Source organism: Phyllostomus discolor, chromosome 11 (genome assembly GCF_004126475.2).
Source record: "Phyllostomus discolor isolate MPI-MPIP mPhyDis1 chromosome 11, mPhyDis1.pri.v3, whole genome shotgun sequence".
Classification (NCBI taxonomy): Eukaryota; Metazoa; Chordata; class Mammalia; order Chiroptera; family Phyllostomidae; genus Phyllostomus; species Phyllostomus discolor.
In genome coordinates this window covers 16,091,639-16,163,727 of record NC_040913.2, presented here as the reverse complement: position 1 = coordinate 16,163,727, position 72,089 = coordinate 16,091,639, and positions in this window count along the sequence as shown.

The window sequence follows — 72,089 nt, the reverse complement described above, 5'->3', positions numbered from 1 at the left end:
TTACCTCTGAGCTATGACATTATATGTAAATTATATTTTATTCATTTAAATTTTAGTTGTATTCATCTAATTCTTTGTTTGCTTAATTTAAATATTTGATAATTTATAAGTTTACCATTTAGGTGTATTAAAGTTAAAATAAGCTCTTACCTACATTCAAGCAAAATGTTAAGTCTTAATACATCTGGGGTTAGATATCACAATGTGCTAATTTTTTACATGTATTACCAGGCAACTTCAATTCATTCAATTTTGTCATATACAATATGATGATCATACCTATTATTACCTTGCGTCATTCCTAATGTCTTTCCAAAAGACATGCTCCATAGCTCATTTGAATATGAGAAGGCTGTTTGGTCTTTATATTTTTTTGTTTTTTAAAAGAAAATAAAGCCAGATGGTCCAAGAACTTTTCATTTAAATATACACAAAATTCTCATCCCAATATTTTGTCATCATTAAGGAGAACACAAAATGGAAGAACAGAAGAAAAAGCATAATTGAAATCTCAAACTTTGTCTCACTTTAGTGTAATGTATTAATCAGTGTTTAAAAATCATGTATCTAATTATAATAAACGTAGAAAACATTATACAAATGTTATAAATTGGCATATATTAATATTGCATGTTTAATTTTCTTTTTTTCTTTTTTTATTTTAATCATTATTCAAGTACAGTTTTCTCCCTTTTACTCCCAATCCAGCCCACCCACCCAACCCTCCCCCTTTCCTCGCAATACCACCCTCCCCCTAGTTTTTGTCCCCATGTTTAATTTTCAAAAGTCATCCCACTTCTCCTTTTTGGCCTGAATCTGACCTTATTTTGTAATATTTGATAGTAGTAATCTGACTCTATTAAGAAATAAGTTCATGCGATTATTTTTGTGATTTTTGAATACTACATGAATATATGTGGTTCATTTTTATGGAATTTAATTTAATTTGTTCATATTTTGTAAGTATAGCCTTTGTTTAAGGATAAAATATATTGTGTAATTTATAGCTTATTCAAATTGATTCTTCCTTCACTTCCCCTCTTATTTTCTCTCCAAGGTCCAAGAGAAAAGAAACATTCTTTCCTTTTCCCCCTTTTTTTTTTTGTCTGTGTAGGACTCCAATTAGAATTATATTCTACATGAATATGTGGTTTCCAGTCTTCTGAAACTCTATTAGGCAAATGAGCTTCCAGTCAACAAAACATATTTATTTAAGCTTAGGTAATGTGTACTGTCCACTCAAAAAAGAGAAAGCGAAGAGCATGTTTTAAGATGTGTTTTGCATTAGGTAATGAGCTGCTTCTCACACTTCAGTTGTAATTCCAAAGCCCAGATGTCACAGAGCTCTTTAGCTATAAGTGATCACATATAAACAGAACTGATATACAAAAAACTGCAAATATGTAGTGTATCTAATTTGATTAGTTTGGACATAAGCATACATGCATGATACTGTCACCACAATTGAGGTAATAATCATATCCATAGCCTCCAAAAGTTTTACAGCTTTATTGAGGCATAACTGATAGGCAAGGAACTGCAAATACTTATGCCTAATCTGATGAGTTTAGGCATATGCATACACCCATGAAACCATCACCACAATTGAAGTTATAATCATATCCATCCCTTCCCAAATTTCCTTTTCAGTCTTTTTTTGGTTTGTTTCATTTTTCATTTTAGTTTTTGGTGGTAAGAACACAACATGATATCTACCTTATTAACAAATTTTCGAGTGCACAACAATAATATTCTTAGCTGCAGACACAATGTTGTAATGAAGATCTCTTGGATTTATTCATCCTGTATAATTATAATTTTATATTGAAAGCATAACCTATGGAATGAGAGAAAATATATGCAAACCATATATCTGATAGGTATTTAATTTCCAACATAAGGATTTCCTACAACTCAATAGTAAAATAAAGGAATAAAACAATTTTAAAAAAATGGTAAAGGACTTGAACAGACATTTCTCCAAAAAAGACATGCAAATGACCAAGATGTATAGGAAAAGATGCTCAACTTCCCCTCCAGGGAAATGCTAATCCAAACCACAATGAAATATCACCTCACACCCGTTAGAATGGCTATTATCCAAAACACGAAAGATAACAAGGATCGGTGACTATGTGGAGAAACTGGAATCCTTGTACACTGTTGACAAGTTTTCAGGGCTATGTGTTTTTGGTTGAGTTATAGTTAATATAATCGCTACCATCATGATACAAAAAAACTTAGCTATTTCCATATTCACTCTTCTCCTATCATTTGTGGTAGTTCTTAAAGGGCTTCATTACCAGTACAAAGAAAACAGTCCATTAGCAGCAGGTGACAGGCAATATCAACTCTCTTTCTATGACACGCCCACTGTCTGCTGAACTGCTGGGGAACATTGCAGTAGCTTTCACACATGGAGATGCTGACATTTCCCTAAAAACAAGCAAGCGAGCAAACAAACACACCTTAAATCTGGATTCCCTCATCATATAGAGTAGTAATTTCCAGGTTAATTTTGGAAGCAAAGAGAATTACCATTTTAATGCATAAATTCTGAATTAATAACACTCGCATCAGAGTTTCATATCCCAACCATCTCCTTATAACATTTTTAGAAAATTCTAAACCCTCCCATCTACTAATTTGGACAGTGAACAAAACTGTGAGACCTAACGCTGGTAGATGTCATTTTATAGACACCCTTCTCCTCTATTCACATCATGTCCTCTGTTTTATTATTTAACATAATTTTATTACAAGGGAAAAATTAAACATATCGTAGACATTAATTAATAAAGACTGAGACCTAATGTGAAGCTATAATAAGAGCAAAAGAAGTATAGATCATGGATTATTTCCTTCAAATAATATGCTTTGCTTCTCATATTTTAGTGGAAAGCTTACAGAGAAACAAAGTAGAATTGAATTATGATCATACTTTAATTTAATGGACAAATGTTAAGAAGAACAGGGAAGGAGAAAGAAAGAGAATGATTACTCCATAATAAAATCCTTGTTGCTATTGCAGCCAGGGACAGTGCTTTTTAACAATAAGTGATGTGTGAGATGTGAACTGAAATGACTTTTTTGTTTGTTTGTTTTGTCAAAAGCCACTCTCTTTTGCCTTCCATATAGACTCAATTACAACCTCTAAGTGTACTGATATATGTTATATTCACAATGTAGTCTATAAAAGCAAATTAACTACTTCATGCAGTAATGAAGCCCCCAAAAGTGATGTATTTCAACAATGAATTAAAAACTTGCTGCTTGAAAACATTTTAAAGATTTTTGAATGTGTTTTTTTTCTTAGTGTTCTCAAGGAAAATGAAGAGTATAAATGACTTTCACTGTTGGTGCTGATTTTGCTTTTCACCACATAATAACCTAACTGCATAAAAACAACAGATGAGGCATAAGCATAGCTAAATAGGTGAAAGACTGAATGCTGAAAACTGTACATTTTGATGAAAGAAATTGAACAAGAGACACACACAAAAAATGAAATGGAAAGATATACATGTTCATGGAATGAAAGACTCAGTGTTGTTAAAAATGCTCACACTGCCCAAAGCAATACAGAGTCAGTGGCGGAAGATTCATGTCCCATGATTTCAAAATATATTACAAAGCTTCAGTAATCACAATGATACAAAGGAGCCTAAGAACAACCACGCAGAACAATGAAGCCGCTTGGCACCCAAAATAAAGCCATGCATAAGCAGTCATCTGAATTTCGACCAAGATGCCAAAAACACACAATGGGGAGAGGACAGTCTCTTCAACAAATGCTGTTAGGAAAATTGGATATCTAGTCGCAAAATAGTGTAATTGGATCCTTACACCACACACAAAAATCAATTCAAAACGCATTAAAAACTTAAAACGTAGACCTGAAACTATAACACTACTAGGAAAAAGAAAACAGGAAAACCTTCATGACATTGGTCTAGGCAATGATTTCATAGCTGTGCTATCAAATACAGAAACAACAAAAACGCAGATAAACAGGTGGGACTACATGAAACAAACAAACCAAAAGCTTCTGCACAGCAAATGAAACCATCACCAGACTGAAGAGGAAACCCGCTGAATGAGAGGAAATATTTGCAGACAACGTGATTAAAGGTTAATTTGAAAAATATTTTAAAAATCTATCTCAAAAACCTAATCCATAGCCAAAACAAAAACAAAACAAAACAAACAAACAAAAAAAACCATGCTGGAATCCTGATTTTAAACATGGGCTAAGGACTTGAATAGCCATTTCTACAAGAAGACAAGCAAATGGTCAACAAGTATCTAAAACATGTGCTTAGCCTCACTAATCATTAGGAAGCCCCCTGCCCCGCCCAAAAAAGCCACAGTCATTCTTAATATCACATTGATCAATGAATACATCTCAGGAGAGTTTTTTTTTTAATTTGAACTAAAAGAAAATAAAAACACAACTTATCAGAATTTGTGGGAAGCAGTAAAAGTAACACTGAAAACAAATTTTATAGCAGTGAATGTAATGCTTGGAAAAAATTAAATCAATAATCTATGTTTGTGCCATTATAAAGCTAGAAAAATAAGAATAAATTAAATCCAAAGTAAGCAAAAGAAAATAATAAATAGAGCAAAAATCAATAAAATGGAAAATAGGAAACTAGTAGAGAAAATCAATCAAATCAAAAGTTGGTGATGTGAAAAGATTCATAAAGTATTTACATAAGCTACTGTGGCTACCTAAGAAATGAAGCAAAAGTATACAACTTATTAATGCTAGAAAGCAATAAAGGGGCATCACTACAGACCCTGAATGTTAAAAGGATAATAAAAAACACTATGAGTGAGTCTATAACCACACATTTTATATAACCTAGATAAAACAGACCAATTTCATCAAAGTCACAATTTGCCAAAATTTGCACAATAAAAATTAGAAAATATAAATAGGCCTATAGTTATTAAAGAATTTTTTCAATAATTAATAATCTTCCCAAACAGAAAACATCAAGATGGGTTCACATTTAAGGGAGAAATCATGCCAATTTTTATAATCTCTTTCAGAGGGTAGATGCAGAGGGAGTATTGCCTAACTCATTATATGGTGTCAGAATTAGCCTAATAACAAAACCACACAAAGGCATTACAAAGAAGAAAACTACAGACTAATAAGTCTCATGAATATACATGCAAAACTTCTTCTTATGCATTGTGCTTTTTAGCTGGATATATGAAGCCTCATGTGATTCTTATCAACTGTTTTCTCTGTAGATGGCTGGAAATAACCACTTATTTGTTCTTCCGACAGAAATATAGTGAGAGATGATGATTGCAGAAAGATAGTGTTAACTGAGTAGCTCTCTTTTAACTTCTCAATTTAACATTAATGAACACTCAAAAGGGGTGTACATTGCAGACAAATGTAGGGAATTGAGAATGTGATCAGAAACACTAAGGAATTTCCACCTTTCTTAGATTACAGCAAGTTCACTGGTAGAATATTGGGACCACAGTGGGCAAAAAGAAAAAAGAATAGATGATCATCTGTTACATTTCCCTGATTTAGGGTATCTTCTACAATTAGAAGAATTTAAACAATTGTTTTTCAATATATTTACTTGAAACTTATTGGTCTTCTGAACTTTTAACTTATTGATCTTCTGAATTGAATACTCATAACCAGAGACTTTGACAGAATGATTTTCTTCAAAAAGAGACCTATTTGTCATGTGTCATCCACTTAGAAAGCAAAAGAGGAAGTTCTTGAACCATCACCTGGTCCCCTACCCTATACCAGAATACACTGACAATCTGAAATTTTCTCCTTAGGGTGGGTTTGGCTAGATAAAATGGCAGTGACCAATTTCATTAATAATTGTTGTTTGATCTCTATTTTCATTTTTTTCTCCTTAGCTCTGTAGTTACTGTAATTAAATTGGACCACAAAAGACCATACATGATATAAATACCTATTTTTCCAACATTTTCATCTCCTTGCCAAAGCTTAGTCATTTCCATATCAACTAATATCATACAAAGTATATTATTGAATAATCTCTTCTATGTGTTAAACCAAAACATACTTACTATTTGTACTGTAGTCCAGACTATTTTTTGAGAAGTATTCACTATAATTACATTACTATTCTCCAGGAAATTTTCTATTTACATGTGATTGCTATTTTTCTTTATCCCTAAAGTGAGAGTGATTATAAGCAGAATTCACACACAATGAACCATATTTATAAATGATTTATCTCTGACAAGTGTAAGGGAAGTTCTCTACTTCACTAAACCTCCACCAGAAAGAAACCTCCTTCTTTCTCATGCTATGAGTTTTTCCTTTGGGCAGCATGTTTAGCTTATTATAGTTATTCTGGGATCCCAGCTGATAGTAGCTTTATTTTAACACTTGCTTCAAATATCACCTTGGTAAAAAAAAAAAAAAGAGAGAGAGAGAGAGAGAGAAAAGAAAATGTGATGAATTACTTTCAGGCTTTGCATAACTCCAATTGAAATGATACATTCCGCTTCTCACATTTCATTGACCAAAGTCTTACTACTGTACTCTAATTTGCACGCTACAATGCTCCATTTTTCTGCATTATACCTCAATGTGGAATTCTGTTTCCAAATCAACTTGTAGAGCAGACACTAGCAGCAGTTTGTTATGCTTAAGAATTGTCTCGGGCTATTTTAAGACATATTTTAGGGCCTATTTTAGTAAGTTTGATTGTTGCCCGTTGACCGCATTTTTAAAAAGCAAGGAAAACGATGTTTATGTGCTGTAGGCGTTCTAGGTACCACATTTTGAATAAAAGAGTGTCTAACCTTTAATGGTATCTCGAAGATTCCATTCTCTTTCCCTCTCTCCACTTGTTCCACTCAGGGAAAAAGCCAGATATGCAAGAAGATAGAAAAGTTCTACATGGTAATGTTAACTGAAGCTTTTGCAGGAAGGGGCTAAGAAGTGAACGCTTTTTGTCTTTAAGACTCTTAAAGTTCCTGTGTGTTTTACTGGATGACTGTCTCCCTTTGTAATTTATGTTTGTTGTTTGCTTTGAAATGTTTTCAATAAATGGAATCTTACCAACCAAAAGTAGCTTCCTCTTCCACTTGTCATAGCTGCATGTTCACTGGATGAAACGTGGATGAAGGAACTATTAGAAAGGCCACTTACAATGATCTATGTATAGGCATAAGGTTTTTTACAAACTTGTTAATTTTCTACATCTTAATGGGGTTAGGATATAATTACACCTTCTGTGTAAATACTTCCCATTCACTGACTTATTTATTTCTCAGAAAAAAACAAACAAACTAGCAAACAAATAAGCTCAGAAGCCTAACTTGGTGTGTTAATCTTTTAGGTTGCTGTAACAGAACACTACAGATTGGGTGGCTCACAAAAAACAAAAATATTTATCACAGTTCCATAGGCCAGGAAGTTCAGGATCAAGGCAGAGGCAGATTCATTGTCTGCTAAGAGCTTGCTTCCTGCTTTCTGAGGTAGCAATCTTATCTCTATCTGTTTACTCTGAGAGAGGGGCAAGGGTGCTTTCCAGGGTCTCTTTTGCAAGAAGCTGATTGTATTCTTAAGGGCTCTACCCCCATACACTATTACTTCCAAAGGCCTCCTCTCCTGACTCCGTCACAGTGGATTTAGGACAGTGGATTTAGGAATTAACGTATAAATTTGGGGAGGGGGGACAGAAATATTCTGTCTATAACAACTGGTAAGCCTTAATGATTCCAAATTTGTAAATGAGAATTCCAGGCTTTGAGATCCTAGCCGTATTCATCTTTAATATACCCCTTTATTGATCTTTAATTTAATGGACTCTACAGTATTTATTCTACTTCTGTCTCTTTCATTCCAAAAAAAATCTATTTTAGTTTTTTCAATAAAAGTATTTTTTTTCTGTCCAGTTCCTAGCTATTTAGATTTTTAACACATTATTAAGTCAATAGTTTTTACATATTTGTTTTTCCATAGCTTCCTATGCAGCCTGCGGTTTTTTTAGTCTTCTACTAAACTTTTCTTCCTAAGTCAATTATTTTTTCCTACTTCATTTTTTTGTGTTTAGACATTTAAATCATTCTGATAATATTATTTCTATCTTAACAAGTGCTTTTAAATTTTTACATGGTTGTATTTTACACTAAACTTTTATTTATTTATTTATTAAAGATTTTATTTATTTATTTTTAGAGAGGGAAGGGAGGGAGAAAGAGAGAGAGAGAAACATCTTGCTGGGGGCTGTGGCCTGCAACCCAGGCATGTGCCCTGGCTGGGAACCGAACCTGCAATGCTTTGGTTTGCAGCCTGTGCTCAATCCACTGAGCTACACCAGCCAGGGCTACACTAAACTTTTATGAAATTATATTTACATGAATACTGCATTCTATACTGAATAAATTCCAAAATGCATAGTTTACTTTGAAATATTGGAAGATATTAGTCATTTACAAATATCTACTATGAATTTTTTATGCAATTAAATGAAAATAAATATTTGGTCTACTTGCTCCTTCATCCATCCTCTAACACACAGCTTTCATATATTTACTTATCTTTCAATTTAGAATAGTTTCACTCAATTGAATATGTCACTTATAATGAGCCACATATAATTTATCTTCAAGTATAATGGTTAATGAGTTTATGAATCTCTTTTCCTTCCTCAATAAGAATAGGGAATTCTTAATATTTGTAATAGCTATTTCTTCCTTTTCCCCATAGTGTCAGGCTCCCTCCTATACATTTTAAAAATGCTTTCAGCCATGGCTGGTGTGGCTCAGAGGACTGAATGTGGGCCTGAAAATCAAAGGGTCACTGGTTGGATACCCAGTCAGGACACATGCCTGGGTTGTGGGCCAGGTGCCCAATAGAGAGTATGTGAGAGGCCACCACACACATTGATGTTTCTGTCCCTCTCTTTCTCCCTTTCCCTCTGTCTAAAAATAAATAAAAAAATTTTTAAATGTTTTCATAAAATCAAAACCCTTCATAGCATGAAAAAATATTTACAGACACTTCATAATTTGAAAATTTTAAAAGAAATTCCATAGTAACTAGTAGCTATTTCTTTTTTAAAAAATCCAAATACAGTCAACTAGGAGATTGACTGCAAGGTAAATTCACATTTTTGAGAAACGAATAAATACATTTTCTTTCAAGACTAAAAGAAAAAAACGATAAGAAAATGGAATATCACCACGAGTGTAGACTTTTACAAGAAGGAAAATCCTTTCCTCCCATCTAATATGTATATCTGAAAGCATCAGAAAACAGACTACTAACTAAATAATGTGTCTAGCTCTTTTTCTTAGAAAATGCCAAAGACAGACATATTTCATCTGAGTGATGTGATATTTAAATAACTTCTATAAGGAGAGCTCTATAAAGTGACTGTTAGAATTTTTTAAATGTTCTTAAATATTTACATATTTTCTTTAAAAAAGTGAACTTGCTTAAGTAAGTCAAATAATTTGAAATATAAAAATCCAAAATCACAGAATTTCTCTTCAAGATTTTAACTGAGTCATAAACATAAACATGGAATCTCTTTTTACTAGCTGGGCTTTATAGATACAGGCTGTTGGACAAGCGGGAAAGAATGGGGCTTTTCAAGGGGCTGTCAGAGAAGCAGCTCTATCGGCAGTCGGCACATGCTTTCAGTTTAGTGGATGCTCTTTGTTCATTGAGCCACAAGTGACTATAATCCCAGTATTGCTCAACATTTTTCTTTCAGTCACTTTTTCACAGCCTGGATTACTCTACTAATGGATGCTCCAGCAAAAGTAAATAAATAGAGGAAAACTGATTAATATTTAAGAATAAGAAGGCTTCAGTCTCTCATTGTTTTATGCATAAACTAAAATATTAGCAAACATATATAAAATAAAAGATATCAGCATCATTTTATGATAGTGACTTAAAATAAATAATCAAATCAAATCATTTTTCTTACTTAGAAATTAGAGATTTTAGTTATATAATATTTATGGTACAAACTCATGAGGAAGTGTTAAGCCATTGTCCGAGGACAGAGTTATAGATATTTACAACTTTCAAAACAAAGAATGAAGAAGCAGTAACATTAAATGTAAACTATACATAGAATAAATATTCAGTAAGGGCCAATGCACTGTTACTTAAATAGCACCTACTAAATAATGACTACTATTAACTGAATTGTGTCTTCTCCAATTAGTATGTTGAAGTTCTAACCCCAATATACTGTATCTGGAGTAAGGTGTTTAGGAGACAATTAAGGTTAAATGAGGTCACAAGTGTCAGGCCCTACTCTGATGTGCAGTCTTATAAAAAAAGGACAACAGGGAGCTCTCTTTCTCCCTCTCTTGCTGCTGTGGGAGGGGCCAGTGAGAAGTTAGCTGTCTGTGAATGAAAAAGGGCCCTTGTCAGAACCTGACTATACTGACACCCCTAACCGAGGCTTATGGCCTCCACAATGGAGAGAAAATATATTGCTGTTGTTGAAGCCACCTAGTCTACGCAACTTGTTACAGCAGTCTGAGCTGACTAATGTGACCAATAAATTATTTAAATGTTCTTCAAATCTACAGTATATATTAAAATCTTATGTAATATAAATGCTACTTCATTTAGACCAAGAATACTATGGTGTGTGAAAAAAACGTCATCTTTTCTATAATTCCTGCATATTGTCTTCAAAATTTTATTTAAATAATGGTTATTTTTTTTTTAAAGATTTTGTTTATTTTTAGAGAGGGAAGGGGGAGAGAGAGAGAGAGAGAAACATCGATGTGCGGTTGCTGGGGGGGTCATGGCCTGCAACCCAGGCATGTACCCTGACTGGGAATAGAACCTGCAACACTTTGGTTCGGAGCCCACACTCAATCCACTGAGCTATGCCAGGCAGGGCTCTAAATAATGGTTATTTTGAATTATAGACATTGTTATTTATGTATAGATATCAGGAAAGTGTTGCTATTCCAGACAATGCCAATGATTTTTATCATAAAATATGGGAAAGGAGTTAAGGAAGTTAAATTTTTCCAGATAATGAAAGGAGAAAATTTAACTCTCCGGGGAGGAAATTAAACAAGGATTCGTTACAGAACTAATTTGAGAAGCAAAAGGTACCAAAGACTTAGCAAGATGAATGGTGGATGTCTGCTGTGGTCTCTACACCATGGGCAAAGAATTAGCTAAGCTTCCTGTTTGATTTTAAAGAAAGAGGATGATAATGGTTGGACAAGAATAAACAGTCATAGAACTTGTTAACAAGAGTGCCAGTAGGAAACAAGAGAAATTAAGTTCCAGGGGACATTAACAAATTTTTATAAACATTCTTGACTTTCACACTCTTTGAAACTGTGAAATGATCCAAAATTATAATTATCTCCCAAAAGTAGAAAAGCCCAAATATTAAGATAAATGTGGATTATCCATGAAATATTTAAAATAGATTTATTTTTTACATACTGAAACACTTCTCTTTGTTGTTAAATATATAAAGAATTATGCTCACTCACACACATAGAAACCTAAGATTTTGACTTACCTACAGTTCCTGTGGTCTCAACAGTGTGTCTTGAATAATTTACAGAGCTAAAAAATGTCAGAGAAATCACCTAAATAAATAAATGATATGGTATGTTTCCATAGTGCTGAAAAATTTGGAAGAAGTTTTATATAGTGGCTGTGGTAGCTCATGTCTGTCATTAAGCAGGAAATTCTCATCTGAATACCATCTCACTTAACTCTCAATTACTAAATTGCCAGAAGAAAGCACTAGAAAGAAGTCATAGGAGTATTCAGAGGAGGCTAGGATTCAATTAGGAGATATTAAATACTTGTACAACAACTAAATCATCAATATATATGTTCTGTAAGCCTTTAATTAATTAGACAAAAACATAATCACAGTGCCTTATAGCCAACATTATAATGAATTACTTAACAAAAGTTAAACCCAGATTAGTCATTTCAATATATAATTAATACTAAAATTACAGACTTTATATATGGGTTATATACATATATAAATATATTTACATGTGCATATATACTACATATAATATATAATACATAATTATATATATTACAATATATCTAGGAAACATCTATCAAGTAGAAGGAATAATAAGATAAAGCTCAGAAATCAACAAAATAGAACAGACACAGAGAACATAGAGCTAGCTATTGCGTATAATTCAGAACACACAGTTAAATTTGGTTTTTAGATAAAGTAGGTTTTTCAGTATGTCACAAATAGTATATGTATGCATAATTACAAAAAGACAAAAATACAAAGTACATATCCATGCAGACAAAATTATCCCTTGTTTATCTGAATTCAAATTTAATTGGGTGCTTGTATTATTATTTGTTAAATATGACAATTCTAAGGTAAAATAAATAACACTAATAGCTTGTTCTTTGAAAAGCTCAATAAAATTGATAAGCCTTATGCTGTATTAATCAAGAAATAAAATAGACATGATAAATTATTATTAGTGAAATAGACATGATAAATTATTATTATTAGTGAATTATTATTAGTGTCCTTATTGAAGGACATCACTCAAGATATTTCAGATAATAAAATGATAGAGATGGAACATTGTAAATAACTTAATGTCCATTATAGAGATAAAGGAATCACTTGGGAGTCACAAATTTCCAAAGCCAGCAGAAAATATAGAAAATACAATGTTACAAGAAGATGCTAGTTCTCTTTCTGCCACGTGAAAGCTCAGGGAGAAACCTTGCTGATGCCCTGATCTTGGACTTCTACCATCCAGAACGGGAGAATTAAATATTTCTTGTTTAAGCCACTAGTCTGTAATAGCTTGTTATAGCAGTCTGCACTAAGATACTTTCCTTCAATTGTCTAAGCTTCGGGCTTCCTGGGCTTAGAATGTGAAAAACTGAATAACCCATTCCTTTTTTTTTCTGTCCCTCCTTCTGTCTAAATTTAAATTCTGTGCAGATACTGCTGATGTACTGGGGTGTAGCTGAGAGTCTTCCACACACTCATCTGTGGCCTCTGTGCTTGCAGGTTCCGGGAAGTGAGGATGTACTTCTGGCTCAAATTCTTCCATATTTGCTAAAGTTTCCTTTAAATCTGGATGCACTCTTTGAGAGAGTAGCTACAAAACAATGTAGGTCTTAATAGCATTTTCTACTTGACCTAAAATAAACTCACAGAAAATATGTCCTGGGCCAGCAAATAGAAATGCAGGTAGCTTCATGTTTAACTCTTCAAATCAATCAGTCGATGAATTTCCCCTTTCCTTTTCTCCTTTCCCTAAATTAAATTAAATTTATAAATTATATAAGTGAGTTAATCTTAAAAATTATTCATTTGCAAACAATACCTATGATAAAGGCTAATATCTGCAATGTATAAAATCTCATGCAATTCAACAAGCAAAAAGCAAATAATCCAATTAAAAACTGGGCAGAGGACCTGAACAAATACTTCTCCCAAGAAGACAAACAGAAGGCCAACAGATATATGGAAAGGTGCACAATTTCACTATCTAGTAAAAGGTAAATCAAAACCACAAAAAGGTATAATTATAATAATATTTTACTTGTTTTCTCACTCCAAATGGATACGAATAATGGGAGGTTTGTCTGGAAAATATCCAGCCGTTGTTAACACAACAAGAATGTTTTAACATCAGTGTAATCTGGCAGCCAAGGAGAGTGGACTCAAAGGCTCATATACGAATGATGATGGCTTCACTGTACTAGTCAGTGGGGGAAATAGACACAACTGAGTGAGCATGTGTATTGTGTGGCTGTCACATTCAAAATGATGACAGAGCCCGTAAAACAAATCTGCATAAAATTTTGGATTAAGCTTCATCATTCCTCTGTGAAAACTTCAGATAATTCAGAAGGCTGTAGCTATAGGTAACTTGTGATTGGCAGCTTCATCAAGACAACATGGCTGCTTAACATCACCCCTTCTACAGAGTTTTTTGGTGAAACATCAAATCACCCAGGTACTCAGCCTTTAGTGTGAAGCCAAAAATTTGAGTGATTAACTTGCATCATAAATTTTCAAAATTAGCTTGCCCATATTAAGTAAAAATACTTCCCATGAGCTGTAACAATAACAAAGTCTTGTGTCTACCACCTGCCTTACACATTTCTTTTTTAATTGATTTTATTGGGATGACATTGGTTAATAAATTTGTATGGGTTTCTGGTGTTCAATTCTATAACACATCATCTGTATATTGTATTGTGTGTTCACCACCCCAAATCAGTCTCGCTCCATCATCATTTACCCCCTATACTGTCTTCTACTTTCCTCTACCTTTCCTACCTCCCTTACCCTCTGTTAATCACCGTACTGTTGCCTGTGTTTCCGAAGGGCTTTTTTGTTGTTTTGTTTTGTTTTATTTTGTTTTGCTTTATTTTGTTTTGCTTTTCACATGATTTCTAAAGTAGCTCTGGAAATTTTATTTGTGTGTCTAAGCTTTTCTGGCTCTATTGTAAATTGCCTTTTCTATTTTATTATTTATATTGAAAATACTCTTGATTTAGTTGGTAATCTCCCTGCAAAAGATAAATTGTATATCTGTGCTTTTTCATACATTATACATAACAATAAGCAAAATTTATAGCAGTGTAAGCAAAAGAATAGTTAGCTTTACTGCAATATACAAAATTCAGCCAATTCAGCAAAGCCTTGAAACTCTACTGGAAACATTTCCACAGGCTGCATATGTGTGAAAATAACCCCTTCAAATATGTGTGCATATACATTTTTTTTTCTTCAGAGAAAACAGGGTGGTTTAGCAAATTAAAAGTGGCAAGCAGAAACACACGGTGCACTGTTTTTCAGGAACAGCGTTTAATAGGGTAGCCCCAAACCTAAGCTCTTCCACAGAATTTGTTCAAGAAAAACAGTAGTCATTAGACTGCGTATACAGCCATCAAACAAGGGAAGTACTGAACAATAGAAGCTGGTGACCAAGGCAGCCTTCTGTTCCCCTCAGCTTCATTCAGGTTTATTCCTGACTCTAGGCCCCTGATCTTCCTTTTCTTAGAGCATTTACTGTAGAAAACACAATTGTAAATTCCTTCCTGCTCCTTTGAGATGTTAAACTGTCCTTTAACAGCTTCACAACTCCAAGACTGTCTTTCTGGAGGATCTGAAAGCTATCCCTTTGAAACATAATCAATAAGAAAGCTGGAGACTCTATCTCCCACTGAGTGAGGGTAGAAGCCACACTTAAAGAGTATCAATGAGCGAACACAGAAGTCCTACATGCACGGAACCACCCTCCCTCTCTGCTAGTGTCCTTTGGTACTTCTTTAGCTCATCTCAGTGTGTGAAAATCCTCCTGCCTTTGGTGTCAGTGGGGTGGAGTTCAATCTCTCTGCCTCATTTAAATATTGTTAACCTCTGCCGCAGTAGTCTCGAATAAAGTCTTGATTGCCTGTTTAACTCCATCCAGTGCCATTTCTCCTCCACAAGTCTTTGAGTAAAATCACTGTGTGCATTAATCTCTGGGGAGCCCATTTTTACAAAACCTTATTAACTTCAGGAATGGCCTAGTCAGACTGTATTTTGGTGTGATAATTTGGATCTTTCCTAATTCCTAAGCAAGTATTAATTATTAGGAATTTTTTCATTTAAATATTTTATATTCAACTGCTATAGCCAATCATTTCTTCATTTTTATTTTTGACCATCAACCATAGCGACAAAAGGCATCTACAGAAGGCACTTTTAGAAGACCTTGTATTCTAAACATCATTCTGCATATATCAATTGACCCGGGTTTCCTGCTTGGGAAATACATGAGATAAGAGATAAACTTCTGTCAATCTGAAGCACATAAACTGCATTCAGATGTCTTTGGTCCTTTTTGCCCTTAAAAGAAGCATTCTCCAAAAAACATAATTTAGTTTCAATTGGCTTTGTATAGGGACACTTTTCCAGAGAATGATTTTTATACCTTCTATACAATTCTCTTTGGGATATATGACCCAAAATAAATAGAAGACACAGTGTCTTATAGTTTTCCATGCACAGGTCTTTACATCCTTGGTTAGGTTAATCCCTAGTTATTTTATTCTTTTTGAAGCAATTGTGAATGGGCTTGTTCAAATTCCAGAGGGTTGGTGGACCCCCTGGGCTGGGCATGCATATCCCCCAACACAACTGTGCTTCCAGCAGCAAATCCTCTCCTTTGGAGATGAATGGAATTGTGGCTGCAGCTGCTCCCTGCGCCAACACTGCCTCCTGTTCCCATTGCTGTTACTGCTTCATAGTCCTCAACTTGTTATGTAACTAAATATGATATTTCCACACTAATCTGGTTCTGCTGCTTACAACCCCACCCACAAATTCAGGGATACTTTACCTATAATACTGCATTTCCCAAGCAATAAAATTGTCAACTGAAAGTCAGTTAAAGGTCACTTGAAGTTATAACCTGCTGCTTGTTTTTGATCACTTCAGTAGGAATTCCTGTTGGAACTGTTGCTCTACAAAATCTTCCCTGGTCTTTATCTCTCCGTAGCTGAGTTCATTCTTAAGTGGTTTCTAAGTATTTTCTAATGGCTTTTCTATGATTATCTTCTTTATTGTGCCATTTTTGCTCATATTCACTACCTCTTAAGTAGTCTGCATAGAGTTGTTTTATTCATACAGTTAGAATTCTGTTATTCTATCAATAATTACTATTTTATCTTAATCTTCTCCATTTGGTGAAATATTATCAACATTATTGAAAATATCTCCACCAAAGTCCTCCAAATTGCATGACCCAAAAGTTATTTTTTTCCTTATAATCAAAACTGCTATGGAGTTCGCATTGATCTTACCTGTTATAGTTCAGCCTAGTTAATCTTGGCCCAAATGTTCACATTTTTGACTCTAGCTTCCTTTATTACAAATTTGTGATGGATTTCTAGAGAGCTGACTGACAAAACCGATTATCGGTATGGTGGCAATGGTCTTATCTCATCGGGAAACTCAGAGAATGCACGAGTATTTTCAGTGACTCCGTCGGTTTAAAACTGACATCCATCTTTGCTTCTTTGTTCTTGTTTTATGTTACTTCATATCATTGCAGTTTCAAAATGTCTCTCATATGATGTTTCCTGAAAAATATATTTAAAATTCCATAGCCCAGTTGATGTGAGTGGGCAATTTTATGGGGTTTCTTGCCTGCATCACACTGAGAAAAATCAATTCATGTTATTTCAAAGTAGAAAAACTGACATAAACTTCTGTTTTCTTTTATAAACCAGAACTTTAGTAGAAAGTTATCAGCATGATGTTTAAATATTAAATACTCAGAAATCATACTGCATTTTCTACTACCTTCTTGGCAAAAGCACAAGAAAGATTCACAAATTCAACAAACCCAAAACAACTTTTGTTTATTCTACTGAGGAGAATAGACTTTAAGATGACCCTCAGAATCCCTGTCTCCTAGTGTTTACACTCTTGAACAACCCTTCCCTTGGGTGTGGGAAGACATGTGACTTGCTTTAACCAATGAAATATGGGAACAGCGATGGGATGCATGAGATACATTTACATTATAGAGGATTGCTGAAAGTGTGATGTCCATCTGGCTAGCAGCTCCCTGCTCCTGCTCCCACTCTCTCACTCTCACTATTTCCATTGCTTCCTGCCTTTCTCTCCCTGTCTCTTTGCATTACTGGTTTTGAAGCATTAATATCAAACTGCCATGTGTCTTAAAGGGAAATACATTCTGCCAATAGCCTGAGAGAACTTAGAAATAGATTTTTCACAAGGCAAGGTACCACATGAGAATACAACCTAGCTAATGCTTTCGTTGCAGCCTTGTGAGCACTGAAAGAGGTAAGCCAGCTAAGTTTTGCCTGGATTCCAGAGCTACAGAAACTATGAAATAATAAATGTCTGTTGCCTTAAGCTGCTAAATTTATGGTAATTTATTACAAAGCAATAGATAATGAATACACTCATAAATGCTACTTTTTTGTTGTAGTTATTCTATTTCACCTACTAACATCATCATACATTCATTTGCATAGGCCAAAAACATGTCACCCCAATTTTTTCTTTTCCATTACCACCAATGCTCAGTCATTCAATAAAGCATACTTATTGCATTTCAGTGAGATTACTCTCTTGGCCATCCAATTAAGTAATATAACATTTCCATAAACCAGAAATTTTCCTTATGCATTTTTCTATTCATTTATTCCACCATAATCCTGGAAAAACAATGATATGATTTCAATTACCATAGATTCATGTTATTTCTAGAACTTCAAAATATGCAATTCTATGTCATGTACTCTTCTGATTTCTTTCACTCAGTATGTTTTGAGATTCATCCTTATTTATACATGCAGTTCATTTTTTCTTCATTCACTCACTGATGGAGTTTGTGCTATTTGCTGTTTTAGACTTATATAAATTTCTTTGAACATACATGTATTTGTCTTTTTGTTGTCATATATTATCGTTAATCTTGGTACTATATCCAAGAATAAAATGGATCAATCATAGACCACATATGTATTTAGAATTATAAAAAACTGACAAATATGTTTTAAAAATGGTGTCATATTTTACACACCAATAGGAAATAGTAAAAGTTCCACTTACGTCCTGGCTGGCGTAGCTCAGTGGATTGAGCGCGGGCTGCGAACCAAAGTGTCGCAGGTTCGATTCCCAGCCAGGGTACATGCCTGGGTTGCAGGCCATAACCCCAGCAACCGCACATTGATGTTTTTCTCTCTCTCTCTCTCTGTCTCCCTCCCTTCCCTCTCTAAAAATAAATAAATAAAATATTAAAAAAAAAGTTCCACTTACAACTGGTTATTGTCAGAACTTGATACTGTTGTTTGATTTGATTTCAACCATTCTGGTTGGGTACACTGTCTTGTAACACGTATTTTATTTCGGTAGTCATACATAAACTTTTAGTAAATCTATATTGCATGTATTTCTAGGCCTCTTTCTTACTTGTCAAATATATTCACACATGGTCTAACCACACAGCCCAACCACATATTCAATATGACTTGAATATTCTGTTTTCTTCATGTCTTTGATTTAATCACTTTCCATATAATTATCTAATTTCTCACCTTCCTGTCAAATTCAATAAATGAATTATCAAACAATTATTCATATCTCTTGAGGATTCTTCCTTTGTCAACCAAGTAAAAATCAACTCTCTGTTGTAGTCTTCAAAAAGTAATTTTTAAAGTATCAGCCAAGATCAATCACGTAAGACTTGGGGCCATGTTAGAAATTCCAGTTGTCCAGGCCTGACACTGTACCTACCAAATCAGAAACTCTGAGGATGGAGCGGATCGATCTATATTTTAACAATTCCTCCAGGTATTCTGATTCTTGTTAAAGTTTGAGAGCATTGTTCCTTTTTTTAATAAAGTTATTATTTGATTTTGTATGGCAATTTATAAATCTATTTTATTCAATAGACTATGAGCTCATTGAAGCTAGGGACTGCAGTTCACTCATTTTTGTATCTCTCATAACACCAAGGTCCAAACCAAACTTAGACATCATAGAAAATCAATCATTGCTGAATTAAATTATATTGAAAGGAGACAATTATTTTTAATTTTATCAACAGAGTACCAAATAAATGATGCTTGTTTAAAATGTCTATCCTTTGTTTCAATTTTACTTTTAGTTAGTCCCTCAAAATAAACAAAATCAGGAATACCAAAAGACATGGTGTTGACTTTTAATGTTTACCCAATTCATTTTAAATACAGAGAAACAAGACATTTTCTCTTTCTCCTCTTTACTCCTGAAGTCTTTCTTGGTCCAGGTAGCATCTGTATTCAGAAACAAGAGGGATCATTTAAGACGAGTTTACTTTGTGAAAAACAATTGTATGTGCTTTTATTTTGTAGGCAATTGCTATTTTTTCTCCCTCAGAATTAATTCTTATGGTTAATTTCATTTTAGATAAAATATATATTGAGCCTTTTATATGAGCCTTGGTGTGCAACAAGCCCTGAAAAAGTTAGGCAAGGACACTACCTTTAAATGTTTCCATGGCCACTGGTGTGGCTCCTTGGGCTGGGCATGGTCTGGCAAAATGAAAGGTCATTGGTTAAATTCCTGGTCAGGGCATATGCTTGGGCCAGGGGTCGTTCCTGGTGGGGGTTGTGTGGGAGAAGCAACCCATGCATGTGTCTGTCGCTCTGTATCTTTCTCCTTTCCCTTCCCTTTACAAATAAATAAATAAAATTAAGTGCTTCCATAAGAGTTGAAAAAAATAGTAACTGAGCAGATGATTACATGAAGTGTGTCAGTCTTATAATAGGGAAGGTCCACTCTAAGAGCTCTGATGAGAGTCATATAAAACAGGCCAAAAAATGTCAAGATAGACAATATTTGAATTTTTTCTTACTTATTGATTTTTAGTGTGAGAGGAAGTTGGGGAGGGAAGCATCAGTTTGTTGTTCCACTTATTTATGCATTCATTAGTTTTTGTCTGTGTTCTGATCCAGATGCAGCCTTGGCTACTGGGACCACACTCTACCCACTGAGCAGCCTGGCCAGGGCTCAGACACAGCACTTTGATCTCTACTTTTCTTACACCATTACCACCTATTTCTTCTAAGCGTATCCTCACAGTGGCTGTTCTGTCTTCTTGAAGCAGATTCCCCTAAATAAGGGAGCATAGTTTACTCCCTTAGTTCATGGAGGTCTCTGCTGAGATACCCATCTCTTCAGAGTAGTTTTACTGGTCACTTTATCTCCCCATAATCAGTCATCTTGTCCTAATTTATATTTCACCATAAAACATGATGTCACTTACTGCTTTGTATGCTTTTGTGTGAGACCCAGGAGAATGTGAACTCTATCTGTATTCACTGATGGTGTATTTATTCTTAGTATTTACAATAAATCTTGAGACAGAATTGGCATTCCAGTCAAGTTTGTTAAACAGATGAATGAATATCTATATAATCAAAATTTTGAAATATGAGTGTAAATTAGCCTGAGATGGAGAAAGGGAGAAGTGAATTTTAGGCAGACAAAAAGCCTGAGCCCATATCTTTGCATTGTAGAAAATGTGGTACATTTGTATTATTGAGTGGTGAATGTGAAGCTAGGGAGGACAAGAGGAGAGGCAAAATAATAATCAGGCCTTAGGTCAGGCAGAATGGATTGGAAGAGAAAAGAACGTGTCAGAAAAGCCAGTTGGGGGATGTGCAACAATCTTGATGACACGCGATTGTGGCTTCCACTCAGCAAGGTGTGGTAAGGTTGAAATTGCACATATAGCAGTGCTTAGGAGACAAAATAACATACTTTTAACGGACTTTGATGTTGAGGTGAGGAAAAGAAGCAGGTCAATAATAAAATTTACTATTCTTGTTTGGCAAACGGTGTTATACAAAGGAGAAGCAGCAGGACGGGTGGTGTGGATTAGGAACAATGACTGGAGTGGTGGCTACTTTGATTAGAGGTGCCCGTGGAATGTCTGCCTGGACATACCCAGTAAGAAATATGGGTCTGAAGACTGGGTGAGACCTAGGGACTGGAGATGGACGTTTGAAAACCTATAAGGGATAATCAATTTCATAGAAATGAATGGCATAAATCAGAGAGAATGTGTGGAATGAAGTGGCACTTCAAATAGGCTCTGTGGTATGAGTGAAGATCACCCTTGTCATTGAATGAGGAATGGCACGTCATCTTTGGGAACTGAGGATGTTTTTATCTGATGATTTCCATTTTTCTAATATTGGCGCTATTCTTTAGAGTTATGTGATATGCTCTACTCTTGCTCATCACACTTTTTCTTTCATCATAATACATCTATGTACAACCCATTAATGTTTCATATAGGCTCATTGTTAAAAGTTATGTGACTGAGGACAGGCATACTTATTTATGAAGAGAAAAGGTGTGAAGGTGATTTATTTGGGAGGTGCAAGGGGCACAGCAGTGTGGGAGTGGAGAGGTTAGTAAGGAGAGTATCTAGATTTTATAAGGAGTGCACTAATCATCCTGTTACCATTATGAGGGCCTAGAAGTTAATTTCATGGAAAACTTCTGGAAAATGGCATAAAGCACCTCACAACAACCCTATCTTAAGGGAACTATTGTATGTGCAAAGATGCTTTGGTGATGTTAATTTTTTAACACTACCACCCACTCCACCTGCCTGTGGGCAGAGGACTTACCTGTTTTTGGAGAAACCTCTAGGCAAAGAGACAGGATGGCGGCACAGCTCAAGCAGGTGATAAGACCTGAGCTGCCCCGAAGGGGCTTTGAAGGGCTGCAGATTGTTCTGAACTAGTCCAGCGTTTTATTATTCATAAGTAAAACCATTTTATATCCTATCCCAAATAACTTGTGTATAATTGATTCAATTCTTTTAAAATTAATATTTATTTATAATAGTATTTATTAAGACTAATTTTGTGCTTTTTGTGTGTGGTCTTCAAGCACCTGAGAGCAAGCATGTATTATGTAACCAAAACACTTCAGAATGCATAGCATCCTTTAACATACAGTTTAAATATCCCTGAATAATTTTCATGTCAAATCTTAGGTTATTTATTGTAAAGAATACTTATTTTTACAGCAATAGCCATACTGAGTCACTTTCCTCTGAATTGATTCATATATAAATTTCTTTGTATTTGAACTTTGCTTGACTTTTTTAAATGATTAAAATGAAATAGAACTTAGAGTGTGTTCCAGAAGCATACTTTTCAAACCTCAAATCTGCATGTTGGGCTAATCACAAATACAGTTATCAAAGGCTTAAATATTAGACCCCAAACCATAAAAATCATAGAAGAAAACATAGAAAAATCTCAGACATTGTTCATAAAAATATTTTATCAAATATATCACCCCAGGCAGGAGAAACAAAACAAAAAATAAACAAATGGGACTTCAAAAATAAAAACTTTTTGCACAACAAAGGAAATTATCAACAAAATAAAAAGGCCACAGAATGGCAGAACATATATGTCAATACATCTGATAAGGGGGTAATATCCAAAATTTATAAAGAACTTAAGAAACTCACCACCAAAAAAAAAAACAAATAAACAAACAAACAAAAAAACCCAAAATATGGGCAAAGGGCTTGAATAGACACTTCTCAAGAGGGGGGCACAGAGATGGCAGATAGACATATGAAAAGATGCTCAACATCCTAATAACTAGAGAAATGCAAATGGAAACCACAATGAGATACCAGCTCACAGCTGCCAGAATGGCTACCATCAATAAATCAACGAACAACAAGTGCCGGTGAGGATTTGGAGAAAAGGGAACCCTTCTGCACTGTTGGTGGGGATGCAGACGGGTGCAACCACTGCAGAAAGCAATGTGGAGATACCTCTAAAAATTAGAAATGCATCTGCTTTTTGACTCCGCGAGTCCACTTCTAGGAATGTATAAGAAGGAACCCAAAACACTAATTCCAAAGAACATAGCACCCCTATGTTCATTACAGTGTTGTTTACAATTGCCAAGATATGGAAGCAGCCCAAGTGTCCATCAGTAGATGAGCAGATAAAACAACTATGGGACATGGACACAAAGGAATGCTACCTGGCTATAAAAAAAAAAAAAAAAGAAAGAAAGAAAGAAAAATTTACCCATTGTGACAGTATGGATGAACATTACACAAAGAGAAATACCATATGATTGCACTCATATGTGGAATCTAATGATTAACTGAACTAACAAGCAAAATAGAGACAGACTCATAGAGAGCAGGATGGGAGCTGAAGCGGAGAGTAGGAGCTGGAGGGAGTGAGCAAAAAGGAAAGGACTCATGGACATGGACAGCAGTGTGGGGGTTGCTGGAGGGAAGGGGTTTTAAGGGGAGTAAATGGTAATGAAAAAATAAAATAAAGGTTAAATAAAAAATTAAATTAAATTAAAAAGAGTTTCAATTTCTTTACATCTTTGCCAATGCTTGTTATCATTTGTCTTCCTGAAAAGAATCATCCTGATAGGTGTGAGGTAACAGTTCATTGTGGTTTTGATTTACATTTCTTTGATAGTGATGTTAGGTAATTTTTCATGTTCCTATTGCTCATTTCTCTTTGGTCTTTGGTGCAATGCCTGTTCAAGTCTTTCACCATTGTTTTTCAATTAGGTTATTATTACAATATTGCTATTGAATTGCCATAGTTCATATATTGTCATCTTAACTTCTTATCAGATAGTATGGCTTACAAATACTGCTTCCCATTCCACAGGTTTCTTTTTCAGTCTGTTGATTGCTTCCCTTGTGCTGCAGAAGCTTTTTAGTTGATATAGTCTCAATTACTGAATTTTGCTTTTGTTGCCTGTGATTTCAATGTCATATCCAAAGAATCACTGCCAAAACCAATGTCAAGGAGCTTTTCTCCTTCTAGGATTTTTATAGTTTTTGTCTTATGTGCAAGTCTTTAATCCAAATTGAATTGATTTTGTGTATGGTGTAAGAAATAGCCATTTTCATTGTTCTGTGTGTGGATCTCCAGTTCTCCTAACACTGTTTGTGGAAGAAACTATCCTCTTCCCGTTTAATAGTCCTGGAACTGGAAATCAGCTGACCATGCACTATTTAAGTTCATTTCTGGCATCCGTATTCTATTCCATTGGTCTAGATGTCGGTAACATATTTTAAGTTACTGTAGCATCATAATTTATTTTGAAATCAAGGAGTGTGATGCTTCCAGCTTCATTATTTTTTCACAAGATTTATTTGGCAATTTGAGGTCTTTTGTGGTTCAAAATGAATTTTAGACTTGCTTTTCTATTTATGTAAAAATATCATTGTGGTTTTCAAGGGCATAACTTTGAATCTGTAGATTGCTTTGGTTAATATGAACATTATAACAATATTAAGTTTTCCAATCCATTAATACAGGTTGCCTTTTATTTTTTGTGTGTCATCTTTTTTTAAAGATTTTATTTATTTATTATTTTTAGAGAGGGAAGGGAGAGAGGGAGGGAGAGAGAGAGAGAGAGAGAGAGAGAGAGAGAGAGAGAGAAACATCAATGTGCAGTGGTTATTGGGGGCCATGGCCTACAACCCAGACATGTGCCCTGACTGGGAATCGAACCTGTGATGCCTGGTTCACAGCCCACGCTCAATCCACTGAGCTATGCCAGCCAGGGCTCTGTGTGTCATCTTTAATTTATTCCATCAATGCTTTATATTGTTAAGTGTACAACTATTTCAACTCTTTAGTTAGCTGTATTCCTAAGATTATATTCTTTTTGATTCTATTTTAAATGGGATTCTTAACAGACTAATGACTAGTCAAGAGATTGAATATGCAATCCAAATCCTGCCAATGACAAAAACAAAACAAAACAAAACAAACAAACAAAAAAACACCAAATGGCTTCACTGCTGAATTCCACCAAACGCTGAAAGAAAAATTCATGTCATACCTTCCCAGAATTTTCTATAATATTGAAGAGAAAAGAAAAGTTCCAAAATAATTTGATGAGGTCAACATTACCCTGAAATCAAAGCCAGAAAAGGAAACTACAAACAAAACAAAACAACAACAACTACTACAGGCCAATAACCCTACTGCATATAGAGGCAAAAATTTTCAACAAAATGCTTGCAAACTATATTCAACAGAACATTAGATGGGGCGTACACCATGATCAAGTGGGACTTATTTTTGTGATGCAAGGATAGTTTAATGTATGTGATTCATTTAAATGTGATATCCACATTAACAGAATGAAGATTACAAATTCTATGATCATCTCAACACATGCAGAAAAAACATGACAAAATTCAGTATTTATTCATGATGAAAATCCTTAGCAAATTAGGTATAGAAGGACTTTGCCTCAACATGATAAAAGCCATACCTGGCAAGCCCACAACTAATGGAGTATTCTGGAGCATCTCATAGATGCATGCTCTAGCAGCTTCTGATCAACATAGAACTGGTGTCCTAGCTAGAACAATTAGGCAAGAAATAAAAAAGAAAAGGTATCTAAATTAGAAAGGGAGAAGTAAAATTGTATGTGTTTGCATATGACATGATCTCATATTTAAAATCCTAGAGACTCCACAAATCAATTGTTAGAACTAATAAATGAATTCAGTAAAGTTGCAAGATTGAAAAAATCAAAATTTGATTTTTGTGTTTCAATAACTATAACAATGAACTATAAAGACAATAAGAGATCATTTGAAAATATGATTCCACTAACAGTGAGAAGTCAACAAGCTATTAAACTCTACACTGAATTATTTTAAATATACTTAAGAATTATTTATTAATTAGTGTCATGCTGGGCACTTTTTGCTATGATTGCACTATATTGTAACAAAATGCTATTGTCTTCAGGCCAGTAAGTCACAATCAAAGAGTAAACTAAGACTGAGTGAGTCACACCAGTCAGCTTACATACTTCTTGTTACCTGTTGGTTTTTCAGTTCAGTCTGTAATCTGAACTTATAGTTCTTGTGTAGATTTCATATGCTTTGGTCATCTGGAAATGCCTTGTGATTTATATATCACTGGATTTTATTAATCTGTACTTGCAGTACATTTTTAGATTGACATAGAAAGATAAACATATAGAGAGTTTTCAGGGTATATAACTATTATTCTATGTAGTATTAATATTTCAGAATAATTAAAATATCACATTTTGTTCAAACTATTCAACTGGAGAAGAAATAGAAAAGGATTGGTTTAATAGTCATCATCAGAAATGTAATAAATTTTATGAGCTGTAAAGTAGTATTTTCCATCTTGGACTTTAATTGAATGTATACAAATGGTAGCATTATCCATAAATAGGTTAATAAATAGAGGCTTCTGCTGAATATTGGACACTGAAATGAGATGTGAATAGAGGACATGAAATCCTCAATTTAGGTAATAGTTAAAAACATTAACAATTTTCATGTATCTGGGATAATTTAAATAAATATGAAGTTAAATAATGCCTGTGATATTTCTCAAATATTTCTTTAGCTCTGCCCCTACTAATTTTAAAATTACAGCATTAAAGATATGTCTCAGGTTGCCATGAGTCTCCTCTTTTTACTCCTTCTCAATCTTCTGGGCTGTGTCAGGCAACTTATCACATCACTCCCAGGGGCCCACCTCTTACTATTTATGCTCTTGTGTAAGCCCAGAAAATTATATGAGAGCTGTACCTGGTGAATAGTGAATAAAATATGGAAATCCACGGCTGATCTCTTCTGTGTGAGCTTATAAGTAAGAGTGATGTTCAACTTGCCTATACTCTTTCGCTTGCTGGTACTCTTTCTTGTTCTCTTGTTTGATCGTTGCAAGCTGCTGTGTTGTGAGATGCTGTTTGTAAAGGAAAATGTGTCAAGAAACTGAGAGACACACACAGCCAACATGTCCTGAAGGACTGAGTCCAGCAGCCAGAGTATGGGTGAATGAATGCTGCCAGCAACCTCATGAGTGAGTGAGGAGGTGAATTCTTCCCAGTGGAGACTTAAGATGAATGAACATTTGTAAGACAGTGAGAGCCAAATGCATCAGCTAAGACACATCCAATTCCTAACTCACAGAAACTGTGAAATAATTAATATTTTAAGCCACTAAGCTTGAGGGTAATTTGTTTTTTAGCAAATGATAACTAATATATAGGCTCTAGGCTATGGGCTCACTTATTTATCACCATGGATTCATTTCTCATTAATATGCTGATAAACTAAAATTCAAGTTGTACATCTCTGAAACCCATGCATACTTCAAAACTCTCACTTTATAGCTACATATGATACCTCTTAGGAACCACAATACAATTTCATGAACTTTAATTTCATGAACTTAAACCTTAGTTCATGAAATGACACCTTAATCAAATCAGTTTTCCCTAACAGTGTTACTGATTTAGAGTCCATGCTTAGTCTCTCCTGCTCTCTTACAAACTCATCACCTGTTAAACAAATAATATATATAGAGTTTCTTTTATTTTAGCCTTAAATACCTTTAGGTTTTCCTTTTATAAATGCAGCCTATACCTGAGGTTAAAACGCTGCCAATTTCAATTGCTATAGCAACTCCATGAGAAGTATCCATTTTTGACATGGTCGTGACAATGACATTTAGAAAATAAACACATGCTCACCTTTTTTCTTAACACTTTTGAGAAACCTGCAAGTACTTGCAGGTAAAAGTCAAATATTTAACCTGATTTGAAGGATCTGATAGAAATACCCTTTTAAACTGTCGTGTATCAAATTTTTATTTGTCTCAGACTTAAGCACATTGAAGGCAGTCACATTTTCCTATGTTATCTGTTTCTTCATCCTCAGGCCTAGTTCAAGTTTTTCTCAATACATTCCTGAATAAAATAAGCAAAGGAATGATTGAACACAGTCTTTCAAATTATAGCTTTCTTAATATTGGGATCATGTTAAGAGACACTTTACTTTGTTAAACATGTGGACTTGTAAAGTGTGGATTTTAGTCTCAACTTTGTTATTAACCTCTTATGTTTTACCTTCAGAAAGATATTAAACTGAAAATTACATTGAATCTAGGCAACTGGAAGAGTAAACACTTCAGATGCATTAGTCAGATATGGTGATGTAAGAGGGTGGAGACACATAAGTGAAATGATTACAGAAAGGGAGTCAGAAGCAAAAGGGGACAAAGTAAGAAAGTCTAACATATTCTCATTGAGGTTGTGCCAATATCTGACCATTTGCCTCAGGAAAATGGCCATAGGTCAAACTATGAATATGTAACAGTCTCTCCAGGTAAAGCTTTGCTTTATGAGCTGAATGACAAGTAGCCTCCACTGCTAAGAGAAAGTCCTGAGGTCTCTATACTCCCCTGTTATTTGCAAATGATATTACTTGGCAAAGGAAAAAAATCAGTAATTCACTAATGGGATGAACCACCATTAAGCCAAATTCAGGTGTGGGATGAGGTTCTACTACATTCTTCTCCATCTACTTTTATAATGCATTGCACAGTTTAAAAGAGTCCAAAATAGATTTTTATGTTTCCATTTATTATGAATGATAATAAATGTATGCATTCAACTAGAAATAATTTTGATGACTTTTGGAATATGAATAGGAACAAAAAATTTACTGTGAATTTAGACAACATAACAGGCACACCAAGATAAAGACATATGGCCCGAATGAAAGAATGGATCAAAACTCCAGAAAAATAACTAAATGATGAAGAGATAGCCAACCTACCAGATGCAGAGCTCAAAACACTGGTAATCAGGATGCTCACAGAAATGATTGAGTACGGATGCAGAATAGAGGAAGAAGTGAAGGTTATACAACACAGGGAACCAACAGTGAAGGGAAGGAAACTGGGACTCAAATCAACAACTTGGAACAGACAGAAGAAATGAACATTCAACTGAAACAGAATGAAGAAACAAGAATTCGAAAAAATGAGGAGAGCCTTAGGAACCTCTAGGGTAACTTTTAACATTCTGACATCTGAATTGTAGGAGTGCCAGAAGGATAAAAGGAAGAGCAAGAAGTTGAAAACTTATTTGAAAAGATAATGAAGGAGAACTTCCCTAATCTGTTGAAGGAAACAGACTTTCAGGAAGTTCAGGAAGCTCAGAGAGTCCTATAGAAATTGTACCCAAGGAAGAACACACCAAAACACATCATAATTAAATTATGAGGAAATCCTCAGATTAAGAAACTTCAGTCTTTTGTCATGAACTGCAAGCAAACCTGCCCAATCTATTCCCCAGAGGGGGAGCTTGTCATTATTAAACCGAATGGCATACAATTCTACCCTCTGCTCTGGAAGGAAACACTCTCTCTGTCTTCCAAGACTGTGCATCATATAGCATCCTTAAAAACTAATCCAGGAGAAATTAAAAAGGCTACCCATGTCTCTACTAGTCAGTGTCTTTATTTACCGGTGTTGGTGAAATGTGAGACAACATAAACAGAACAGCAGAAAAGGCAGTTGAGTACATTGAGTGAGTGAATGGTTAGAGGTGGGCATGTAGGTGGAGCTTCGTTCTTTCTTTAGAACAAAAGGCTGATAGTAAGTGAATAATCACATACGTGATAAAAAAGTAGAAGAATAGGTTAGATAAGGGATCTAAAATTGAGAATTGTGGAAAAAAATTAGTCAATGTGAATTTCTAGATAAGCTGAAAGTTTAAAGTAAATTTCTTTCTTAATTATTAATTTTTGCCCTAAATGGTAAGCATGTGTAGTTGGCCAAATGTCCAAATTTCCTTTGACAAGTCAATCAGTAAATATTTATGTAAAGTAGAAGAATAGGTTAGATAAGGGATCTAAAATTGACAATTGTGGAAAAAAATTAGTCAATGTGAATTTCTAGATAAGCTGAAAGTTTAAAGTAAATTTCTTTCTTAATTATTAATTTTTGCCCTAAATGGTAAGCATGTGTAGTTGGCCAAATGTCCAAATTTCCTTTGACAAGTCAATCAGTAAATATTTATGTAATCCACTTTGTAAATATTACGTATGAAAGGAAACAAAGAGGAGTGGAGTTCAAAGACAAAGAAGCCATTCTCTCTGGTCTCCTAATTTTGGTACCACCCCACTCTGTGTGTGCTTGTTATTTATATCTACATTATATTCTTTTTTTATCTATATAAGTAACAATATTGATGTATCTCACTCTATAGAAAAATCTAATAAATTCAAGCATTTAATTTTTAATGTGTAGAATTCAAATGAAGGAAATTGGGCGGAATTATTTCAGCTGCAAAGCCTTGTAGTATTCCCTGATATAGTTTATTGCTGTGGAACTGGTTATAAAAAGTTCTCAAGTTGTTTTTTTAAAAGCAATTTTTGCTCTGTGTGCTCTTTTAACACAAGAATGGGAAGAGAGCAATTTAAAACCTTTTAAATGATGCATCTATTGCAACATGTAGGTGGCATCACACTGTTAAGAGTAGCATCAAATCCTATCTTAGGTCAACTATTACCTTTTCATTTAGTTTAAAATGACCTTACAGAATGCGCTACCATACTGTGCAGTCACATGCAGTAATGTAGCTTTTAAAATGTTATTTATATATTGTATTTTACTTTGCCATGGTGAAATGTCAATTGTATATCATTTAGGTGACAACTAAATGTGATTGCTGCCAAAAATATTAATTGGAATTTTATCTTTATATATTAATGAGGACAATATGTTACAATTGAGTTTGGGATAAATAAACCTTTTGTGACTATGCCGTATATCTCTCAAGTTCTCACAGCACTTGCTTTATATACAATGTATTTGTAAATATCATGCCATTTTGATTTCTAAAAATGACTGCTACGAAAATACTTTAAAGTTCTTTAAACTTTGGAACCTTTTAGGGGATACTATATAGTACAATCATTTAATCTTCTCAGGGAAGAAAAATAATACAGTTTCAGTGGGAAATTGTTATACAGTATGTAAATATCCTTCACTGTAGTTCTTTATAAAATTTTAAATATAATGTATTCTCTTATTCTCTTGTATGTGTGTGCTTTAATACAGTAACTATGGCAACAAGATATTAAATGCTGTATTTAATAAAAGTAAAAGGAAAATGGAGAACATAAAACTATAAAAGAATATATCAATACCCTTACTGCCATGGAGAGTCACAAAAATAATTTTCAGAATTGTGCTGTCACTTTATGGAGGTAATGTATCTTGCATGTCACAAAGAAGTATTGCTTTTGATTTTTATTATTTTCCATACTTTTGTTTAGAATAGCCTGCACTTCTTACTGGTCTTTGTGTTTTGTGTTATATTTTTGTGTGATAGCTGGCATTAGTTATATGCACAGTCAGATGCCATCTTCTGAATAGAAATAGGAGAAGTTCTTTGGAATCATGTCCTAGTAAAACAAACAGAAATGAAAAATTTATATCAAAATTAAAATAATCAAAAATTGCCCTTAGGGCACAAAGCAAATGAATAAACATTCATTCAAGAAAATCTAAAAATCAAGAAGAAAAAGGAGACACTAAAATATTAAGGGGAAATTTTCAGGCCAAAAACAGTAAATACAGGGAAAGTCAAATCTATACCAAATAATGAACACCAGTAAAGGTAATTATGTAATTGAAAATACAATGTAAATGCATAATGTTTTTTTCTTTTCTGGCTGATTTATAAAACAATTATGTACACCAATTTGTATATTATTATATTTTTGGATGTACAGAAATGCAATATATTGGACAATTATAGCACAAAGGCAGTAGGTAGAAGCAAAGATGTCTAAGAATAAGGAAATGATACTAAATGGTAGCAGATCCATAGAAATAGATTTTATAAGTGGTGCAAAAGTAGGTTAAAATAATAAACTATTTGCTCTCAATAGTCTATATAAAATTTTGTAAATGACATATAACTATATAAAATAATAACTATTACAATGTATGGTAGACAAGTCCAGCTATATTAATAATAATATTATTCTGAATGGATTAGATACTTATCAAGAAAATCTATGAAATATTAGGGAAAAAAAAGGAGAGACTGTAGGACTTCAGTCGTGATCCACTCTGGGCTGCTGTGCCCAAAAAGGGAGGAACCTTTCTCCCACCCTACTCCCAGTTAGGGGCTGCACTCCCTAATTAAAGGCAGACTTTCAGACAGAATAGAAAACAAACAAGATCCTACTCAAGGCTTTCTACAAGAGACATACTTTAGATTCAAATACAAAATTATGTTGAAAATAAAAGGATACAAAAAGATATCACACAAACAGTAGCCATAAGAAAGCTGGAGTGACTATAGGAATATCAGAGAATAGAGTCTTTGAAAATAAATATCCTGTTTCTGTGCAAAACATTCACTTTTTAAAAATTAAGATGAAAACTATACTACATTGGAAAGAATATTGTAGCAAAAGTCTCATTTCCAGGATAATTTAAACACCAAACATTCATTGCATGGAGGGTTTTTTTTTTTTTCCGCCCCCTGACTCAGTATAGGCTATCACTTAATTTCTCTCTCTCTTTTTTTCTTATGTTACACATTGGTAATGTAACAGATCAGTCTGACAATGAAACCATCCAGTAGTGTTTTCAACAAAGCACTTTTTAATCAAGAGCAAAAAACTTATGCAATATTTAGTTGACAAAAATCTTACACACTTCAACAAAGCATTTTTTACAGATCATAAAGCATAAAATGAAAAATGGATATTTAGGTGTGGTCTGTTGTTCCTTCTTCTTTCTTGTTTCCCCCTTTTTCCTTCTATGCTAAATATAAACACTTAAGCCTGTGTCTAAAATTCAAAATCTGTACCTCACTTTTACAAAAATAATATATATTTTCATGTGTATAAAGAGTTTAATAAATTATTTTTATATCATTATTTTATAAATTTGGACATCAAATATATATTTAAATTTTTTCATACAGAAGTCTACTGTGGGGGGTGCCACCCACAGGGCCCTCCCCCTGGCTGCCACAGATGAGAATAAGTCTACCAAGACGTGATCTGCTTGGAGAGGAGAGGTGGCCAGACTTTCAAAGGAGAAGGACTAGGTGCGTTCCTCAATGGGCTTTTATTGGGTTCATTTACACAAGAATACAGATAAAACTCATTAATCATTGTCAGGCCATAAAGATCAAACAATAGATAACAAAGAACTCTGAGGGCCTATTTTGAGTCAGGGTCAGATAGCTAAAGAGCTGTAAAACTTTGAGGAACAAACTCACTTCTTGCTTAGACCCTTATCATTTAATTGAAAGCATTCTAAACAAAGCAGGTTTCACAGGAGTTTACATATTCTTTCTTAGGCCTGATCGCCCGGGGGAACCCGCCCTTTGCAGCACTGGGCTGCACCACCCTCTGTCATTGTTTCAGGCTTAGGTGGAGCAAGGGAAGTAAGGCAACCAAGAGATAAGGAGATTTTCTTGCAGGCAATGAAGAGTCAGGCTTTGTCAAAGCCGAGGGGTGAAGGTCCATCACCCACTTTTGCTGTAGCCCCCAAAGTCCTTCCTTGGGGGCCTCCCACATGATCATGCCTGTCTTAGATCATTCCCCCCTTGGGGAATCTTACCCATCACTGGCTTACCAACCAAGCATTGGGGGCCAGTTATGGATGAAGTAAAAGGAGCAGAAGCAGCGCTCGTGCCAGGAAGATAAGCTTTTGTCTCCTTGGTGGCTTATGGTCCAGTGTCATTCCCTCAGCCTTAGCCTTGGCAGGGGTTACAGCTTCTGAAACCAGGCAGGGTGGTTCCCAACAGTTTACTATAGTATTTTCTACATATGTGTAGAACACCAGTTAATCAATAGATGTGATTTATTTTGTTTAAAATATTATGAGAAAATATTTTATGCATATTTGTTAAGTGGATCCAGAGAAAGAAGATACCTACTAAAAAGGGCTCCCGGTGGCTTAATTAGGCTTAAATTTACAAAAAAACGGAGCCTAGCCAGCGTTTCTCAAAAGGGGCCCCTGACACAAACCATGTGACATAAAGAAGGCTACACTAGGTTGCCTGTCTCCTATACTGAACTGCTTCCCTGCGATGTGTTTCTGCTGCATGAGCCAGCCCTTGAAGAGGACTTTCTGGAATTCTGTTTCAACCAATAGGGCTAAGGCTCCCCAACCAATTGGAGCTGCTCAGCTATATCGCCATCAACATCTTCACTGACCATGACCAATCAAAGCAACTCTACTATAATCCATCAGGACAGTGCTTTTTTAATCAGTGGAACCCAACCACAAGGATTTGGAGATCTCATTTACATGACTATGGGCCAATCAAAGATCAGAGGTGGAGACATATGTCTCTGTAAGTGAGCTCCTCTTGGGCTTGGGGAGTGCCCTTTCCCTTCCACCTAAGACCCAAGTTTTTCATTTCCCTGGCAAGGTGGAGCAGACAGAGCAGGTGGAGCAGACCAGAGGAGAGCTCCGTAGCCAAAGAAGAACCTCACCCCTGGGCTGCCTTGCCTCAGGGCCTCTTTACTACCTTTCTCTTTAATAGGTACACTGCTATATCATTGAGTTATACTACTGAGATGTTCCACTGCTGTGCTATATCACCGTGCAGCTGTCTAGCACTGAATGAAGTCTTCTTCTTTGCCACACCCCAAATTGGGAATTCGTGTTGGTGTTGAATTGGTGCTGACCATCAGTTGACAGTTATTTTGAAAAAAAAAATTAAAAACAAGAATACTTTTAATCCTACTATGTTTCAAGCATTGTCATGGTGCTTTAGTGTTAATATTTTAATCTTTACAACGATCTTATGTGTTAATAGTTGTACAAATGAGGCACCTGAAGTATAATGGAGCTCCAGTATGCACTCATGGCCTCAGCATTAGCAGCTGGTAGAACTAAACTTTGAATTCAGAAGGTCTGGTTTCAAAATCTGAGATCTCACTGAACATTCCTTGTTTTCTCAATAAGTAGTCACATTATTTTAGGATGTCATTACATTTCTCTAAGGTGTTGCTGGTCTAGCAGAGGGAAAGATTGTATCATGTACATAAATACGTTTTAGGCAGATGGCTTCTTTTTTACCATACCAAACTAGTTGATCTAAGTTTCCCTTTACAAGCATCCCACTGCATTAAACTGCATCATTTCTTTTCATTTAATTCTCCAATGTAATTTTGACTAACTGGATATACTATCCTTGAGATGTAAATTGGAAATAAAAGGTAACAAATTTTGCCAGGAAATTTAACTCATTATGTCCCAACAAGGCTATGGATTTATTTAGAAATAAAAGATTTGGGAAGTATTGCATGTCTATATCAAGGAGGCTATTTCTGAATTAGTTATCAAAGAAAATATGAATTTAAATATACTTTTTTTTATTAGTTAGAAATAAATACCTGATTCTATAAAACCAGTATCTATGCTCCACAAAAAGACTTATAAGAAAAAAAATGCATTGTCATTTTTGGATAAGACTGAGTTATGCAGTGACTTTTGCATAAAATAATTCACTCATGAAATAGTATTGTTACTTCATATTCTAGGATTAAATAAGTTCCTTTGATGGATGTCAGAACCAACTTAGAAGAAAATATTAGACTTCTAGATGATGAGACAGAATTATATCAACTTAACAATTTTATAGTATCTCATTTCTTCATACTGTCCTTTCATAATTATATACAATAAGATGTATTATAAAATATGTAGAATAAGATGTTGGATTTTAGGTTAGTAAAAAATAATATGTAAATTTTCAAAAGTCATATTTCAATTTTAAAGAATTTATTTTAGAATTTAAGAGAATTTATTTTAAATGTGATGTCTTATTTTTGGGATTATATTGTTAACAAGTTTTATAAGATAAACTTTATTAGGGAACATTATTATGAAACATCTATATCAGTTGATGTGAATTAATTTTTGAATAGCTAAATTTACCAGTTCTTAACAAAGACTGATAAATTAACATGTTTGAACTGTGAAAAAAGTTTCAAGTTTACTAAGGATAACAACAACCAAAACAAATAAAACAACTGATGAAAAACTATATTTGTTCTATGGCTGAGAATATATAGTTAATATATTAAAATTCTATAAAATATATAAATAAAGTGGTCCTTGAAAAATCACAGATGTTCAGAAGTGGGATATGCCATTGTGTAGTGATATAAGTTTACATCAAATCTAAGGGGGTATAATATTATAAAAAAACAGATTGTGTTAAGTTAAAGATGCATGCTGTAAACCCGGAGCAATCACTGACCCACACACACATGCACACAACAGTGGAATTCAATGAAATAAAACACTGTCGAATACCCCCAGATTAAGAAATAATAATATCAAGGAAATTTTTAAAAAATTAAAGCAGTATCTTAAAAAACGCTTGGAGAATGTTGCTGAAACAATGTGTAAAGTGAAGTATATTTTAAAATGTTGTTGTTGTAAAGGAGCACAGATCAAATTTAGATGATGTAAGGAGAAGAATGTAAAAAAGGTAGAAATAGCAAACAATAAGATAAGAACAGACAAGATAACATCAATTAGTCAAAAATTAGTCTTATGAATTATTTCATAAAATTAATGAACATCTACCTACAGTGATTATGTTACAGAGCAACAAGGCGGGGGTCCTTGAAGGGCAATATACTATTCCCTGAAGGAACCCCCCAGGTTCATTATGTCTGCCGCCAAAGGAAAGATATCTCTCAATGCCTGAGATTCAGTGAAAAGGAATTTATTATTCATTCAAAATAACACAAACTAAAGTTCCCCACAAATGCACACAGTCCTCCCAACACCCTCCATGTGGCAAAAGGGAGCACTTCCAAAGTCTCATGGTCCTGACTCTCACCCAAGCCTCATGGTCCCAACCAAGATACCAAAGCCGCGTGGTCCTAAACAGACTCACGGTCCCAAAAAGATACCAGGTCCCAAAGAGAGACGTCAAATGGCTGCCCTGCTGGGTTTAAATCCCAGCGCCAATCTTCTTCTGCAGCCCCATTTCTGGTTCCTCCCACAATTGGCTACAGCTGCCTGCATTCTGGGCAGGTGTGACCCTGTGGTGAGGAGTCAATTATCTCCAAGCTCTTCTGGATCCTATTACAAATCCCTATTTGGGGCTTCCCTCTTGGCTGCACCCTGTCACAATTATTCAACAGAGAAAATATACTCATGACCAATATAGTGAATAAAGTTGTGCACATTATTGCAGATACAACAGACTTTAGGAAAGAAAGAAAATAAGCACAGTGTATAACATTCAACTCAGAAATAAAATGTATTGTTTTTTTGAAAAATACAAAATACTATAACTGACTTTAAAAGAAATAAAATAGCTCAACAGACTATATGTATTAAATAAAATAAATTTAGATTTAAAAACTTGCCAAACGAGTTTGCTCTCGACTCAAATGACTTTTCTGGTAAACCTTTTTAAAAGTTTAGAGAAAAAAGGAATTTCAATTCTATGAAAACTCTTTTAGAAATAAAGGATGGAAGAAGGCATGTTGGGAAGTTAGCATTATCCTGATAACAGAACTAGACACAGGCATTGTGGGAAAAACAAAACAAAACAAAACAATATACCATTATGAGACATGGACCTAGACAGAAATTTATGTGTATATATATATATACACATACATACACACACACACACATATACACATATATACACACATATATATACTTATATACATACACTTTTAACATATAAGTATATATTATATATTTTAAAAAGGAATCTAAAAGTATATTTAAAATATAATTTAAATAAAATATATTTAAAACATTTTATAGCATCATTGTTTCAGCTCCTAAAATTCTATCAATGCAATTCAAAAATTAATAAGACAAAAGAGAAAAATAAGATTACTAGACACAGAAACCCATTTGACTACATTTACTACCTATTCATGATGAAAAGTCTTACACAATCTGAATCAGAAATAAATTTCTCAATCCATTAGTGACTATCACAAAAAAGAACAAAAGGTAGGAAGGGAGTAAGGAGGGAGGAGGGAAGGAGGGATGTAGGAAGAAAGGAAGGAGGGAAGGAAGGGAGGGATTGGGTACCTGGCAAGAATGTATTATCTCATCATTCCTACTCAACATTGTGCTAGAGGTCCTCCCTAGAACAGGAGGCAATCAAATAAATAAACTGCACAATTAAAATAAAAGTAAGAAGCAAACATCTCATTATCTGTATATGGTATCATTGTGTAAAAAGAAAATTCTGAGTAAAAATGTATATAATTAATAACAGATTAGGGAAGTCAGCTATAAATTATTTATAAACTCTATACTAAAAAATAACTATTGGAAACAATTGAGAAATGGAATGAAATAATTCATTTAAAACAGCAGTCCAAAATGTTAAAAACTTAGGGATGAGTTTTAACAAAATGCATTTGCCTCTGTACTGATAACAAATCATGGCTGTGAGACAGTCAAAAAGTCCTAAATTAATATTTGGAAAGCTATAGTTATTCATAGTTTGCCCAAGTTAATATTGTTAAGATGTCAATTCAAATCAAATTGCTGAATGAATTCAAAATAACCCCAATTAAAATCCCATTAGACTTTTTTATTTTTTGTGGAAATGTGCAAAGTGATTCTAAAATACTGATGAAATTTCAAAGGACTTGGAATAGCTAAAATGATTCAGAAAAAAAGAATATGAAGGATGTACAGTATGCAATTAAAACTTATAGTAAAGCTGCAGTAATTAAGGCATTGTGATATGGCTTGAGGATGCACGTGTAGATCAATAGGATAGATCAGTGTGTCCACAGATGGACTCAACATGTATTAATGAAATTCAACCATGTTGCCATGGTAATTCAGAGAAAGGAATGGTTAATTTTTTCAAACATGCTGATAGTACAGCTTGATACCCACATGGGAGGTGAGGGGGACTTTGTTGCCAAACATTATGAACAACAATTTAATTGTACTGGTTATAGACCTGAAAATTGAAAGTTACATCTGTAATATTTCTTGATTAAAACATAGGAGAAAATTTTTGTGAACCTGGAATAGGCATAACCAATACATGTTGGTTCAAAAAAGATAAAATGAGCTTCAACAGAATTAAAATTCTCTGCTTTTTGTAAATGACTTCAAAAATGAAAAGCAAAGCATAGACTCGACAGAATATTTACAATACTGATATCTAGCTAATGACTTGTATCTGTAATATATAAGGAACTCTTATAACTCTATAATAAAAAGACAAACCACCCAATTAAAATTTGGCAACAAATGTGTACACCAAAGAACATATGTTAATGGCAAGTCAGCACTGGAATACTGCCTACCATAATTAGTCATTAGGGAAATGCAAATTAAAACTACAATTAGATACTGCTACACACTGCCAGAATAGCTAAAATTGTAAATGAAAGAAAACCAATGTTGGTAAGCATATAGATTAATTAAACTCTCACACATTGCTGATGAAAATCTAAAAATGCTATAAGTATTTTGAAAAATATTTTGGCAATTTTAAAATAATATTAAATATTCCATAAGTTTAGCAGTTCCACTCTTGAATATTTAACTAGAGATAAATGAATATATTCTTACAAATACTTCTACAAAAGTTTTATTGCAGGTTTATTCACAATAGACAAAAACTGGAAACAGCAAAAATATCTATCAATAAAGGAACGGTTAAGCAAATTTTGATCTACCCATATGATATAATAATACTATAAAAAGAATGCTCTATTGATGTATGACATAATTATGATTTTCAAAATCATGCTAATTGACAGAAGACAATGCAAAAAGGCATGTACTGTATCTTTCTATTTATTTGGCACACTTAAAAAGGCAAATCTTGTTTATTGTGACACAGAGCTAGTTTTGACATGGGTGGTAGAGATAATCACCAAGGGTAACAGATGACTATGATCTGTATTTTGATTGTGGACATAGTTACTTAGTAATATACATATTTATTTACTTATGTATATATATGTTTAAGTTCATTGATTGGTACCTTCTAAAGGGATGTATTTAATTATATTATAATTCACAATAATATTTATTTCAATAAACAGTTATTAGGCAAATGAGAAAGAAAAGTTTGTGAAGTTTTTAAATCTACTTTTCTACTTTCTTTTCCTGAACTACACCAACAGTATTTCTTCAGATAATCACTAAGTACAATACTTTGCAGGTCACCTAAAGGATCTCCTTTTCCAAATAGTGAAGATTTTATTTTCAGGTTGCAGCAACAGTAGGTGCGTTGCTTTACTTTTCTTCCGTGTGTATCTCTTTTGTCCAGCTTCCCTATTTCTCTGCAGGAGTCAGAAGATAAACTAACAAGCAAATAAAACAAAGTTAAAAACATTTCAGAGGAAAAGAAAGAATTCACAACACAGGGACCTAAATAGAAGTATAACCAATTTGTTGAAGGATCTCTGTATTGTCACATAAAACAAATTTGCTTTAAACTCACTCCCTGAGCCAGTTTTTTTCTTGCCACTAGATGGAGTTCCACAGTCTCGTCTACTCTCATAAGTAATGGAATGACTTCCCTGTATTTGAGCTCCAATCATAAAGTTATTTAAGCAATTACAATGACTGCTGCACGGTCATAATCACAGCCAATCCACAGCTTTTCCCCTCTCAGCACAAACTGAGAAGCCTGCCCTGAACAATGGAGTGAGAAGAAAGAAGCTGGACTTTAGAGAATTTCACTCTATTTTTCTCCAACTTAATGTGTTTTTCTTCTCTCTTGCCCTTGGTCTCTCCAGATATATAAAAAGAAAAAAAAAAGAAGAGCACAGATATAAGTATAGAAAATGTCTTTCTACAGACGCACATGGGATTATTCTTTTCGAGTTGCATCTCAATTATCCCTACCCCCATAGAAAACTTCTGTGCATTTCTCAGTCATCTCACACTAAGGCTTCCCAGCCCCAAGCTGTTACAGGCCACGCCTCTCATCCCGCTGAGAGCTTACGATTCCTCATTCAACTTCTGGACGTCCAAGGGTCCACTTTCTGTTGGGGCCACAGACCCACTTTTGTCTGATGTTCTAATAAGATCCAAGGAAAATTCAGTGTATTCTTCTATAGGGGTTTTAGTTTTGCCTAGCCAGAGGGGAGGGGACAGGTTAAGTCTTACCTACTAAGTCTTCATGGTTCACTTCATTCAGCCTTCCATCTGTAGATTTTTGCAGCAATGCTCATTAGAACTGCTGGGCTCATGTATGGTTTCTAGTGGGCCCCTGAAAATTCTCTCATTTAGCTGAAAGGAAGGAAAAAGCAGCTGTATTATTGAGGGTCATACAGAGAAAAAGAACCAACAGTTTGTGCATATAAATATATATGTATGTAAATATATATGTTTCAATCCTTGAAATTCTGTATGTGAGCATATTATTGCATGTGCCATGAATGCCCTAGTCCTTAAACTTACAATTGTGACAGTTCTTCTATAGCCTTTATTGAATGTCTTACTCTATGACACTGGAAAGTGCAAAAGGAAATAGCAGAAGTAGAAAACTGATTTTTCCCACTGCATGCGTACTACATAATATAAAATATTAACTTGTAAAAATATCTAATGTTGACATGCTAAAAAAAGATATTTTACTATGTTAGAAAAGTTGGTCAATATTCATAATTTCTCTTACAAAATTAAAATGGTTTCATAAATTACACTTTTATAACTGTTATCTGACTGTAAGTTATTATTATAGATATACGTAGAAGTACATCCAGTCCAAACTCCAGTCAAAATCCAGTCAAAAGCAAACTATGTAGGAAAGTAAGATACAGGATTCTTGAATTTCATGTTTCTTCCAGTGAGTTGATAAAATGCATGATTTTCTATTAAAATATTAAACAAAATCTAATTTTTTTCAAACTACATCATTTGTACCATGAAGAGTTAAATTTAGAGTGAAAAATACAATATAAATAAACCAATTATAAACCATTGTTTTGGTCTATAGAACAGTAAGAGAAATAACAAAAAACAGATAAACTCTTCAAAAGCCTTTAGAAAAATGCTGATTCTAGGACATGTCAACACCAGCATAGCAAAATAAAATCAATGAAGGAATTTCAGATGACTGTTAGAAGAAAGTGGCTCATCTTCTGAACAAGATGAGAAAGTTCATTTTAATTCATTTTATGGAACTTGGTGATTTTTAAAATTTATCTTTCTTAATTACTTTAAGAAAATAGTTTCAATTACAATATGTCATTTAAGCAGAGTTTGTTTTCATTTAAAAATTACAGGGATTATTTTTTAACAAATACTTTTATTAAAGAAAACAAGTATCTTTAATCTTGAGTAAGATTTCTTTTGTTAAAAGCATCATTTGAGTTAAACTATGAAAAAGTCACTTTTAAATTGCAAAAATTTAAATGTGTTAAATTTATTGGGGTGAAATTGTGTAGGTTCCAAGCACACAATTCTGTAATGCCTCATCTGTATATTATATTGTGTGTTTACCACCCAAAGTGAAATTTCCTTCTGTCACCATATATGTGACCCTCTTTACCCATTCTACTTTCTCCCCAGCCCCCCTCCCCTCTGGGTAAAACGCCAGATTATCGTCTGTGTCTATGAGTTTTTGTTTGTATGTTTGTGCATTTATTTTTTTTTAGATTTTATTTATTTATTTACTCATTTAGTTACTTACTTTTAGAGAGAGGGGAAGGCGGGGAAAAAGAGAGGGAGAGAAACATCAGTGTGTGGTTGCCTCTTGCAAGTCCTTAACCAGGGACCTGGCCTACAACCCAGGCTTGTGCCCTGATTGGAAATTGAACCGGCGACCCTTTGGTTCTCAAGCCAGCACTCAATCCACTCAGCTACACTAGCCAGGGCTGTTTGTTCATTTATTGATTTGAGTTTTATATACCAAATGCAAGTGAAATCGTATAGTTCTTGACTTTTTCTGTCTGACTTATCCTGCTTAGCATGGTAGTCTGGAGAGTCATCCCTGGTGTCTCAAACAGCAGTATCTCACCTTTTCTCATGGCTAAGTAGTATTGCATTGTGTAGATGCCCAACATCTTATTCCAACCATCTTCCAAAGGACACTTCACTTGTTTCCCAGAAGAGGGGTATCTGGGTTATATAGTAACTCCATTCTTAATTTTTTGAGAAACCTCTGTACTGTTTTTTAGAGTGGCTGTACCGGTTTATGCTCCTAGTATCAGCAAAAGAAGGTTTTTTTTCACCACAACCTCTCCATTACATTTTTTTTAACTTATCTTGTTGATAATAGCCATTCTAACAGGTGTGAGGTGGTATCATGTTGTTTAACTTGCTGTTTTCTAATAATTAGTGCAGTTGAATATTTTTTATATATCTGTTGGCCATTTGTACATCTTCTTGGGAAAAGTAACTGTTCAGGTCTTCTTCACACTGTTTAATTAGATTGTCTGTTTGCTGTTGTGTTGTATGAGTTCTTCACATGTTTTGGATATTAACCCCTTTTCAGAGCTGTTGTTTGGAAGTATCTTCTTCCGCTTGGTTGGTTGCTTTTCTGTTTGTTGATGGTTTCTTTTTCAATACAGATTTTTTTTTAAAGATTTCATTTATTTATTTTAGACTGAGGTGGAGGGAGGTAGACAGAGAGGGAAAGAAACATTAAAGTTTGGTTGTCTCTTGCACACCCCACACTGGAGAACCTGGCCCTCAACCCAGGCATGTGCCCCAACTGGGAATTGAACCAGGGACCCTTTGGTTTGCAGACTGGTTCCCAATCCACTGAGCCCCACCAGCCAGGGCTTAATAGAGGGGATTTTTAGTTTGATATGGTTTCATTCATTTATTTTGCTTATAATTCTCTTTAGAGTTAAATTCTATTTCTTTAAAAAATGGCTTTGGAATTTGATGAGGATTGCATTATATTTATATATCGATTATATTTATATATTGATATATATATATATATATATATAGAGAGAGAGAGAGAGAGAGAGAGAGAGAGAGACATGGATATTTTAATTGTGTTGATTCTTCTAATCCATGAATGTGGAACATCTTTTCTTTGTATCTTCTTCAATTTCTTTTACTAATAATGTCTTGTAGTTTTCAGTGAGTGAGTAGGTCTTTCACACCTTTGTCAAGTTCATTTTTTGCATTTTTTTTGTTGCAATTGCAAAATAGTTGCATTTTTTCATTTCTTTTTCTGAAATTTCATTTTGAGTATGTAAAAATGCAATGGATTTTTGTACATTGATTTTGTATTATGAAACTTTACTATAGTTGTTGCCTTTTGTTTCTTTCTCTTGCCTGATGGCTCTGGCTAGAACTTTTAGTACTATGTTGAATAACAGTGATGTGAGTGGGCATTCATGCCTTGTTCCTAATCTTGGAAGAAAGACTTTATGTTTTTCACCATTGAGTTAAAATGGAAACTCAGATACTTTATGTGACCGTGTTGGAAAAAGTGTACATTTTAACATTGATGGAAATGGGACTGAGATTGGTGAAACATTACTTTTTAGATTTTTGGGTGCCAATAAGAATGACATATAAATTCATATTTTGCTCCAAATGATGAAGTGCTAGTGATGCACTAAATAACAAATACTAGTTTGATGTAATTAGCCCATATATTAACTTTTGTTGGATTCATTCATTCATACAATACATGTACATATATTTGAATCAATAATATATTTTAATAAACATACATAAAATATATATGCTATCTAATCAAATATATATGTCCCTAGAAATTTTACACAAATATAAAAATTAATTATAATATCTATATATGCACATATTTTATATATAACAAATTTATTTTCTGTATATTTCTGATTTTCAATTAAATTTTAGTTTCTTAGAATTTAATGTTCAACTACATTGAATTTTCTCCACTTTTATTATTTGACAACAACAGCAAGTAGTTTGTCTGGGATTTAACAACAAAATGACATAGACATGATTTTAATAGGTGAATGAAATAGTTTCATAGAAATAATTGTTTAAAATATTACTAAATTATATGTTGAAGATTCTCCAACATATCAATGTTTGTTACTCTTAAGGTGAGAAAATATAGTATGGACAATGTCCATACAAAATTATTTGAGATATGCCAATGGGATACAGAGTAAATTTGACACTACAGTATTTGACTTAGGAAACTAAAAAAGGAGTAGAAAAATTATTAAATTTAAATGTCCTGGGAAGTACAAATTCAATTAGAGTTCTTACCAAGTTTTATTTGTCTGGTTTTAGCTTTGTATTTGCATTTAAGGATTTAACAATGTTTTCCTGAGAAGAATGGAAGAGAGAGTGATAGGTAGGTGATAGATAGATAGATGATAGATAGGAAGAAAGAAGTAAAGGTATATATGCTATTATAACAACTAAATCATTGGAATACGACGTGTCAATATTTTCAGTTTACTATTAATTTTGTTAGTTAAACAAATTCCAAAATATTTTGCTATGTTACACTGTGTCCAATCATAGTATATGAAAATTTTGTTTTAGTTTTAGAATTTTTCCAGAATAAATGTTCTACAGAAACAGTATGTTCTTTTGATCAGAAAATGAAAATTTATTGTGAAGTATTATATATATGTGTGTGCATGTGTATATATTTGATGAAACATATAAGAGTTTGTAGTTTATCTCCAATTGTTTTTTCTTTCATTGATTTATGTCATTCATTGTTTCTGTTTTTGAGGTGTTTATTCTACTAATATTTAGAGTTAAATCTTTTTGGAGTTAATCTTTTGGACTTAAATACTGAGATTATAGTTTTCAAACATTTTTATTTATGAAAAACATCTTTCATGTTAAAATTTTTATTTTAGCTATTTCCTATAGGTTCTGGTATAGTAATTCAGTTTTAAGTAATCCATAAAATTTTTTAAGTAATTCCTAAAATTTTTTTTCTTTTGCCTGTGGAATATTTATGACTGTTTTCATAAACATATTTTTAATATCTCTAATTGTCTGTGAGTTGCGATTTTATATTATTACAAATAAGTAATATAGTCCAACTCATGTTCATTGTTTAATAGTTTGAGGATTTTTTTTGGGGGGGCAATTATGTGTTCATTTTACAGCGTCTACTTGATATCAAAAATAATAAACTACCTTCTAAAACTGGTAAATATTAATCATTGATTTTATGCCTCCAGTGGTGCTCATAGGAAGGCCAATTCTTAATTTTTAATATATTCATTTTTATTTCTAGAAGTCTTCAGAGCTGTCTGTTGATGCTTTAAAATTTTACTGTACCAAGTCTGCGTTTGGATTTTCTTCTTACATATTCTATTTGACACTCTACATGTCCTTTCAAGTTGATGATCTATATATTTTTAAAATTAATTTGGGGGGTATCTATCCTTTAATTTTTAAAGCATCTCTGCCAGCATATCAATCAAGTATGGAAATGACATAAATATCTATTTTTATATTTGTTGAGATTTGCTTGAGTATCATTTTCTGCTTCCTCCTGGCAAGTTTCTGTAAGACTCCAGGACTTTTTTTCTATAATCAAAGTAGTGGAAAACCTAGCCCCAGAAAACAGATGAACAGATCCCAGAGGGCCAGGTAATGAAATGTGAGAAGGTAAAAGCTAAGCCTCAGGCCTGAAAAATAAAGGAACAAATCAAAGTAGGAATCCATAGAACATCAACTAGGAGAATAAAGTTTTCCAGAAGACAATGCATCCTATATAACTAATAGTATTATGAAGAATGTGGGTACATAAATTCAGATACTAATTTATTACTATTCTTATTCTTTATTTTTCACAGGCAATATCTCTTTTTACTTCCCAGTTTTCTGTTTCCGCTGGTAGATTTATAGAAGAAAACTAACATAAAACTTAGAATTAAAACCTACGTCTCCCTTTGAGTTAACACAATCCCTTTTCTTTCACATGAAAATAAAAATAAATTTCATAATATTAGCATTCAGCATACACATTAAGTACTCAAACATTTTAATGGCTAATTAAGGAAATTATTTACATCAATGATTTTTAGTGTTTTCAGTGTAGATCATTTATACCTAATAGTAACATATATTTATATATTATATGTACAAACTCATACACACAATTATTGAAATTTTGAGGGCCACAGTTTTTAAGATATGATGTTACATAATGTGTTTCTATTGAACAAACAGAGGTGAGTACATGAATAATTATCAGCTGCTCATTTCAGAGAATTATACTCAACAATATTTAGTATAAATATTGGGCTTTTATTTCACAGAATTATAATCTCTGTAACCTCAACTTTTTTATAAGTCAAGAAAAAGTCATGAATGTAGACTATTGACTTTTAGTAGGTAATTATTTCTCTCATATATAGAATTGAAAGCAAGTCTTTTGGAAATTGTCCAACTTCTTTTAACTTCTAGTTTTGTGCCGTTTGAAATTTTTTGCACTTTATTCTTAAGGCCATAATTGGGGTGAAAAGTTAAGATCTAAAAAAAAATTTTGGTGGTGTCCTTTTATTCCTGACATTTTGTAGTTAACTGAAAAGTAAATGATATAAAATTCGGGGGAGGATATCTTTGTCATAGTCCCAAGGCTTTGGAACTCTTTCCTGTATTTCTTTCTAAGGCTTAATATAAAAGCATTTAGGAAGACGTTCAAAAGAGAGTTCTTCATTGATATTCTGCATCCACCAAGCCAAGCTAATTCTCGTTTTGGCTTAACTTTGCCTTTATGAAAACATAAGATTGGAAAATCCAATTTATGTGGAAATAAAATCTAGCCATTTACAATAATGCATGTATTTTTGTACATTTCTACTATAACACATTCAAATTTGTGAAACATGATGTTCTTAACACAAAATGATAGATTCTAGACTTTTTAAATGATTTTTATTGTTACCATTTAGTCCCCTTATACACTCTGTGCCCCCGATCACCACACTCTTGTCCATGTCCATCAGTCCTCTTTCCTTTCTGTTCAATCCCTCCCTTCCTTCCTAACTCCCCCCTCACTTCCCCCCACCCTTAGCTATCATCCTGCTCTCTATGAGTTTCGTTGTTGGTTCAATTTGTTCATTAGATTCCATATATGAGTGACATCATATGGTATCTGTCTTTCTCAGACTGCCTATTTTACTTAGCATAATATTCTCCAGGTCCACCCATACTAGATTTTAAAAACTGAAAGGCATATATTTTCCTCTTAGCTGTTCACGTTAGTATCAATTGATTCATTTATGAACCATATTGACTAAGTAGCAAACCACACAGTTAATAAAATGAAATTTAAAATTATGTTTCACTTTTGATTTTGCATCAGGCTATATTTTTCACTTTTTCTTTTATTTTGGGGGAAAATAAATAACAAACATACTCTTATGTACTTTTTTTTCTTGCTTGAACTGGAAATGATCATGATAATCAAACAAATAAATAAAAAAAAAACACTTCTTACTCAGACTTAGGAGACAAAATGGGACAATAAAATGAATGGGCGTGGGTTCTGGAGACAGATGCCTATGTACAAATCCCAACTTCACTATTTACCAGGTCTGACTTCACCCATGTAAATAACTTTTCTATGCCCCAATATCCTCCATAGTAAAGCAGAAATAATAATACCTACCTTAGAGGAATAAGGTTAGGAAAGTAAGTTTATTTTTACCAAACATGTTGCAAAGAGCTTCCCACAAAATATGGCCTTAACAAAGTTAACTTTTCTTACATTGTTCATCTTTAAGGAGGCAGCTTATTCATGCATTTATACAGCCCACAAATATAAATTAAGCTTCAATAACATAAGCATATTATTTGGTCTTGAATATATAAAAACATTTCAGTCAGGGTTATTTTTCTTAGGTAAAATTTAGTAAGTTAACTAGAGAAATGCATGTGTGCATATAAGTACATCAAAATATTTGAAGGCACATGGAATGACAAATACTTTGGGAAGTGAAATAAGAGTTTAGGCTTGGGGAATGCAGTACAGCTGAGATTATTAGTATAACCTGTTCCTGGGGCTACTTTGTTAGAAGCCAGGGCTACTTTATTAGAAGCCAGGGCTACTTTATTAGAAGCCAGGGCTGGTGTAGTAGTGTCAGTATGTCCAACTCTGGGGGACTTATAACAACATAAACCCTCAATACTTTCTCTTACTATCCAGTTTTAATTCCATCGCATTTCACAGTTTCAGAATGGTGCATCTCATTTGCTGAGGTAATGAGCCTAAGATTTAAAAGCCAGAATGGAGCATCTCATTTGCTGAGGTAATGAGCCTAAGATTTAAAAGCCAGGATATTGGGAAAGATACTCTTCTTCTCCTTCTTCTTCTTCTTCTTCTTCTTCTTCTTCTTCTTCTTCTTCAACTGAAAGAGATAAAAACTAAAACTGATATTTGTAAGAAAGTGCTAGAGGTATAAATATAAAAGTCAACATTTATTTTGAGGCATCAAGAACAAAGAAGACAATGCTAACTTGGACAAGAATAGGTCTAGAGCTGATTAGCTTATTACATTTACAATTGTTTAGAGAAAGTGGGTTGAAAAAGTATTCTGTGCAAGAGAGAGGGTAATTAAAGCAAGCAATAGATGCAAAATATCTCATCTTTGCATACATTTGAATATAAATATTTTCACTGGGTCCTATTGTGGGTATATGTGTTTGTGTGAGTTAAGGTGGCGGTGTGTATATGACTAGAGTTGAGCATAAAATGTGAGCAAGAATGTAACATAACATTTTATATGCAAAGAAAAAGACATTTTGACTTTAGTCCAGAGAATATTTTACATATGCCACACATCAAAATAGTCAAATTTTAATAGGACTTTAATTCAAAAATTGGAGAACAGATTTACATACAAAGGGCTATAAGAATATTCTAGAAAAGGAATAATGTGTATCTATACAAAAGTAGTAAATGTGACATATAAAGAAAAAATCAGTGAACTATTCTGAGATTTTATCGATATGACTTTAAAAACAATATATGACCATCAGAAAATCAAATTAATTCATAGGTTTGAGATTCAGGAGTTTATAGAATGGTAGTGTGATTCAAAAAGAGAGAAATAGGAAAGAAAGCATGAATCTAGGGCAAGTTCAGCTTGGAACATTTTGAGTTTATCTATTTGGTTATCTAGTTTTCAATTACATCTAAACTAAAAGCTAGTCTCCCTATCATGTCTTGCATCTGTCTATCTATCTATCTATCTATCTATCTATCTATCTATCATCTATCTATCATCATCATCTCTCTATCTATTTATCTATTTTGGTAGTCTACCTACTGTCTACTTCTATAGCATCATTCAATACCACTCTCTCTCTTCTTAATTACAGTTTAGCCATATTCTCCTTTCTCTCCTTCAAGTCTGCTGATCCTTACCTACCTCAGTGTCTGTAAGCTTGCTGCCTCTTTTCTTCCTTGAATTATTCCCTCATGTTTTTATATGGGTCACTATTTCTCATCCAGTTGGTCTCTGATCAAAGGTCTCTTTCTTGAGATGTCTCTTCATATTTTCTTTCAAAATAGTCCCACCCCATTTAATTTTTTTACTACCTACTTTCTTTACACTGATTGTTTTCTTTATTGTAAATCATTATATTAAATATTACATGTATATATATGTCCTAGCTTAATATGTGTATTTCTCACTGGTGAATCACCAAAATATATAAAGATTGGCACATAATGGGGACTTGTTTAGCAGTTATTAAGTTAATGCATTAAAATCATCACAGATGCTTTGCTGGCAATTAAGTAAAAGCTCAAACAATGACTTTGTGCTGCATGTTCTTTGATATTAAACAGATACAGATAATTTGAGTATTTTTGTACTGTATTTGAAAGAGTATTTAGAGAGTGTCAAGTACAGAGTGTGTACTTATTCTGTCTTTGTTCTCTTCCAGACTTGATTCCTTGGTTACTCACTCTTCTCTCTGGACTAGCTTATTATTTTGTGCATTCTGTCTGCTTACATTGTAAGTTCCCTGAACTAGGGGTGTGTGTGTGTGTATATATATATCTATATATATATAGATATATAGACATCTATATATATATAGATATATCCTATATATATTCCATCCATCCATATTTTATCTCTCCAGAAATCCTAGTAATATAGAATGAATTATAAGTAATAATTACAGAGAGAATTACATAAATAATGAATTGCAATCAATAAATAAAATAACATTTGATTAAATCATACAAATATTGCCTACATTTATATCTCACAAGCAATTTTGATGGGCTTAAATTACATTAAGAAATGGAGAGTGAAGAAAATTTTACCTAAATCACTTTTACACTATAATTGGAACAGCTATTTTGAGATCTGTTAATTTATAGTTTAAAAGGGACATTAGGATTAGGAATATAAAATGGAATTAGTTTAGGAATGTAAAATGATGGGAGATATCACAGTAAAATATCAACAGAGTCTTAGATTTTTCCTCTACTTACTGCCTAACGTTGATTTTCTCCAAGATTCAATACTTATGCTTGAGAAGTTTCCTCTGTTATATTTCCCATGCAGCCACTGGATTGCTCTCAGGAGAGAAATGAAATGTTCTAAACTTGATATGTGGACCTTCATGAGGAAGCAAATGTGTTTGTTCGATGTCCAATATGTAGGAATAGAGTCAGTTCAAAGTATTGACATGTATGTTACCAAATGACAGAAATACACATTTTGATTGCAGAAAACTTTGGAAACTATGTTTTTGCAGGAGGAAGAAAATGAAAACAACTAACAATGAGCCATGATATTTTCAATGTGCTTTTCAAAGTACTGTCGATTTCAGATTGGGAGAATTCTGTAAGAGTGCAAATGTTGAGATCTAAAACCCAAGAGAAATAATCTGAACATGTACAGGGCATTCAGTAGAGCTGTCTAGTGAAGGACTCAATAGGGCATCAATGCTTTTGCCTTCTCCTATGAAGCAGGGTATTCTCACAACAAATTCCATCCTCACATCTCATTTTGATTTTGGAGAAGTTGTCTTCTAACTAACTGGCCATTGGATGATCTGTCCCTTCATAGGTAACTATGTTAAAGATCAAGTAGACACCTTGCTATTTTCCCTTCCACTTTCTGATAGATGCCATTACAGCAGAGAGTTAGCCATCTGGCTTCATCTTTTTCCTGTGCAAATGGTACCCTGTCTGGTGAGAGACGTGGGACACGTGGAGGTTATGTGATATTAGCCACTTCAGTGCTAAACTCGGCAAGCTACCATGCTGCTTCTGCTAGTTCATCTGATTCTATTCTTCAGCAATTTTCTCTTTTTTTAAGTTTATTTTTCAAGTACAGTTGACATACAATATTATATTAGTTTCAGGTGTACAGTATAGTGATTAGATACTTATATACTTTATATAGTGATTACCCCAATAAACTGGTACCTCCCAGGCAACATACATAGTTATTACAATAGTATTGACTATACTTCCTGTGCTGTACTTTATATTTCATGACTATTTTTGTAACTACCGATTTGTACTTCTTTTCTTAATATTTTGTATTTTTGTTCAACTACAGTTGTCTCCATTCCCCCCCACACTTTCCCTGACCCCACCTAGTTACTTGTTCTTGTAGTAATGTAGGTACATGTTCTCTGAGAATCAAGGGAAAGCAAATAAGAAACAAAAACTATTTGGATTTCCTGGCTTGAGACATTTGTCAATAGTGGTATAAGTAGATTTGATATCTTTCACAGGTTTTTTTCCTTCCCCCCAATTTTTGTAGGTACATTGTTGACAAGAGCTAGATTCGGGATAAAGAGTTTCTGAAGTCTGCCTTCAGCTAAAGAACATTGCACAGATATTTTGGATACCATCTTAATTAATAATAATGACTACTCTTCATGTTAGGTTTTCTTCATTCAGCAAAGAACCCCAAAATGCACAAGAAATTTGTGGAACTATGACCCTGGGAAATACAAGGTCTGTTCAGATGATATGAGGTCATTTAACATGAAAAATAGACACTTATTGAAGAAGATACAGGATAAAGGAAACATTGTACATAGGACAATGATGCTTCTGTCCTCTTCAAAGTAGGCACCTTGGGACCTCACATAGTTCTCCCAGTCACCGTCAGCTGCCCCATCAAATTTTCCTGAATTTTATCAATGGTCTGAAATCTTTTTCCTTTCAAAAGTGATTTTAGTGGTCGAAAAGCCACAAGTCACCGGACACCAAATCTGGGCTGTAGGGGGCTTGAATCACCTGGGTGATTTGATGTTTCACCAAAAGCTCTGCAGAGACATGGTACATGAGAGGGCACATTGTTGTGATGAAGCTGCCAATCACCAGTTGCCCATAGCTACAGCCTTCTTGAATCATCTAAATAGGTTCCTTAGAGGAATGTTCAAGCATAACACAAAATTTCATGCAGATTCATTGCTCTGTTCTCTCAGTCATTTTGAATGTGAGAGCCACACAATATACATGCTCACTCAATGGTGTCTACAGCCCGCATCGACTAGAACAGTGAAGTTGTCATTATTCATGCATGTACATTCCAGTCCACTCTCCTTGGCTGCCAGGTTACATCAATGTTGTGTAAACTGTTCTCAATATATTAACAATGACTGAACTTTTTTCAGACAGACCTTGCTGTATGCCTCTCAAATTAAACAACCATTCAGATTTCATTAGCTATATTTTACTTGTGAAGTGTGGCAAAATATATCTGCTCTGGCATGCCTTTCACTCACCATTATGAGTGAAAGGCATTTGAGAAACAGAAAATGCAAGAAAACTTGAATGCAAGTTCAAATGCTTTGAACTTCCTTCTTTTCCTTGAAAGTAGGAAAGTTCCTTCACATAAAGGAAGTTCCCATGTGAATGATGTTCTCCCTATAGTAAAAAGATGGTAACATTTTTATCATCAAGAACAAGAAAATTCTGTACAAACAGATCTTCTTACAGTAATTCTTGTTTTCCCACACAATACAGTTACTTTTCCAGAATTTACTTAAATTTGTGCAACCTGATATGAAACCTTGTAGAACTCACCATGTATTCAGTCTCTGTGAAGGTTTCTGTGTTATGTAATACTTAAAAAAATTGTAAGCTTTTTTCCTGCAAATCTGTCCTATGTTAGTTTATTTCTCAGGTCCAGTGACAAACATTAAAGTGGTAGGGGGAAAAGTTTTTACTCCCTTACCAGACACTTTTCTTCTTCTCAATGGTGTACAAGAAGTATAGGACTTGACAGATTTCTATGAACAAACTGAACTAACAAGGAAAACTGGGACAGACATATAGAATGACAGCAGGATGACAGCTAGTGGGGGGGTGAGGAGGTGGAAGGATGAGCAGAAAGGAAAAAGGGCTCATGGACATGGACAACGGTGTGGTGATGGCTAGTGGTAGGGGTGTATAAGGCATCAGTCCCCCGCCATTTTGGCACCAGGGGCCAGTGCCATGGAAGATAATTTTTCTACAGACCAGGGGTGGGAGAGATGGTTTCAGAATGGTTCAAATGCATTACATTCAAGTTTGCCTCTTGCTGTGCAGCCTGGTTCCTAACAGTCCCCTGGTATAAGAGGACTAAATGGTAAAGGGAAAATGCAATAGAGATTAACTTTTAAAACAGAAGTTTATATGATATTTGAGGAAGGCAAAGCAAAATGTGATATGGCACTAACTATACTGTGTATCAGTGTATTGTTAAGGGCTATTCCACATAATAGGACATATCAATTATGGCAAGATATTATAATGTTTTGTTTACTTTCAAGGTACATGATATTAGAATTACAGAAAATAGAAATGGTGAGTCCAGAAGAGGGGAACAGTGTAAAAAAATGCCATAAGCATGAGTTGAAAACTCTTGTGAAGGAACCAGTTTTTTTACTCTCTAATAAACATCAGTGCCTGATTGATTCAACAGCTGCCTAAAGGATCTTTATTTAAGAGAAGGGGATAGTACTTAAGTAGGGCTACACCATATAACTAGGAGTGGCTTAAGAAAATTGTTTGGTAAAACTGGGAAAGTTTAAGAACTGTTAGGAAGAGTTCATATAGGGAGATTGTAGCAAATATCTTCCATAAATAACATTTATTATGTGTGCCAGGTACTGTGCTAAACCATATTTAGCCTCAATTTATCATTAGACACACCACAGAAGATTTATATCACTACTTAAACATTAATAGTAGAACACTAAGGCTGTGAGACATTAGACTATCAACTCATATAGTAAATGACAAACCTGGGATTCAATGTTACATTTTCTGACTCAAGAGTTAATAACCATTTTGATTGAAGTATGTTAATAATGACATAAGAGGCTCCCTTAAAATGTTTATCATTTAGCCCTGGCTGGCGTAGCTCAGTGGATTGAGCACATGCTGTAAACCAAGGCATCGCAAGTTTGATTCCCAGTCAGGGCACATGCCTGGGTTGCAGGCCACAGCCCCCAGCAACCGCACATTGATGTTTATCTCTCTCTCTCTTTCTCCCTTCTTTCCCTCTCTAAAAATAAATAATAAAAAATCTAAAAAAAAGGTTAACTAACATGGACAAAAACTAGGGGGAGGGTGGTAATGGGAGGGAAGTGGGGAGGGTTGGGAGGGGGGGCTGGATTGGGAGTAAAGGGAGAAAACTTACTTGAACAATGATTAAAATAAAATTTAAAAAAAAGGTTAACTTAAAAAAATGTTTATCATTTAGCATATGTAATCCTTAATAATTTATTATAAGAAAATTAAAGCAAGTATTTAACATATTCATCATCCAGTTTGTGTAATCTTAGCAAAGTAGTATGCAAATCTCTAAAATGGTTAGGTCATAGGAACCTTGTAAGCAACTGCACATTTAATGTATCTCATTTGTCTTAAATGTGGTTAGTCAGCATCCTGACCTTCCCTTCACAGGGTGGGTAATTGACTAAGCGACTTGAGAAAACCATTTGTTTGACCTCTGTGGGAAGGAGTTCCATCGGTCTCCTGGCACCAGAAGGAACAAAGTTATGATTAAATAACCACAACCTCCAACAGCTCTGAACACATTTCCCTCCCTTCACATGCTGCAGTTTTGTTCCAATATGCCTGCCCCTGGCCAGCACATCCTGTTCTCCCCCTCCAGCCACAACTCAATTCCATAACAGCCACCGCCACCCTCACAGCCCGAGCTGGCTCAGAGCCCAATATCTGCTTTCCTCCTGGCACAAAAATCTCCTTTTCATTCCAACCTCATTCCCTTTCCATGCCTAGTCTTTGCTTTTACCTTGGTATCCTTCCAAATGTCCATTTCGATCCTTTTTCCTGTTTGAGCTTAATTCGTCCTCATATCTTTTCTGTTTCCAAGGTCATGACCCTCTCTTCCTCTTTCCTTTTTCTCCCCCAATTTTTTTCTTTCCTCTAATTATCTGTTACTACCTATTTTGTGTTTATTTTTTACTTAGATCCAAACATTTAACATTATTAAAGAATAAAACCCAGCACATTTGCTGATAAAATGTTTGCAAGTCAAAAAAAATAACCACTTTTTTCATATTTTTATATGACATGCATTAGCAGATTACTTCTGCTCACTATAGAAACTGAAAGATGAAAACACATTGGAGTCTATCAAAGTTGCTACATAAGTTTAACATACCAAAGAAAGCATATTATAACGTAATCAGTTATATCTTGAGTCAGAGTTCTCGAACTATGTAGAATTTAAGGTACCAAAATAAAAAAAGGAACTTCATTTAAAATGCAGCTAGGGTGTGGTGATTGCTGGGGAAGAGGCGGGGAAGTAGGGGAAGGTATGGGGGGATGACAGGTGACAGAAGGAGACTTGACTTGGGGTGGTGAGCACACAATACAGGGTATAGATGACGAGTTGTGGAGTTGTGCACCTGACACCTGTATAATTTTGTTAACTAGTGTCACCCCAATAAATTCTATAAAAAGGAACAAATGGAGACACAGTAAAAATAAAAAATAAATAATATTAATTAAGTAATGACACCAACTAATGGTGTCAGGAATCTCTGAAAGGGGAGTTTTCACGGAGGTACCACTGCTTGCAGCCCACATAGCTAACAGGAGAATGGAAAGCAAGAGTTACAGTAGCCTCCCCATATCTGCAGGTCCCATGTCGATGCCCATGGATTTAAACAACCTCAGAACAAAAGTATTTAAAAACATATTTTGTTGCTGATGTGCACTATGTTGTTAGCCTACTATGGATACATTTGCACTGAACAGGTACAGACATTTTTCTTGTCATTATTCTCTAGACAATGCAAGTATCACACAACATTTGCATTGTGTTAGATATTATAGCCCTGGCTGGCATAGCTCAGTGGATTGAGCGTGGGCTGGGAACCAAAGTGTCCCAGGTTCGATTCCCAGCCAGGGTACATTCCTGGGTTGCAGGCCATAACCCCCAGCAACCGCACATTGATGATTCTCTCTCTCTCTCTCTCTCTCTCTCTCTCTCTCTCCCTCCCTTCCCTCTCTAGAAACAAATAAATAAAATCTTTAAAAAAATACCATTTAAAAAAAAGATATTATAAACAGAGAGAGAGAAAAACATCAATTTGCTGTTCCACTTATTAATGCATCATTGGTTGATTATTGTATGTGCCCTGACTGGGGATTGAACCCCCAACCTTAGCATGTGAGGACAATGGTCCAGCCAGCTGAACTACTTGGTCAGGGCCTCCATATTCTTAAATAAAGTTTTACCAGACCATAGTCATATTTATCTACATATTTTTCATGCCTGCCTTCCTGCTACACTCTAAGTTGTTGGGAAAGAAATTAAATGGCCCACAAAGCCTGAAATGTTTAGTATTTGGAAATTATGGAAGCAGTTTGCTGACTCCTGTCCTACCTAAGTCATGGCAGTCCCTTACTTAAGACATGACATAGAACGTATTATTCTCCTGCATGTGGGGAAGAAGGGTCTCAAATCCACCAGGCCAGGCAGGCCATTGTCAGCAGGGCCATCCTGGTCCTCTGTGAGCTTTCAGGCCTCGCTACGGGATTATAGTTTTTCTATAAATTCTTACTGCATTTGTTGTCTGGGAGAAAAGTAGCCCTTATGTGGATCCAAGTGCAACATTAATTACAGGAACCACCAATCTCTGTAGGAGAAGAAATGGAAAGGAATTGAGTTAAAGTAAAATCCTCAGTTCCTTTGTTTTCCTCTTTTCCCCAGTATATAAAATGTATTGCCTAATCTCCACTATCCTTAGTAATATTGTGATTTCTGAATCCCTCCAAGAATTCAATTCTTTTGGTTCTTGAACAAGTATTCCTCATCCCGTCAACATCCTGCTCTGTCCCCAATCAAGCACTTACTACAAGTATCTAAGAAGAGATACTGCATACCGAAAGACTTTTATGTGGTATGCACTTTTCTAAGGACTTTAAATGGTATTTTATTTAATCCTCAAAAAGACCGTGTATCACAGTTTTGTTAATCTTTACTGGAGGTAATGGAAACTTATAGACTTGAAGTAAATTGGTGAAGTAAATTTTGTGAGAAGTAGCTTTAAACATCCAACTGTATAGGATTATAATTATTAACTCTTGACCACTGACTTGTTTTTCAACTTTACGTGATAAACTTCATTTTTGTGTGTCATGGGTATTAAACTGACTAATGAACATGATATTATAAATTGTAAATGCTACTTATGGACATTTCCAAACATTTTTTCAAAAATATCTTTTTAAATCAAATATTTCTGTAAATTAAAATACATGAATGCAATTTATATTTAATAATTATTTAAAATTCAATATAATTGTTCTGGTGACCTTTAAAATATTAAAGTGTATTATTTGCTACTTTAGGTGAAATTTTTCTTAGCATATCAAGAATGTTCCTACAATTAGAGACTTTTTCTCTTTTCTTTCTTTATTAATATGCTCTGTCCAAATTATTAAGTCAAGCTTTTTCATTTTATCTAAATTTACCTTAGGGTTATCTTGGTTTATCTTATAATTCTCTGATTTTTTAAGTGCTATAATTTGGGAAATAACTATTTGTTTTAAGGTTGCTCATAAATATTTACTCTAGCTTTATGAGATATATCAAAATATTCCCCACTTCTTGTTATATTTTAATAACTCATACATTATCAATTTATTAAATTCTTTAATAAAATATATGTTTATAATCTTTCCTAGTCAGCCTGGGTTTTTAATAGCAAACTGAAATCCGTAAACAAATCTTTCACAAATAAAGAGCATGTTTCATTCTATATTCATGAAAAAAACCCAATGAAACTTGAATCTGATTACAAACAAATGCATAAAGAGAAAATTAGCCTGGGGAGTCTTATCAAAGCTGGGAAAATATACAGAATAGTTACATATACACAGAGGAATTTAAATTGTCTCTATTCAAAGCAAGGTTTTTCCTAGCCATAATAATATTCAGCCATGTTGATATTTTTATTTTCATTTTTTAATTAATCAATTAATTTTTGTTTGGAGAGGTGAAGGGAGGGAGAAAATGTGGGAAAGAGATATCAGTGTGAGGTTGTCTCTCCCAAGCCTCCTACTGGGGACCTGGCCCACAGCCCAGGCACGTGCCCTGACTGGGAATCGGAGCAGCGACCCTTTGGTTCTCAGGCTGGCACTCAATCCACTGAGCCACATTGGCCAGGGCCATGTTGAGATATATACATATATTTAAATCAGAACTCTCAGAAAAGGAAAACAATGATGTCAAAGTGAGTGTCGTGATCAAAATCAAAATATATCATTGGAAAATTTATTCTACCAACCATCGTTTAATGAGGACTTACTTTGTGTCAGATACAAAGCTACAGACTTTACATAAAATTTTCAGCAGCTAATCTTTTCCCAAAGCAAGAATAGTGGTATTGTGCATATTTTCTTCCTCCTTTGAGAAAATCAAGCATCGGATCTAACATTATAAGTTTATAAATTAAATATTTGGAAAGACCTGATACCTAGTTCTGACACCACATGTTATGTGCTTTTCCACATTGACAGCATTTCCTCCCTAGGCCTTTTGTTACAAGTGGTAGGTAAATATTGTTGCAACGTGCTGTGAGAAAAAGTCACTAATTAGCAATGCAATATTGTGAAAACTGTTGGACTCTGCAGTTTTTAATACTTAAAAAGAACTGCTTTTATCTTTATTAAGCAAACTGCATGTATCTTCACATTTTGTAAAAAAAAATAAATGTGGAAAAACCATCAGATTAATCAAATGAAAAATGAATCGTATTTCTTGCCAAGAAGTCAAATGAGGTGATAGAACATGTTCTAGTGGTTAAATATGCTCTGTGGCTTCAAAGAAGCAAGAAAACCAGATTCACTTTTTTTTCTTTTACATTGATTGATAATAAGCATAATTCAGGTGATTTATTTTACCTATAATGAAAGTACAATTTTCATACATTAGAACATTCACTACTTAGCAGTCCTACCCCTGAACAGCTGAGAATGCTTTCCAGTTTCTTAGGTACTTTGTATTATAAAAGCTTCATTAAATGTTTGTAAAACTAGTGTGGCTATATTAAAAATATTTTTATTCAACCTTATAACATAGAGAGTTAAGCCCATGGTTTGGATGTTAAACAATCTATTTTTCTCATTATGTTATGTTAGTAACCCCCAAACATACAGTTATTACCTTCTTCCCTTTTTTCAAATAAATTAAGACTTCGATAGCCTTAACTGGATGATTCTCTCATGTCTTACCATTTACTGTTATCCAGTATTCTACTTATGCTTCTACTCGAAATTGTATTATTACTGCTTTTATTATTTTAGGCATTTATGTTTTGTTTCAATTTCTTAAAAAATCATTGTCATTATCTTTTCTAACTGTTCCTACTCACAGCTCAGTATTCTAGGCTCAAAGTCTTTTTCTTGAAATACAAACTTTATAGTCTTCCAGATTGAGGGCGTATATATTGTAAATTGTCTCACCTTTTTAAATCCAAAATTTCAATTACCTTTTCGACCATGGAAATTCCTCTGAAATTCTCAGAATTTCAACTTTGTATTGAAGACTATATTTATCATTGTGATGTAGTTTTTAAAAAAGGAGTTTTAGAAAAGTTATAAAATCCTTGTGAAGGAGGTTGTTTAATTTCACTGTCTTAATAACCATTTATGCAGTCATGCATGAATGTATGTTCCTCTCTTTGGAGGATAGCACTGTAATAAACTTGGGAAGCACAATGTGTGGTTAAAAGATGGGTAGCCTAATGTCCAAGCCACATAATGACTCACAGTATCTGACTCAATGGCTAAGATCATTGTTCTTTCTCTTCACATATGTGTATCTACTTAGATGCAAATAAATATATATATCAATATATCTTGAGTATATATGGTGCGTATCCATGTATTTAAAATCCTGTTTTATATACACACACAAAGACAGAAGATACTAATACATGGTTAGCATTCTCTGTGGCTAAAATTAATTGTGATAAGGCCCACTCTACACTGTCCATTATTTTAGTTATTGAAGCTTTAAAAAATATTTTACCTAACATACATTTTGTTTTACATTGTCAAAAACTCATTAAATATATTTAAGGTAGATATTAAATTCAAACTAATCTATAGTTTAACTTTTATTTTTAAATTTTTTAAATACTTCAAAGATATTAAGAGAGTACATTTTAAATGTTGTATAGTTTAAATTTTATTTAAAAAGTAAAATGTAAAAACCATGAGTAATAGTGACAAAAGTTTATATTGATTGATGATGTCAGATTCTAACACAGGGATACTTCTAAATTTTCAGGGAATGTGCCACTTTAACTTCTGGTTATTTGGTGACTAATTGTCACAATAAATTGGTCTGGCATCAGAATCACCTCTGGGTGAAGGACGAACTAAAGTGACTTAATCAGAGTGACAGGACAGTGTGGCTCTTTGTGGGTTTCAGCTCCCTGGTTAGCAGATAATCATTTCTCTCCCATCCTAAAAATAGATACTGTTCTAATGTCAAAACCCAGCAATTTGCTTGGATTTCCTATTGCCTTATCAGAACGTATTTCACCAATTTAATCATTTTGCTTGTGGGCTGGGTTGTACTTCTAGCTGTGCAGTTAAAAAATGAATTTTATACACACGATAGCATGAGTAACATTAGAAAGTGATATTTTGGTAAGAGGAATCTGCATTAGTACTGTCAACTTCTTTTTGTCTCAAAATTCACAAATATGCTTATAATCCATGCTATTGTGTACTTTTTTTGAAGCATATTCAATAAGGAGGTGGAACCCCATCTGATATAAGAAGAAGCAAGAGGAGTTAAACTCAGGGGAATGTGAAAATGAATATGGGCCCCAAACTGACCTTCTGACAAAATAATAATAATAAAATGATTTACACATAGTAGTAATGGTAATACCTAGCAAAAATAATCTCTTCTTTGGCCTGAGAAAATAATTTGAGAGTTTCAAGTTGTTGGACTACTATACCAGTGAGTTAAACATCATTTTGTCTGGAAATGGTGAATCCAGGAGAGGTGAATCCAGGATATTTACATTAATCCAGGAAATTAATGTAAATATTAAATGTCATAATGATATCTATTATTGTTGTTGATTTATAAACTTTAAGAAATATAATAATCATTTGGGATATTATTCAATTACCCCATCACACACAAATGTGAACTGAAACGCAGAGACGTAAAATCACACAGCTTACTCGGAAAATAAGCAACAACAAAGCACAGACTATTTTATTCATACTCGCAATGTACTGTACCTGGCTGAGTGATTGTGCAGCCCTCACCTCATCAGGTCAGAACATCTCTATAACTTTTTATTCTTCCTATGTGTCCCATGAGCCCTTGGAAGTGCTTGATCTGAGACTATATTTAAAAGATAAAACATAAAGCTTTTATTTCAACTCATTCTTAATGGTAATAAATTATAAGCTCCATTTCAGAAATCATAATACATTCATAATATTACAATTTGAAAATATAAACAAAATAGACAAACCTTTAGTCTATCAAGAAAAAAATTAGGGAGGGCTCAAATAAATAAAAACATAGTAAAAATATAAACATTACAACTGCTACCATACAAATAGAATCATAAGAAACTGTAAACAATTATATGCCAACAAATTGTACAACCTAGAAGAAATAGATAAAATTTTAGAAACATATAACCTATCTATTGAATCATGAAGAAGCAGAAAATATTAATGCACTGATTACTAGAAATAAGATTAAACCAGTAATCAAAAACTCCCAATAAACAAAAGACCAGGACAAAATGGCTTAGCTGGTGATTTTCACCAAGTATATAAAGAAGAATTAATTTCAATTCTTCTTAAACTGGTCCAAAAATTTGGAAAGGGAACACTTCTAAACTTGTTTTGCAGGGCCAGAATTACCCTTACGCCAAAACCAGGCCAGGACACCACAGAACAGAAAATCGCAGGCCAATATCCTTGAAGAATATTGGAGAATTTGGGGCAAGATATCTGAGTGTTTACTTCAAAGTAAACTAGGCCTGGCGTGTAGTTATCACAACCATCATATGAAACTGGTTCTAATGATTTTGATCAAGAAAAACATATCTGAAACCATACTTGACATGGAAGGTGGTTGTATTCATGCTTGAACCGTGACACCACCTATATCAAAAAGTGCTTGTGATATTTTAACCAACTAAAATGTGTTAATATAAAACATGAGAAGCTGGTGATGAGTTGACTAGTACTCCTATTTATAAAACATGGTTTTTGATATTAAAGGGCCAAAATTAAATGTTTACTAAAATATTTGTTATGAAAAATATGGATGCCAATACCCTCAATAAAACATTAGCAAAACAAATTGCATGGTGCATGAAAAGACCTCACCCCATGATATTTATTGCAGAGACACAAGATACAATGCCCACAAATCAACCTCTGTGCTATACCACATTAACAACATGAAGGATAAAAATATTATGCAGCAAGAGATGAATACAAATAAGCTGACGAAATTTAATATCCGTTTATCATAAAAACTGTCAACAACCTGGGTACCGAAGGGAGACACCCAAACGTAGGGAAGTCCATAGATGGCAAAGCCACAGCTAACCTCATGCTCTATGGTAAAATGCTGAAATCTTTCCTTCTGAGATAAGGAGAAAAATACAACCTCCATTTTGGAAATGATACCATAGTGATAACATTAGAATTGAGAAATAGAAGCAAAATAGAAATACTTTGGATACTTTGTCTACAAGGATGGCCGCGTTCATCACTTTTGTTCAACAGAGCACTGAACCTTCAACAGAGGACTGCACTTCAAATACCCTGTTATCATTTTTTTGGGATATGTTTCTTTTAAGGCCATTAAAAAATGCAAGGTGTCAGGATTTGTGAAAACCTTGAAGAAGGATTAAATATAATAATATGATAGATAAAGCAATAAAGTTTTGCAAAGGATAATTTACTGAAGTTTGCATGACTCCAAAACCATTTGAAGTAACACTCAGTTATGAAATAATGGACTTTCTGGTTATTCCTATTCCGGTTAGAGGTAAATCAACATTCTTCAAAGTCTTGAGTAACCTTTCACTAAACTTTTGTTGATAATTTGTCAGAAGTTACTTAACATGTTCCTACATGTTTAGCAAACTTTTGACATATTTTGAATAGTTTTAGGGAATTTAGATAATTCTCACTTAGAGAAATTTTTTTACATCAATTTCACAAATAGAGCAAACATTTGGTACCAAAAAATAGTATCTCCTCTTTCCCTGAAAAAGCCTTTAAGCTTTTAGTTGCCATGCCATTATTGCTGTCAGAGAATGACAAAACAGGAAAACTGAAACAAACAAACCAAAAAAATTTTGGCAGACAATGAATATGGTGTTTTACATAATATAGATATCATTCCATTATAACAAAATGGTTTCTCTGCTGGGTCTCTCTATGTACATTTACCATGTGCTCAGTTATATATAAGTACCGTTACAATTGCTTGTATCCATGTGCATTTTTCTTATTACCAGAAATAGCCTTGCAGAAACAATCTCCTAAATCAAATGCACATGGCTATTTATGTATAAACCATTTGTGTGAATTCAAATAATCTTTAATGAATTCTAGTTAATTATAGTTTCTAGCTAATTGAGGTTTTATAGTAATAGTTATTTTTCTTCTGCAAATGTTGTTGCCTCAATCACTTCAAGGTTCTATGATTTAAGAGTTTCCGTACAAATATGCTGCCTGGGAATAAAAGAGAACCATAGTGTTACATATTTTTACATGACTATATTTCAACTTCATTTGAAATGGCTTACAAAAAGTACACATTATGGCAAAAATAAATAAAAATAAAACTTCTTATGTTAATAAATGAGGGTAAAAGGAAAATAAATGTGTAAAATAAACAGCAAAGACTTTTAACACATGAAATGTACATTTTGTGGATTTTCTCCATGTGGTGGATAACTTCGACATTTTCAGAAGCCTCATGTAGGAGAGATGATTCACACAAAGCTACAGGTGCGGCAAATATTTAGTAAGTGAAACTAACATGAATTAATCATTTTTAATATTTTCCCATGTATTTACGCACATATAAGATAGGTTGAGCTTTATATAGAAAAGGCAATAACAAGCCTTAAAAAACAACATTTTAAAGATAAGAATGAATTGTTATTGAAACTGGGCAGTGTGGTGTCTAGCCACCTGTGACTGGGTTTACACATAACACAAAGATTTGTGTGGAGAGGTATAGGTTTTTAACAGGGTGTCCAGTGTGGGGGTTTGGGAGCATTCCTACTCTGCACCCTTCTCTTCCTCAAGACACAGAGCTTCCCTTGTTACTAAAAAGATCCCAAAGAAAAGCCATGCTGGGAAGTTCCGCATTATTGCTTATCTGTCTTTCTGTAGCTTAAATCAGCCACACAAATAGGACTCCATCCTCTCTGGTATGCTCTTGCAGGGTTCAGAGTCGCCATCAGCTCATCATCTCAAAGCAGTTCTCTCTCCTCTCTCTCTCTCTCTCCTCTCCTTCTCCCTCCTCCCCTCCCTTTTTGGGAGTGTGCTGCAAGATCACTCCAGAGCCTTATGCAAAGGAACATCATGCACCAGGAACTTCGCCACTCGTCCTCCATGTGCTGCTCTCAGTCTCTGTGCACCTCTTTCAGGGAGAAACAGAGGAAGATGTGCAGGACCCACATGCCCTGTTGCACTGGGTCATAGTGTTCCAAAGGCTAGAGCCTGGTGAGGCCCCCGCCCTGCCTCTAGGGAAGTTGGCTTCCAAACGTGCCAGGCCCAAACAACAAGTGGTCTGACCATATGCCTCTCCTCACCTTCTGGGGCAAAAGCAAGTACACATGAAGACAAAAGGCCAAAGGGCCAAGAGACCAAGAGCCGAGAGAGTGAGCTTCTGCCTGCCTTCTATTTAAAAGTTCTCTCCAAGAACCCCATGCACTCAGGAAGCCAGCAGGAGTGTCCAGCTCTTCAAATGATGATGGCCAATATTGTGCATGTTTGCTTTTGTCCCTCTCCAGCTTTAGAATGTCATCCTAATTTTTTGCCCTGGCTGGTGTGCCTCAGTGCATTTAGCACTGTCCTGCAACTCAAAAGGCTGCTGGTTGGATTCCCAGTCAGAGCACAAGCCTTGAGTTGCAGGCCAGATCCCCAGTAGGGGGTGCACAGGTGCAACCACTCATTGACGTTTCCCTCCCTTTCTCCCTCCTTCCTCTCTGTATAAAAATAAATAAAATAAAATCCTTTTTAAAAAAGAAAGAAAACATAAATTTAGTCTCTTTTTGCAACACACGTTTTCTTAACAATTAGAAATAAGTATTTGGACATTAAAGTCAGAACTGAATTTGTTTGTCCTATGAAGAAAAAACCAGGCAGGATTAAATGATGATCATAAGGAGAAAATTATCCACCTTAGGAATATAAATGCATCCTCAATGCATAATTTTGGACATCTATTATAGCTCAGTCTCTACATTTTAACCAGACAGACCTCTTTGCACAAGAGATATTGCTACTTTTATTTGTCTTCAAACCAGCTGGCCAGATTTGAGCACTTTTGTCTGTTAATTTATTTATAATTTTAGAATGTCGAAAACCAAAGACAAGTAATTCATTAATTGCTTGGCTTTTAGCAAAATATGACTTTGCCAGACATCAGGAGAGCTAAATTTTGCTAATAATGCTTCTGAGAGAGAATTCTGATATCCATCATAAATGTAAGATTAGCTTTTTCCATCTGTTGAGATATTCTTTATTACAGGGAAATATCTTTCTACAAATCTCTTCTTATTTTATGCAGATGAAATCTACCACTTTTTCTTCAAGTTATCTTTGATAATATTACAGGCATTTCAAGTGTTAACCTTAAAAAAATAATGTAGTTAACCAACAGACAATATAGATGATGGAACTATTTTCACTAAATGGTTTACAGAAACTCTTCAACATTTACTTAAGGAATAACATAGTTCATATATAATAAATATCTCAAAAAATAAGTTATGTGTAAAATGTATAATAGCCTTATTTTAAAATAGTATGATGTATTTGATATAAATATAAGATTATTTAAAGTATTTACATGTTAGCTTAACAAAACTGTTCTATGAAACATAATATAACTAATTCTCTCTGGAATCAAAGGCTGTTTAAACATCTTACAGGTAAATTATTTGAGGTATTGAATTGAAACAGTTGTGGAAATCTGACTTTGAGGCTATTACTTTTACATAATTTATTTGTATTATTTTTGTTTTAGTATGTCATATAATTATATAAACATTTGATATATCAATACATTAACTGTATCAAATCAGAGAATATTACAAATAGTACAAAAAGAGAACTAATGTTAGTTCTTATGTATATGTCAAGTATTCAGATTAATAAGTAGAACATATTCAGCACTCCAATGGCCCTTCTGTGCCTCCTTACATCTCTCAACTCCTAAGAGAAATCTGTTTTTCTTATAGCATGAGTTAGTTTTTCCCAATTTCCGCTGCCTACACAGATATGTTGGAAAAAAATATTACTAATAGAAATGCCCAAGATTTTACTGTCTGTATTTTCTTCTAGCATTCTTATGGTTTCAGGTCTTTAATTATTTAATTTAAGCCTTTAATCTATTTTGAGTTTGTCTTTGGGATAAGTGACAGCTTATTGTTTTCATTTAATCGTTTGGTTTTACCAACACCACTTACTGAAGAGAATGTCTTTATCCCATTGTATTTCCTGGCCTCCTCTAATGTAGACTAGTTGACCATATGGATGAGGACTTATTTCTGGGTTCTTTATTATATTCCATTGAGCTACATATCAGTTTTTATCTCAGAACTATATTTTTTTGATTATTATAGTTTTGTAGTATAGTTTGATATATGGAGCTTCATTCATCTCATTTTGTTCTCAAGATTTCTTCATTTTGAGTGTATTTTCTTGTTCCATATAAATTTTAGGATTAATTTTTCTAATTCTCAAAAGAATGTCATTCTTACCGTAATAGGGATTGCATTGAATCTGTATGTCACTTTAGGTAGTAAGGACATTTGCATAATATTAATCCTGAACTTGTATATAAAATGTTATAATTGTATGTCTTGGTTGTGTGCTTGGGTATAGATTACAAATGGTACATTTTATTTTACAGTGACATGAATAAACACATATTTTAACTGTATTATACAATGACTTTCTTCTGCTAACATTGCAATTTTATCCAGGTTTCTAGCATTGTTCTTAATCTAACAAATGATGCATATGTCTCTTGTTTGCTCAACATTAAACATGAAAGTGAAGACTTTCTTTTTACCTATTTTGTCAGACAAAACTGACACTGAAAGTATTTTAGCTTAGAGACATTGATACAAGCTTAATAATTCCAAAAATATAATGTTAAGAGACCTTTGCAAAACATTCCGTTATCACACAGTTAAATAGGAAATTTATTGTCTTCTATATTTGAAGAAAAGCATTTTTCTTTAAAATAATAATGGAACACTTTAATGCACTTTAGTTTCCTCTGTAATTTGTGTTTTGTGTTAGTTTATCTTCAAAATTAAATAATGATATAGAAAAATATAGCAAGTACAAAAATTAGTTTTCTTCAACTTTAGTCAAGGTTGAAATGTGAACTCAATGTGTAAATGAGTAAGTTTAGCAATAGAAAATATGATATTATTTCTTTATAGTAATAGCAAAAATAAAACATTCTTGTTCCATATGCCATAAAGCTAATATGAGGGACACAAAGAGTAAGAAAATAAAAATAAGTGTAACTAGCAACTATACTAAATTTCATAATAAGGATCAGATATCTTTGTGAAAAATGCTTTTCAGTTCCTTGTGTGTAACTCGAAGTCTCTAAAAATATAATCTTCTTCCATTCTCTTTAAACCTTGTAAAAAGTACAATGCAGAAGAATTGCAAAATTTATTTCACATTAGCATGCTGGTATACCTGGAAGCATAATTTTCTTTAGCGAAACCATAAATAATAAGGTCTGACTCAAGAGCACCTATGTATGGATAAAAAAGAAAAAGTAACTTTCTGTTCTATAAAGTTCAAAAATATGTGAGACATTATTTTTATAGTCCTTGTAAATAGTGTTCAGGATCTGTTAGATAAAACTGAATAATCCTTCAGCATCCATTTCCTCCCACTAATTCTATGATTTCAGTGTCAAAACCCTTGGGGAATAGCCACTATCTATAATGGCCATTTGACTTATTGTAAATAGGATCTTGTCTGATATAACACAAATCCCCTCACTTGAGCTAAATACTGGGCAGGGAGAAAAATGCGACTCACATTCAAATTCCCTCCATTCTTTCTCACTCTCATTTTCACTTTTCTCCTCACTCCTCAATATCACAAGACTAGAAAAGGGCTCACTCTCACTCCACCAACAAGTCTAACATGGGAAACGTGTAGGTGATGACTGTCTCTGCACCCTATGAGAAATCATTCTTATATAATTTCTCTAGGTTTCTTATTAACATGCTCATTGGCACGGTGATAGAAAATCAGAAAATCCTCTTGTAACAACTCGATTAGCATGATATTCTACCCACAATGCAATTTTCCATATTACAAGATGAATATTCACTCTTTATTCTATGTATACCCCTCTTTAATACATCTTAATCTTCACATTTTAAAGATAATTTATCTTAACCTCCTCTCACAAAGTGAAAATTTTAGGCAGATTTGGCCAAACGTATAACAAATTTATCATAAATAATCTTCAGACAACAAGTGGTCTGAGCATATGCCTCTCCTCACCTTCTGGGGCAAAAGTAAGTACACATGAAGACAAAAGGCCAAATGGCCAAGAGACCAAGAGACAAGAGAGTGAGCTTATGCCTGCCTTCTATTTAAAAGTTCTCTCCAAGAACCGCATGCATAAATTAACAGACGAAATTTTCTTATTGAGCAAAACAGACAATTTTCTTATTCTATCAGTAAGAAAATATAACTTTTGAACATTTGCAGGAAGTAAACAAGAAAATGAATATAACTTACAAATAAAATGCTGTATTTATCTTATAGTACATGTTTAAAGAAAAGAATATAATTTCCTTATTTCCATAATAATTCCAAATTTTGCATAATTTCACAAAATACTTTCTATAATTAATGAGCATTTTCTTAACATGTAAAATGAATATAATTTGCTAATATAAAATATTTGCAACATATATTTTAGTACATGAAAGGAATATAAATTCCAGAATTTTACGTTACTGTTCTTCACTGCATGGTTTTAAGAAATCCACATTCCAGTAGAATCCATTTTTTAAAAAAACAAGAGTCAATACTATACTATCCACTTTAGTTTGCAGTCTTGCCAAGAAATTTTGTCATTGCTGACATTGAGAAACTTAAATGACATTGAAGGAGTTTTTAGAACTACTGCTTTTCAAATTAATCATTTTTGAAAGGAGCAAATTATATTCTGGTTGATCCACTTTCCACAGAAACAAATGTTCAGTGTTACTAGTGTTACAGAACAACGGGGGGGGGGGGGCGGCTGGGCAATGTACTATTGCCAAAAGGAACCCCCCAGGTTTGTTATGTGTGCCACCAGAGGAAAGATGTCTTTCAATGCCTGAGATTTGTGAAAAGAAAAGGAAATGTTTATTTAATGCTGTACGAAATTAAAGTAGTGACCTAATGTCTTCATCAAAATCCCGAAGTCCCTTAAAACACCCACAAACACACACAGTCCTTCCTTCACCCCTTTGCCCAGTCTGAGGTACCGTATCTCGGGAAAGGAAATAGAAGTCCACGGCTCAGGCAGCCCCCAGTTCTTCCCAGTAATCTGTCTCAGTTGGTAGGCCTCCCTCCATTCCCAGCACCATCAGCTGCGTTGCCAGGATCTCTGCTAAAGCTGGGTGGTGGTTCCTCCTTCTTAAGCTGCAGCGGTCCCTGATCTGTCTAAGCCACGTGGCTCTCCTTTCTATTGCCACAGCTGAGTGGTCCTCTCTGCACAATGGCCGTGGGAGCCCCCACTCTGTCAAAACTGCGTGGTTCTGCCCCCAGTGGCAGCCACATCTTGGTTTAAATCCCCATGCCAATCTCCCTCTGCAACCCCATTTCCAACTCCTCTCACAAGTGGCTACACTTGCCAGCACTCCCATATGCTTCCAGCTTTACTGGGATGCCATAGTGAGTCTAGGCAGGCGTGGCCCCATGTCATGGAGCCAGTCACCTCCAAGCTCCAACACAGGAGCTGTAACTCGGGGT